A 71,029-nucleotide genomic window follows, 5' to 3' on the forward strand; every position below is an offset into this window, starting at 1 on the left:
AACGTGCAGAAGACTGAAATCTCACTGCAACTTTGAGAGTCCCTTGGACAGCAAGATCAAAGCAGTAAATCCTAAAGAAAATTGGTCCTGAATATTCATTGGAAGGACTGATGCTGAAATTGAAACTCTATTACTTTGGCCACCTGATGTGAAGACCTGACTCATTGGAAAAGATCCCGATGCTGGGAAAGAGTGAAGGCAGGAGGAGAAGGGGATGACAGAGGATGAGATGGTTGGATGGCATCACTGACTGGATAGACATGAGTTTGAGCAAGTTTCTGGAGTTGGTGACGGACAGGGAGGCCTAGCATGCTGCAGTCCATGGGGTTGCAAAGAGTTGGACATGACCGAGTGACTGAATTGAGCAGAACTGAACCCCTAAACTGGGACAGACTGGGACAGCTTGAACCAGTTTATAATTTGGGGCTTCAGATTCTAGAATGAAGTGGAAAGTTTCACTTTGGAGACATGAGCGTCTGCAGACTCTCTCCACGCCAGCCTTTCCCACCTCCCTCTCACTTGCTGGACCACAGGAAATGCCTAGATCAAAGACAGCCAGGATGTGGAAGGCCAAAGGTATTGAGCACTTGTCTGAGCTGGTTGCAGGCTCTCCCTCGTGTCCTCAGATTTTTTCTGCCAGGCAGAAATTCTCTCTGGGAAAAATGATGGTTTCATGAATAGAAGGAGGGGTCTTCAAGCTCAGAATTTCTGCCTCTCGCGGGGTCCTTTCTTGCTGGTTCCCTCCTAGGATCTGAACTAAAATCTTTCTCCACTTGGTGTGGCCCAAGAGGGAATCTGAGGATCAGTACCTGATTCCAAGAGGGAATCTGAATGTCTGATTGGCAAAAACAAGCCTTTCCATAGAAGTGAAGCTGAGGATCAGGATGGATTCGGAGAATCAGAGAATCAGTCTGAAATACCATGTATTTTGAAGGGAGGCAGCCATGCGCGATGACTCCGGTCACTACCTTGTTTAGCAAGGTTACCTGGAAGGTCTTTAGGGGACTTACTTAGAGAATGGATAAGAGTTTTGTGTAACTTGCATGTCAGCTTTAGGTTCCTTGTGGGAGAGGGGGGAAGATTTCTGCGATTTTTGAGAAGGCTTGCAAACACTTTATTTAAACGTGATTTCTACAATCTTCTTTTCACTATGAATTTGTAATTCATAGTGAAGAAACGTTTACTAATGAAATCATACTCTACTCCATTGCAGTGTCATGAAAAGATCACAAATATTGAGTTAGTGAGGCCCCAAATAATGAGGATTTTACAGAGCTCAGATGACACCTCTTGAATAGGTTTGTTGACCAAACATCAATTGTTTAATAAAGGTGTTTGTCTGCACTGTGAAAGTGGTTTTCTGGAATGTTCCTGAGTGTGAAGGTGATTGAGCAGCTTGGAAAAAGAGTCAAGTTTGAGTAGTTAGGAAGGGGTGGGGAGTGGGGAGGTAAGTAATGAGGATGGGAGGCTCTTGGTGCGCCATTTTGGATTCCACGTTGGGATACATGAGCGGGCTGAGGTATGTATGAGTTGTCCTTAAAGACTCCAATAAAGAGAGGGGTCATGTGCCACTGGGGATGACAAAGAAACTTAAGGGCCAAACCAGTGTTTCTAGCTGTGTGATTTTGAGCAAGCTGGATAATCTCTCTGTGCTTCAGTTTCCTTCTCTGTAAAAAAGAGGTAATAATAACACCTGATAAAAGTTGTTGTGAGGATGAAATGAGATACAGCCCTTAGAACAGGGACTGGCATATAGTATTAAGAAAGCATTATCTTCCAAATTTACATCCACTGATATATGGTAAACCAGATGTGGTGTATCCATACAATGAAATATTATTCACCTATGAAAAGAAATGCAGTGTAGATATATGGATCTAGGCAGTATAGATACAATGTGGATGAACTTGGAAAATACTACACTAAGTCAGAGAAGCTAGACACAAAAAGTCACATATGGTATGATTCCATTTACATGAAATGTCTAGAACAGGTAAACCTACAGAGATAGAAAGTAGACTGATGATGACTCAGGGCTAGTAGGGGGCTTCCCAGGTGGCACAGTAAAGAGTTCACCTATCTGTGCAGAAAGACACAGGAGACGCAAGAGGCATGGGCTTAATCCCTGGGTTGGGAAGATCTCCTGGAGTAGGAAATGGCAACCCGCTCCAGTATTCTTGCCTTGGATATCCTATAATCAGAGGAGCCTGGTGGGCTATAGTCCATGGGGTTGCAAAGGCGGACACAGCTGAAGTGACGGAGCACGCACATACGGAGGGCTGGTGGTGGGTGGAAAGATAGGGAGGTGACGACTAAAGGCTAAACAAGGTTTCTTTATGGAGTGATGGAAATGTTCTAGAATTGACTGTGAATATACTGAAGACCATTGAACTGCATGCTTTAAATGGGTGAATGGTATGATATATGAATTATCTCAATAAATATGTTTTTAGAAAATAAAATATTATCTTATGTTTATAAGATAAAAGTATATTAGTATGTATTATATTGTAGATATTATATTATTTTTATATGAATGCAATATCCATAACAGGGGGTGATGAGGCCTGTGACACTGGACAGTGTGTGTTCCTTCTAGAAACATTTTTATTAAAAAAATGCCTGTTTTGGCTGAGGTTTGACCTCAGTTTCCCCATCTACTAGAAGAGACAGAACCTCCTTGTTCAAAGGACTGTTGGAAGGAGAAATGAGATAACTCAGGTACAGCACTTAGCATGGAGGCTGGCACATAGTAGACACTCAGGAGACAGCAGTGGTCTTGTCACTTTTCCATGAGACTCTCGAATTCTATTGGAGGGGTTTGTGGGGGACAGTCTGGTTGGAAAGGAAGGGGTGACTAAGGGTCATGGACCAAAGCTGCAAGAGTTACAGACTGCATCAAGCAGATCAAATCAGTTTAGGCGAAATGTTTCAACAACAAAAAAATTCACAGAATTTTCTAAAGAGGCTGATATACATTGTTTTCACACTTTTATAAGGTTGAAACAATCTTTATCAAATAATATATTTTCTTAAAATTTGAGGTGGCTTTGTGAGGTGGCTGAACACTGTGAAAGAACTGAATTCTCCTCCATTCCTGCAAGCTGCCTGTAGGTGCCACCATTGTTTTTAGAATTAAGTATTCAGGGAAAAAAAAAAAAAGACAAATGGCCATGTATGAAGGGCACTGGGCAGTGTCCAGTGCTGGGCTCTTGACCTCACTTGACCACTCAACAACCATGTGACTTAAGGAAACAAATTTAGCTTCCCTGGACTTCAGTTTTTTTCAACTATAATATGAGAAGATGGTGGCTGTGATCTCAATGTCCCCCAAAGAAAAACCTTCAGTCTGTGATAATGGTCATAGACTGATAATGGTCAGTGATAATGATGATGGTACAAACGTTTTTTAAAATTATTTTTTATTTTTGGTTGCACCGGGTCTCCATTGCTGCACATTGACTTTCTCTACATGCGGTGAACGGGGGCTACTCTTTGCTGTGGTGCACAGGCTTCTCACTGTGGTGGCTTCTCTTGTTTTGGAGCACAGGCTCTGCAGTTTGGGAGTTTCAGCCCTCAGGCTCAGTGGTTTTGGCACACAGGCTTAGTTGCCTTCATGGCTTGTGGAATTTTCCCAGACCAGGGATAGAATCTGTGTCATCTGCATTGGCAGGTGTATTCTTATCCACTGTATCACCAGGGAAGTTCAATGGCCCAAATCTTATTACCAACTAGGAAAACCCTTCTAGCTGTTCCAAAGCTGTGGATACGGGTTCCATGGTGTAGAACTTGTCCCTTCTATTCCAAGCGTCTTGAGTTCTAGGCCCCTAGTCTGATGCTCAGAGCACAGAGGCCAGAGAAGTACTTCATTATCACTTCCATCCTGATTCTCCTCCAGAAGGAAGTATTCATGTGGTTCCTTTCTCTCTTTGGGGCTAGAGATATTGCATTGGCTGCTGCTGCTGCTGCTGCTAAGTCGCTTCAGTCGTGTCCAACTCTGTGCGACCCCATAGACAGCAGCCCACCAGGCTCCCTTGTCCCTGGGATTCTCCAGGCAAGAATAATGGAGTGGGCTACCATTTCCTTCTCCAATGTATGAAAGTAGAATGTGAAAGTGAAGTCACTCAGTTGTGTCCGACTCTGTGCAGCCCCATGGACCGCAGCCCACCAGGCTCCTCCGTCTGTGAGATTTTCCAGGCAAGAGCACTGGAGTGGGGTGCCATTGCCTTCTCCAGTGTCCCTCAAAAAGTTCATGTCCTCCAAAAGCTGTGCATATGGTCTTACTTGGAAATAGAGCTTTTGGAGATATAATCAAGATGATGGTCATAATGGATTAGGGTGGACCTAATCAAGTGAGATAGTTGGACACCATCACTGACTCAATGGACCTGAATTTGAGCAAACTCTGAGAGACGGTGGAAGACAGAGGAGCCTGGTGTGCTGCACGCAGTCCATGAGGTCTCAAAGAGTTGGACATGACATAGCAACTGAACAACAGCATGAACAGTCAAGTGACTGGTGTCATTATAAGAAGAAGGAAGTTTAGAAACAGAAATACATAGAAACAGAGGGCTGAGAACGCAAGGTGAAGACGAAGAAGGTAGCAATGGGAGTTATAACTGCCACAGCCAAGGAATAACCAAGGCTTTCTAGCAATCACCAGTAGCTGGAGAGAGGCATGGAAAAGATTTTCCCTCGGAGGCTCCAGAAGACACTGACTCTGATGACATCTTGATGACTTCTAGCCTCCTAAATAGTGAGAGAATACTTTTATTTTGTTTTAAGTCACCCAGTTTGTGAACATGAAAGTCAATCAGTAGTATCTGGCTCTTTGCGACCCTATGGACTATACAGTCCATGGAATTCTCCAGGCCAGAATACTGGAGTGGGTAGCCTTTCCCTTCTCCAGGGGATCGTCCCAACCCAGGGATCGAACCCAGGTCTCTCGCATTGCAGGCAGATTCTTTACTGTCTGACCCAGTTTGTGGTACTTTGCTATAGCAGCCCTTGGAAACCCATATGGGGCTGGGGATTCCTATTCTCCCAAGTGTCAGGATCATCCTGATGAATCCTGGGAGGCAGGAAGAGAGAATGCTGTCGTGTGGACACTGTTGGATGTCCATCCAATAGGTTCACGTGGCTGCTTTATCAGATGATGCTTCCCCCTGACCCATGATGTTTAGCAGACAGTTGGGCAGCAGAGGCTGGGAACCACATGCTCAGACTGTAATAGAATAAGGCTGCACTTGAAGCAGGGTTTCCCCATGTAATTTTTACCATGATTAATCTTACCTTGCAACCTAGTACACACATCCACAAAATGAAGTTGATGTAATAGTACTTCTTACTTACACTTTGATATTTTCTATTCTGTATTTTTTAAATGTCGGTTGCTGTCCCATAAATTGACTTATAGCCCATCAATTGAGTGTAATCTACAGTCTGAAAAACACTTTGAGTTGGAGGAAATGTGAAAATGGTAAGATCTGCCTCTCTAAGCCTATTCTTTTCATATTTCTTTATACTCAGAAAAAATCTTGAAATGAGCCACCTTATTCACTCATCAAACACTTATTAGTGTCTACTCAGGCTCTGAAAGGGTTGGGGGCAAGGAGAGAGAAGAGATTCCAAGATATAAGCAATGCTAATAGAGCCAGTCTCATATGTTATGTATTGCATTAAGCATATTATATGGATTTTTCTCATTTAATGCTTCCATCATTAACTGCTCAGTCAGATGCTTAAGAAAACAGAAAGACCAAGGTTTGAATTCCAATCAGTCCAACCTCAGAGTTCAATGAGCTAAACCACTCGACTCTTAAGGGGAAGGAGGAAGGCTCATTTATGAAAATTTGAATAAATACAGCAAAAGTTGACTTCTCTTCCTAGCCACGACCACTGTCAACAGATTGAAGAGTGTCTATTCAGACCTTTCCCTGTATGTTTACATGAGTCCAGTGAGAAATACAATTCTCCTTTTAGTTTGTACTCATAGTTTATGAGAACTGATGACACTATTCCAGGATTTTTCACCCCTGCCTATTCCATGGACCAACTACTCCAGTTTATACCTTCTTGCCTTATTTCTGGATGTTAAACTCATTCCTAATTTTTCATTATTACAGGAGTACTTTTGTATATGGGGCTTCCCTGGTGGCTCAGTGGTAAAGAACCCACCTGCCAATGCAGGACATGTGGGTTTGATCCCTGGGTTGGGAAGATCCTCTGGAGAAGGAAATGGCAACCCACTGTAGTATTCTTGCCTGGGAAATCCCATGGACAGAGAAACCTGGTGGGCTATAGTCCATGGGGTGGCAAAAGAGTTGGACATGACTTAACTAACAACAATAATTTTTGTACCATGTATCTCTGTTCACATATGTGATAGTTTCCCCAAGATGGATTACTAGAAGGGAAAGAAAGTACTAAGTGGAAGAATATATGCTTTTTAATAAATACTGCCAAATTCTCCCTTCAAGAGTCTGTATGAGTTATATGTTCACCATCAGTGCGTGAAAGTATGTGTTTTCCTGCAGCTTCACTACAGAGGATATTATCAATTATTTCAACTTGTGTTAATCTGATGGGTACAGAAATATTCTCCTTGCTGATTTATGTTCCCTTTGACTACATGAACTTGATCTTGGCATCTGTGTGACAAACATATACCCCAATATCCAAATACTGCCCAGGGCTTCCCAAATAAGAGTAACTTCTCTCAGGGTTATCACAAGTCACAGAGCACCTCTGGGCAGATTAGAAAAAGGGGCTTCTTCCCCAAGACATGTTACTTCTATCTGTTGGAAAAGTGTTATAATACATTGATTATTAGACATTTTATCCCAGTCCAGAGAAATGGAATAAATATATAAATCTACCATATCTAAGAGGTGATTGGCACCACCTTGCTGGGGAGGGGAGGCTGCCCTGCTGCCGTGCACAACCTGCCCAACTGTATGGAGCCGTCCTGCTCTTAACTTCTGGACAGTCTCCTTGGGCACACAGTCCCCGCCTGTATCCTCTGGCAGAAACTCGTGTGAGTAATGAGCCTCCAGTCCTGGTCTCTCCACCCCCATCTCTCTGGTTGACTTCAGATTTGTCCCAATATCTCTCTCTAACTTCATGATGTCTTCTTCTTCTGTCTTCCTCCTGAATGAGGCTTAAGGGAAATTTTTGCCTGTAGGGAGCCTTTGAAGAGTCAAAAGTTTCCTTGCAGATGTGTTTTTAATACTATGGGAGCACATTAAAGTTGACATGATCTAACAGCATTCACTGTGTTTTCTTTACAGGCTGGTGGTTCTGGGCTCTTTCAGACAGCCATCCGGAAGTGTACCAGGCCTGGGCTGTGCCTGCCCTTGGAGGGGGCACCCCAAGGGGTAACCCCAGGATTTCTTGGCATCTCGTGCCATCTGGACTTGCTTTGCACAGTCACAGAGAGGCTCGTGTCCCCACTTCATATGTTTCTGGGGCCAGAACCAAGTGAACATCTTGGAAATTGTACTATTCTTCTGCCCTAATTGGTCTCAGTGCGGAGCCTGGTCCATGGGTGGTCTGCAGTGAGCTACAGCAGTCGGAAGTGACGGATAAAGACCTGCCATTCTTCAGGTAACCTGGCAGGGGTAAGGATGCACAGGACTGGGATCTCAGAGCCACAGGGTTGGCTGAGAGTTTTCTGTAGACTCCTAAGCACTTTTGCAATTTCTAAGAGTCTCACGGCATGGTGAAGATGCTCCCGAAAAGATCACTTGGGCTGACTGATACTTCATATTCCTTTGCAGTGATCTGGAATGATATCAGCTGGACGTGGTGATGCCGATTCTCTCGTGGTGGCCAGAAGCTGCCAGAAGGGCAGGACTGCAGCTAAAACTGACATATTAAAGTAAGAGCATAATTAGAACATGATGAGTGCATTTGCTGGGTAAACAACTTTCAAAATGTAGAACTATAGAGAAGAATAAAATAATTGAAAGTGTTCTTGGGAAGGAAGAAGCCCTTACTTTATGTAATAATAAATACTTTTGAACAGCACCTGTGTGCCAGGCCGTGCTTGGGGCCGGAGACAGTGAAACCTAAGAAGAGAAGACCCTTGTTCCCTTGTGTCTGATGTGCTTATAGTTAGGAGACAGGAAATAGGGCTACAAAAGTGATTGTGCTTAGGCACTTAGTAAATGGTAGTTATTAAATATCCTACAATAGGAGATTGGTTTAGTATATTTTAATATACCCACACTTTATTTTGTAGTCGTTATAAACATGGTTTTGAAGAATATTTTATGACATGGAAGAGAGCTCACAGTTCATTCATCCATTCATTCAACAGACAACAGTTAAGCACTTACCCTGTGCCAGGCTCTATCCTGGACTCTGGAGACAGAACAGGGAGCAGCCCAGGTGAGATCAGACAGGCTCCCTGTTGTCATGAAACTTACAACCTCTTCAGGGGTTAATAAAAAAGTGCAAAAATACCCAAACAGGAAAAGGTCAGATGGAGACAGCAAAGAAAGTGACATGGTTGGTGACTGCAATGCAGGAGGCCTGGGTTCAACCCCTGGGTCAGGAAGATCCCCTGGAGAAGGGAATGGCAACCCATTCCAATATTCTTGCCTGGGAAATCCCATGGACAGAGGAGCCTGATGGGCTACTGACCGTGGAATCGCAGAGTCAGACACGACTGTGACTAACACACAGGGGAGAGAGGGATCTGCTATAGCCTGAGTGGTCCAGGAGGGCCTCTGGGAGGAGCTGACCCAGAAGGAACAATGACCAAGAGGGAGCCAGTAGGAGAAGATAGGGAAGTTTTATGGAAACTGTAGGTCAGCTAGCCTTTCTTTAGTGTTACAGACTGGGAAACTGATGTGACATGGCTTGGTGGGGACGTCGGTGGCAAAGCCAGGATTAGACCTTGAGGCTGGGCTTCCTGGACAGACAGTGCTCTTTCTACACTGTGTGCCAGTTTGACTCTCATTAAATGTCCCTCTCCAGTGCTTTTATGGACCTAGGGCCACACAAAGGATATCTCTCCATCAAGCAGGTCTCCAGGATTTCTAGATGTCCTGCAGTGCACATGGTGCCATGCCCAGAGCCATGAAGAGTGTAACACACTGAACCAGGAGGGACCCACATCTATCTGCCATGTAGGAAAGTGAAAGCAGCTATGCCAGAGCACACGGATGTGGGTACAGCATCCTGAGATGCTGCCAGCAAGCAGGGATTGAAGGAGGAGAGGTCGCCGAGTCCAAGCTGGAAGACTGAATTCTCATTTATCCACAGACAACAACAGCTTCCACTTGGTCAGCCCCCAGCCCCGGCAGGGGAATAGGGTGAGGAGGGAGGTCTTCGGCCTTGCACCCAGGGATGGAGTGTCCCAGTCCTTCCAGAAACCCCAGGCCAGGGATGCAGCCACAGGAATGATAGGGGACCAGCCTCACCCCTGCTCACTTCTGTTCCTCGTTGCTCCGCCATACCCCCCCGCCGGCTTTGATCACAGTCTCACTGAGCTTGGCCGGGCTTCGAGGTCTCCTGCTGTGATGCCCCAGGCTGGGACTCCAGCTCACAGGGACTCTCTCTCTCTGTATCACAGCCTGGATCTGGCCTCCTGCCTGCTGGGCTGTGGCAGCAGCACCCCTAGGGACCCAGGGGGAGGTAACAAAGGAAAAAGGTAACTTTGGGTCAGATTGAGGAGAGGTTTGCCAGCCAAGGGCAGCTAGGCAGATGCATTTTGGTGGGTGATGGAAGCCACCCCACCCCTGGCTGTGTGAGTGGCATGTAAGACCTAAGAGGGGTGGTTAGAGGTAGTCATCAGGAGTTCAGGCACCAGGTGGGAATACCTGTTCACATTCCAGGATAAGCCATGTACTCCCCGGGTAATCATGGTCAAGTGCCTTAACCACTGTGGACTTTAGTTTGCTCATCTGTAAAATGGAGGTGATAAGATTTGCTTCAGTATCTCAAGCATGTGTTGCATGCTCAGTCATGTCCGACTCTCTGAGACCCCATGGACTGTAGCCCACCAGGCTCCTATAGGATCTTCCCCCCCAAGGACAGATTTTCCCAGCAAGAATACTGGAGTGGGCTACCATTTCCTCCTCCAGGGGATCTTCCTGACCGAGGGATTGAACCTGCCCCTCTTATGTCTCCTGTATCGGCAGGTGGATTCTTTACCACTAGCACCACCTGGGAAGCAATTGCCTCATGAGATCTGCCAATGCCTGACACACAAATGATGTGAGTTCTATCCCAGGGTCAGGAAGATCCCCTGGAGAAGGAAATGGCCACCCACTCCAGTATTCTTGCCTGAGAAATCCCATGGACAGAGGAGCCTGGTGGGCTACAGTCCACAGGGTCGCAAAAGAATCAGACACAATTCAGTGACTAAACCAGAAGGTTGTTGTGAGAATTGAGGTTGTATATGTGGAAGCACTTGGCTCGTTGTAATCACTCTAAACTGTAGCTGTCAAAGATGCTGAAGTCTCAGCTGGTTTTAGGAGGAATCAGAGCCAGCTCTTCTGAAGCACACCCACAGTGTTTCTTGGAGCCTCTTTCTCGCCTTCGGCATGATCGGAGTCTAACTCGCTCTCTTGCACCCTGTCCTCTTTCTCCTCTGGCTCCTGGCCCAGGTTGGATGTCACTAGTTCTGAGGGACTGCCACATGTTCCTCCTTCATCCTCCTGTACCCAGCCTCTTTCTGCTCTGGCTTCTTCTGCTCTTAGCTGCCCCATGGCTCTTCTAGCTCTGCTCAGAGTCCTCGATGACTCCCTGTGGTGGCAGAGGAAATGGCAACCTCCTCAGTTTTTCATTTGGCTCAGCTGGTAAAGAATCTGCCTACAATGCAGGAGACCTGGGTTCGATCCCTGGGTTAGGAAGATCCCCTGGAGAAGGGAAAGGCTACCCACTACAGTATTCTGGCCTGGAGAATCCCACGAACTGTATTATAGTCCATGGGGTCGCAAAGAGTCAGACACAACTGAGCGACTTTCACTACACTTCACAGCTTTTCATTTAAGACCCCTGGCAAACTGACCTCTTCTTAACTTTCCAGCCTTAGGTGAATCTGGGAAGTTGAAGCCTGAGTTGGAATCTAGGCTTCGCTGGATCTGAACTGTGCAACCCTAGGGAATGTATATAACCTCAGTGCACTTTGATTTTCTTATCTGTGATGTGGAAATAATTATCCCTGCCTTATCAACTTCACAAGGATGTTTGAAGGTCAGAGTGGGGATGGGTGTGCTGACTCTACCTTGAAAGTGACTCACAGTTTCTAAAAACTCAAAGTTTTTAGACCACAGTGGCGTCCTTTGTTCTTGCCATTCCCTCCACCTGGAGTGCTTAGTCACCCTCAGTTACCATAGGCCACGTGGGCGCACCCTCCAGGGCCCAGGGCAAACACCATGTCTTCCCTGAAGTCCCTCTCATGTTTCTTATATTATGTTGCTTTTGTTTGTTTTTTGCTGTTTTAGTCACTCAGTTGTGTCTGACTCTTTGAGAGCCCATGGACTGTAGCCCACCAGGCTCCTCTGTCCATGGGATTTCCCAGGCAAGAATACTGGAGTGGGTGGCCATTTCCTACTCCAGGGGATCTTCCCGACCCAGGGATCGAGCGAACCCGGATCTCCTGCGACTCTGCGACTCTGCGACTCCTACGTTGGCAGGCAGATTCTTTGCCGCTGAGTGAGTCACTGGGTACCCAGTCATGTTGCTTACTTGCTCTCACACACCGTGAGAGGCCTCATAGTACCTGTCTTCCCATATCTGCCTCACCTCCTTAGACAGTGAGCCGCTGGAAGGCTGGACTAAAATCATCTCTGGTTTTCTCATGGCAGATCATACCCCCCACACAATCGGTGCTTGAGGAGTATTTGTTGAAAGGACAGCTGACTGGATGCATGAATGAATGAATTTTGGTAGATGAGATGCACTGGAAGGGGAAGAGATGAGTCTGATCCTTTCAGGGGGCCTGTTTTATGGCCTAGATTTTCACAAACAGAATGGATCCAGGGTGCCCAGACAGGAAGGGTTTAGGGGCAAAAATGGGGTGGCAGGTTGGCGAGGGACAGCTGTGTTCTAATGAGCAAGCACACGCGTTCGCGGAGGACTTAGGTTAGGGGATGGGGCTCCGCGCACAGCAGTACCCAGGAGTGCTGGTATGTGCAATACCTCACTCCTCCTCCTGAGGGCGCCTGCCCGGCGGCGGCAGGGCGGGAGGGGGGATGGGGAAGGGGCAGGGAAGGGGGAGGGAGGGGGAGGGAGGGGGAGGGAAGCGGAGGGAGGGGGAGGGAAGCGGAGGGAGGGGGAGGGAAGGGGGAGGGAGGGGGAGGGAAGGGGAGGGGGAGGGGAGGGGAGGGGGAGGGAAGGGGGAGGGAAGGGGGAGGGAAGGGGAAGGGGGAGGGGGGCGGGGGTGGGGGCAGGGGCGGGGGCGGGGGCAGGGGCGGGGGCGGGGAAGCGTGGGTCGAATCTCGGAGCCAGGGAGGTGACTCCCGGTGATCTAAATTTTGTTTGCCACGTAGGAGCACCCGATTTATTATCAGGGGCTGAAACACACGGAAGGAACAAAGGGCCCAGGGGACCTTTGTGACCCAGCTGCTCCCTCTCCGTGTGGAGCTGGAGCCGAGGCCTTGCGTTCTCAGAGTCGCCTTTTCTGACTTTGTAGGAGGCAACGACCCTCCTCATCTACCCCTGCACCCCAAAGGTTATAATCTGGGGCCACACATTCCTCAGGCACTGTTGAACCCTAAGTATTTTAATGCGTGATATCTATCTCCGTGTGCATTTTAGTTTTATCGGGGGGGGGGGGGCAATGGAAAAGTTTTTTTTGATATCTCTTTGAAACAGATGTCAGGAAAAACTTCCAGCACAGATCAAGGGCAGGTTAAGGGCTTTGAGATGGGTCTGAATGTCCCTTTAACATCATTCAATCTAATACCCAACTATACCGCCAGTCATTACCCTGTTTTTATAAGAAGCTCTGAACCATATGTTCGGGAACCAATTAAACATACACATCAAGCCCTGGGATCAGGTGGAGCTCTGTTTAAATATCTTAACCTTTTATGATTATCTTAATTTAGAGAAAATTCAAAACACATTCAGAAGTCTTAGAAAATGAACTAACTAGGAATTTACTGGCCGGGTTCTTTTCTTGATGTTGGGATCATTTCTTTACAAGCCCAGCCTGGATTCCTGGGGAAATCTTCTGTAATCACAACTTCTGGAGAAATGTAGACATGGGCGGGCCTAGGAAGCTCAGAAGGGGCCACAGCAGACTTCTTTACCTTCTACTGGTGGAGCAGCTTCTCCCAGCCCCAGACCCTGCCATTCCCCTGTCCCAGCCCCAGAGGTGTCCTGCTTCCCAGATGGAAGGGGAAGAAAGATAAGCAGACTCTGAATGTGGACGTTTTGTCTCCTTTAATAAAATTAATGAGGTATGGAATGAGTTGGCATAAAATACTCTTGCAACCCCTGTTGTTTTGGGGGAGCGATGGATTGGGGGGAGTTCAGGGCAAGGTCTGTGGTATAAACTGCACAGATCTGACTGCACACATGGTAGTCACGCTGCTTTTCAATTCCAGCTTGATTCTGGGGGTGGGAGTGAGGGCTGGGGTGGTCAGTGGGTCTGTCTTCATGTGAACCTCAAGTAAAGGAGATGCATGTTTAAAATATATATGCCTCCCCATCTGATGGACTTATAACAAGGTCTTACAGGCTCTTAGCTGCTCATGCAATACATTTTTATTGAGCACCTACTAGATGCCCGATTTTGTTCTGGGCACTGGGAATTCAGTGAGTAAGAAAGACACAGTCTTAACAAGGATATCAAACTGCCTCTGACAGAGGTGCCCAGGTAGAATACCAGGACCCAACTGGGTCTCAAAAACCCTCTTTCTGGTGAGATGAATGGAGAGAATTGCGAGAACGCATATACACTACCATATATAAACTACATAGCCAGTGGAAATTTGCTGTATGACTCAGGGAACTCACACTGGGGCCCTGTAACAACCTAGAGGGAAAAGGGTGCGAGATGGGAAGGAGGTTCAAGAGGGAGGGCATCTATGTATACCTTGGCTACTTCATGTTGATGTATGCAGAAAGCAAACCAATATTGTAAGGCAATTATTCTTCAATTAAAAATAAAATTTAAAAACCCCTCTTTCTTAGGATTAGTAAACCTTTAGAATAGGGTTTCCTGATAAAATACAGGATGCCTTGTGTAAGTATATCCCAAGTATGGTCTGAGACATATTTATGCTAAATAATTATTTGCTGTTTACCTAAAATTCAAATTTCACTGGGTATGCTGTATTTTTGTTTGATAACTCTTGCAAACCTACTGTAGAAAAAAGGATGAGGGGTAATATCTCAATCTTGGATGTTAAGTACAGATTTTGGAGGTAGGCAAGCAGAAAGCAACTTTGTGCCAAGTCTCTTTACCGATGTTATTTCATTTAGATCTCACTGCAACTCCATGAAGTAGTTTTTATTATCATCCTCATTTTGCTGAGTAGGCAGAAGCTCAGGGAGGGTTAAGTGACTCACCCAAGGTCCCCCAGCTGAACTTCTAGTACACTTTTGCTGAACTTGGAGAGCTGGGTTCTTTTCATGGCACTCCAGTGCCACGCTGATGGCTATCTTTACAGAGTTCTTATTTTCCTAGCCTGCCCTGGCTTCTCTCAACTTCTTCCCCCTTTCATCCACAAACGTTCAAGGAGAGATTCACTCTCGTCAGATCAATGTCACTGCCGTAATGAAAACCACCACCCAAATCCACGAAGGATGAGATCTGTCGAACCCTAATGAGAATGGTTCCGATTATGCAAAAAGCAACCTCATGGTTATTCTAATGTTACAAGTAAATATAAAACATTTAGAAATACTTGGCTTGGGCTGTTTTTTTCAAGTACAGATGTCTGACTCCCTGCCAGTTTGTTATTAAAAATGCTACGGTGGTTTGGGTACAAAGATTGCTGTAAAAATAAAAGCTGATGCACTCCGAGCACTCGTTTTGACTTTGTAGGGAAAGTCAGCAAGGGCGAGGCCGCAGCAGATGGTGGTGAATGGCGCCTCTCAAGTGGGGACCCCAACCTTCATAGCTCAGTTGCTCCTCCCCAAAAACCCTGCAGGAACTTCCCATGGCACCTCAAATCCAAAACGGGCTCCCGCCTGGCTCCAGCGCCATCTGCTCACCCTCTCCCTCTCACCTGCTAGCTTCTTCCAGCTCCCCACGCTCTTGCACTCGCGCTGTCTCTGCTCACCGTCTTTCTCCCCTGGCCACCGTTCATCTAGCTGGCTCCTTCTTGGGCTCCGTCCTTCAAGTCTCCCCTGACCACCTTCTTGGATGTGGTTGTCCTTCTCTCGCCTCCCATCACTCTTTATCACGTAACTTGGCGTCTTTCCTTTGTTTCTCTTGAAACTCTGAAATGATCTTGATGACTTTTTGTCTGTCCTACCAGAAAGTAAAGCCCATGAAGACGGGGACCCTGTCTCTCTTGTTTACACACCTTGTCCCCAGAATGTAGAGCAATGGGAAGGAACGTGGTAGTCGCTTGATAAAGATTTGGTGGACAAACTGATGGATTTCCCAAAGCACCTCAAGCCTTGCGTTGCACAGTCCCTTCTTGGTCCGTGGATGGGGCAGCTTCTCCAAATGTAATCAGCTCATAGAAAATACTGAAACCTGGGAGAATCTTAAACCTCTGTGAGCAATGGTTTTGAGGCTAGCAGGAATTTCCAGGATGGTGCTCCAAAGCTCAGCAATGTGAAACACTTGAATTTGCCATGGCATTTTCTTATGTATAGAAGAAGTGTAAAGAGATAGAAGACTGAGGGGGTTCAAATGTCACCCTAATGTTCTCCCTGGTTCTTTTTTTATTTAAAAAAAATATATATACATATATATATTATATATATACATATATATATTATATATACATATATATTATATATATACATTATATATATAATATATATATTATATATATATACATGCTGCTGCTGCTAAGTCACTTCAGTTGTGTCCAACTCTGTGCGACCCCATAGATGGCAGCCCACCAGGCTCCCCCGTCCCTGGGACTCTCCAGGCAAGAACACTGGAGTGGGTTGCCATTTCCTTCTCCAATGCATGAAAGTGAAAAGTGAAAGTGAAGTCGCTCAGTCGTGTCCGACTCTTAACGACCCCATGGACTGCAGCCCACCAGGTTCCTCCATCCATGGGATTTTCTAAGCAAGAGAACTGGAGTAGGGTGCCAGTGCCTTCTCCAATATACATACATATATTCTCCCTATTTCCGACAAATGTGGTGATGTGATGAGAACAATTTTGGGGACATGAAGGGGGAGCATTCCCTGGCACTCAGTCCTTACACTGGCACTCAAGACTCCTCACACGCTTGTGTCAATCTCCCTTCCCCAATCGTGCTTCTCTTTATACCGACTGTGTTCCGTGGGTCCTGAATTGTCTGTCATGCCTCCACACTTCCCTGCATGCTTTCTCACACCTGTCCTGTGACTCTCACTGTGTTTTCGACCTAGAATTCCCTTCCTCCTTCCTCTGCGTAGGTCCCAAGCATGCTCACCAGCTGGACCTGGTTCCAAGATCATCTTCTCCATCTTTTCTTACACCCCTCCTCACCTGGCAGTGACCTCTCCCTTCTCTGAACTCCCTGAATGTTTTTGCTTTTCCTTGTCATGTTCTACTTGATGTCAAGCTTGACTTCAAACTTCTTAAGGGCAGGAGCTATGCTTCATTTTTGTGTCCTTCACTGCCCCCAGCACAGTCCTTTTTGTGATGAGTTAATGCCATGAAATTAAAAGACGCTTATTCCTTGGAAGGAAAGTTATGACCAACCTAAATAATATATTGCAAGGCAGAGACATTACTTTGTCAATAAAAGTCCAACTAGTCAAGGCTATGGTTTTTCCAGTGGTCATGTATGGATGTGAGAGTTGGACTATAAAGAAAGCTGAGCGCCGAAGAATTGATGCTTTTGAGCTGTGGTGTTGGAGAAGACTCTTGAGAGTCCCTTGGACTGCAAGGAGACCCAACCAGTCCATCCTAAAGGAGATCAGTCCTGAGTGTTCATTGGTGGGACTGATGTTGAAGCTGAAACTCCAATACTTTGGCCACCTGATGCAAAGAGCTGACTCGTTTGAAAAGACCCTGATGTTGGGAGGGATTGGGGGCAGGAGGAGAAGGAGATGACAGAGGATGAGATGGCTGGATGGCATCACCAATTCAATGGACATGGATTTGGGTGGACTCCAGGAGTTGGTGATGGACAAGGAGGCCTGGCGTGCTGTGGTTCATGGGGTCGCAAAGAGCTGGACACGACTGAGTGACTGAACTGAACTGAATGACATTTCCTGAACACACACAGCCTCAAGTCATCTGCTCTGGGCAAGTCTTCTTTCCCAAGACTGGAGGAAGAAGTCATGTGACTTATGGAATGGGCAATTGAAACCAGTGTCTGCGAGACCCCCATGTGTCCCAATGAGAGGTCCAGAAAACAAAGGGAACTTTCCCTTTTCCATTCAGATGTCTTCCTGTTGGGTGGCCAAAAGCCCGGAACAAAATTCCTGGGCACCCTCAACTCTCTCCGCTTCCCATCTTTCACAAATGTTTTATTCCAAAACTCTGTCCAAATAAAAAATCTCCAAAGAAAGTCAAGTGCTAACACTGAGCACATGAGTCTGAGAACTAGAGATACAAGTGGAAACAAAGACTCTGCTTTTGCTAGGTAAATGTTGTCAAATACAGAAACATGCAAATGTATTAATCTCAAGTGGGTTGTAAACAGAGTGTGCATCTCACATGGGGTCCAATCACTTGCAAGAAGATGGTAACCGGTTTTGGAGAATCTCACACACATTAAGCCAAGGATCCTCCCTTTCTGCATGATTCAGGAGATTTGGAAATGTTCTGCGAGCAATGTGGTTTTAAAATGAAGCCCAGTACAAGCTTTTGATCTATATGGGATAGTATGTGTGCATGTGCAACTCTACTGAACCGATGGGCTAAATTTAAACATTCCTCACGTACAGAATCTGGATTTACTGTTTTGCTTTGGGACACAATCTTTTGAGTTTTCTACATCTATGGCACATGGAGAGGTGAGGAGAGGGAAGCCTGTGATCTTTCCAAGGCCAACACCCAGTGTGGCCTTGGCCACTCTGGGGGGATTGTCATATTTTCAATAAGCAATTGCTGTTAGAGAGTGAACCAGTGAAAATCTTTCCCTGAACACATCGTGGATCGCAACAGGAGGAAACACTCCATCACTGGAAAGTGACACTAATGTATTCTATTAGATTTGCTTATCATGTTAAAGAGCATATTAAAAGGAAATGTTTGGAAAAGGGATGCCATAACATGGTATGATGGATTGAGAATTCCTAATTTGGAAAAAATGTGCTAAGACAACATGATTGATGTGAGTGACCTACTTTATTTTATAAGAAAGTATGAGCTGCCTCAGGCTCATTGGTACACATATTTGGAAAAAGTTGTTTTTTTTCCACATTAAGTTTTTATTAACATTTTCAAAAGAGCAGAAACACCATAGAAGGATATAAGTTGTGACTTGTCAATGCAGATGTGTTTGTAGTCATTTGCTGCTTAGAAAATGTGTCCCCCTTGCTGGAAGGGTTTCTGAATTAGGCGTTTCTTGCCAAACAAACACCTGATGGGGAGAAATATGACACCTTTTCCTACTGATAAAAAAAATGACAGTGAAGGGGTGTTTTTATGTAAACCATAAATGGATCTTCTGCTCCTTGTAGGCAGCAAACTCTTAGAATACTTAACATTTCAGGAGCATCCTGGCCACCTTCCTGCTACACAGAGGAAACAAGATCAAAGCTGAATTAACCATTTTATTTCTACTTGAGAATTTGGAACCCTAAACTGAGGCTCCCCATCATTGAACAAAGCTGCTAGAAGTCAGAAACTTTCTGGAAGTCAGGAATTTGGGGTTATCCCAGAAAACAGAAATAACTGCAAAAGTTCCAGTGAGGGTTGGTGGCTGACAGAATACTCTGCAACTATTAAAAAATGGTACAAGTCCATTTAAGAACTTAAGAAATCCATATGGTATAATGTTCACTGATGAAAGGGAAACATGAAGAAGAAATACGTATGAAAAAGTGGAGGTGGGAGAATAAGCTTTCTAGAGGGCAATTTGTCCACTTCATCACAGAAACCTTAGATTTCTGCATGCCTTTGGATATAGAAAGTCCATTTCTAGAAATTTCTGTTAAAGAAATAATCATGAATATTCACAAAGATTTATGTCATAAGATGTTCACTGTAGATTTATAATATTAAAAAATGGACTCTAAGTGTTCAAAGATAGGGGACTGCTTAAATAAACTCCTACACCTAATGGAGCCATTAGAATGATAGTTTAGAACTATAATGTGAAATTTTATTAAGTAGGAGAAGTGGGTTAGAAAACAATATGCATATTATGATGCTATTTGTAAGACTCTATAGACATATGTCTACTTAATTCTTAGGTATATATGTCTGTTTACATCAGTAGATACATGTATAATGTTATATATATTATGATACTATTTTAAATATATATGTGCATATTACATGTAGTTTTTTGAAGGGCATTCATCACAAGGTAAAGAATGACTACATCTGAAGGGTAGATTTTACAGATATTGCTTGTTTCTTTCCTTTTGTATGTTTTCATTTTCTACAAGAGACAAGCTTTATTTTGGTAATAAGTAAAGCCGTTATTAAATGGAAAATCCAAGAGACTCAGCTGATTACTTAATAGAAACAATAAGAGACTTTGCAAGGATTCCCAGACACAAGCTAGTTTTCTCATATAATAGTAGTAACAAGTTAAAAATATAAAATGAAAATTATTCCATTCACCATAGCAAAAACAAAACAAAGCATAAATCTCCCACAAAACTGAAAATACAATGACTTATTCATAAGAAATATCTAAGACCTGTTTAGAAACATACTGAAGTACATCAAATAAAATCAAATGAAGTAAATTACTCTTCTGCTTGGGATTGCTAAATATTGTGAAGATTTCAGTTCTTCCTCAAATTAGTTTATAATTCTTATGCAATTTCAATAAAATTTCTGATTAAAAGAACAGACAAGTTGATTTTAAATTTTATCTAAGCCGTACACATGAGAATAGACATTTTTTATAAAAGAAGAAAAAGAAGAGGATTGCTTTGTTGGATTTTAAAAGCTATTACAGAGTCAGAGTAATTAAGCAGTATGATAATGTTGTGCTGTGTCTGTTAGTCACTCAGTCATGTCTGACCCTTTGCGACCCCATAGACTATAGCCCACTAAGCTCCTCTGTCCATAGGGATTCTCCAAGCAAGAATACTGGAGTGGGTTGCCATGCCCTTCTCCAAGGGGTCTTCCCAATCCAGGGATTGAAACCAGGTCTCCCGCATTGCAGGCGGATTCTTTGCTGTCTGAGCCACCAGGGAAGCTTATGGCAATGTTGTAGGAATATCAGATAGATAAATGGATAAAATAGAAAATAGGATAGAAGAAGACAGATGAACGAAATAAAATGTATCTATGGGAATCTATATATGACAAAGATTGTATTTCTTATTAGTGAAGAAGGACCGGATTTTTCCATAAACAATGCTGAAATAGTTATCTGTTTGGAGGGTAAAAAAGTCAGTTTTCACCTTATGCTACATTTACAGAAAAAAACAAAAACAAATGTATTAAAGATGTATACATTTAAAAAAAATGATATGAAGTTGGAAAAGAAACTTAAAAATAAGAATTCCATAACCTTGAGAATGAGGGAGCTTTTTCTTGAAAAGAGACATACCTCAGACTCCAGAAAGGAGAACACGAACAATTCTACTGGCATAAGTGTTTAAATCTTTGGTGTGGGGACCACCACCCCCACGCCCACCCCCTGCCCCCAGCCCATGGAAGCAAGTTCCCTTTGTTCCAGATTGGCTGGGACACAGGGCACTCGTGGAGTCTTCTAAACAGTTGAGGATGACTTTTGATCCGCATCCCCTGACTCAGTGTCTAGAGTGCCTGGGCTCCCACCAGCAGCTCTGGGGTGAAACTGGCTTGGCTCTTGAGTGACTAACACCCCTCGCTTTCTGCTCTCTCTCGGGGCTCTCTGAAGAAGGGCACAGACCTGTGCCCTGTTTCTAAGTGGTTAGCGGACAGGCCTCTAACCACTGAATCCCGGCTCTGTAAGCCCTGTGTTTGATTCACATCTGTGCTCCCACAGTCTAGCCACGTGCCTGGCAAAGAGTAGGTGCTTGCTAAGAGAGTGCTGAATCTCAGTGGATTGACTGTAAAGGCCCAGGTCTATCTCCCATCTTCCTAGAGCTCACCCTGACCCTCCGTTATCCCTGTCCTCACTGAGACTGTTTTTTTTTTCTTTTTTCTAAATAACATGAATGTGGTTCATCTCTAGGACCTGAAGCCACCCAGCATGGCTAGGGGCCCTGCTACCAGCTTAGCTTCAGACTGAAGGGGCTAGAAGAACACAGGCCAGCTTTCTCCAAGATTTTTAGAGCCAAAGATGGCAGAGAAGAGGAGGAGGATCTCCCTGCTTCTCTTCTGAGTCCACTTTTCCAGCAATTTCATCAGCTTCAACATCCGCACCCCCCCACCCCACCACAAGAATCTGACTCCACCACAGCTCCTTACGGCCAGTGACCTTGTTTTTCTGCATCTTGGTCCCAGCACACGGCACGTGCACGTGAACAGTGTGATCTCAACATCTTGCCACAATAGAAATCCGAAGCTTAGGAGGAGCCATGATGTTACAGGCTGTACGGTGCGGCTCCTGCCCTCGAACTCAGAAGCGGCAAAGACCTGCCCAAGGTCACAGAGATGATGGAAGAGATTCAGCCAGGATTCCTGACCTCATTTTCAGAGATCAGCCACAGCTAAAGCTAGTTCACTTGGCTTAGTTTGGGAACCAGGGGACCCTGTTGGGATCCACCCATCCCATACCAGATCCCCTGCGTTGGCTCCAGCTGAAGCTCAGTTACTGCTGGAAGAGGCATGATGCTCTCATAATGAAATCATATCTTCAGCAAAGATCCTTGAGGCTACTTAACTGAAATAATTACATGGGCCTCAAAACTGGGAGATCAAGTGTTTCTATTCCAACATCCCATGATGCTCTTAGAAAAAGCTTCACTATAAACTGGGGTGGGGAGAGACAAGATTTCTGAGCCAGGACCCAGTGGTTTAATTCCACCTTTTATGTTTTGGCATCATCTCATCTATGTGTATATCTCTCTATAGACATATTAAAACAACATTATAGGAGATTAAAAGAGTAACAATTGTCATCTGTAATCATACTGCTATAACTCAATTGTACCAGCATGCATGTGTCTCCTTATTTAATTACATAATGCATAAATGCACCCTTGTTGTCAGAAACCACTATCATTAAGTTGTAAAGAGCATAAGGAAGGCTGAGCGCTGAAGAATTGGTGTTTTTGAACTGTGGTGCTGGAGAAGATTCTTGAGAATCCCCTGGAATGCAAGGAGATCCAACCAGTCCATCCTAAAAAAAATCAACTCTGAATGTTCATTGGAAGGACTGATGCTGAAGCTCCAATACTTTGGCCACCTGATGTGAAGAGCTGACTCACTGGAAAAGACCCTGATGCTGGGAAAGATTGAAGGCAAAAGGAGAAGGGATGGCAGAGAATGAGATGGTTAGATAGCATCACTGACTCAATGGACATGAATTTGAGCAAACTCTGGGAGATAGTGAAGAACAGGGAAGCCTGGCATGCTGCAGTCCATGGGATGTCAGAGTCAGACATGACTTAGCAACTGAACAATAGGTTGTAAAAGTCCCTGGTCCACACCTTCCCCAACCATGTCAGCTCTCCTACCCTAAAATAACACAGTTGCCAGCTGTGTATCTTTCAAGAACTTTCCCCTGAGTTTACATGTAAGTATCCACATGTAACTTTATATTATAATGTGAATAAAACACAGATAGATAGTGTTTATTTGAAACATTAATAGGATCATCCTATGTTTTATTCTGGAACTTGTTTCCCCTCACCTTTAACAGGCTTTGGGAATCTTTCCATAATACTATACACAGATAGCTACTTCCATCTTTTAACAGTTACACAGTTTTCTGTAGTATGGCAGCATCATAATTTTTAAAAAAAACCTGTCCCATATTAAAGGATACTTGGATTGTTTCTGATTTTTCAATGTTCTAAACAGTATATATATATGCTCATTTTAGCTGTAAGCTTTCTGCCTCTCTCACAACACATGATTGATGAGCCTTATTCATGTCAGCAGAAGGTCCTACTAAGGGATGTCAGAGATTTTGTCTGTTTTCTTCACTGCTATGTTCTCAGTGCCCACAACAGTGCCTGCTCAGCCTAAGTGCACAATAAACATTTGTTGAATGAATAATTGACCATAAAGGGAGGATGCAGCTGAAAATCATTTTCACAATTAATTGCCTAACACTTATACTTTACAAAGGCATTTTTACTCCCTAATCATATTCTAGGGCTTCCCTGATAACTCAGTTGGTAAAGAATCCTCTTACAATGCAGGAGACCCTGGTTTGATTCCTGGGTTGGGAAGATCCCTTGGAGAAGGGATAGGCTACCCACTCCAGTATTCTTGGGCTTCCTTTGTGGCTCAGCTGATAAAGAACCTGCCTGCAATGTGGGAGACCTGGGTTTGATCCCTGGGTTGGGACTCCAGTATTTTGGCTTAGAGAATTCCATGGACTGTATAGTCCATGGGGTTGCAAAGAGTCGGACACCACTGAGCGACTTTCACTTTCACTTTCATCATATTCTAGCCTTAGAACAGTTGTGTGAGGTCAGTACAGCTTGCATTGTTATTACCCCCAACTTACTGATGGGGGGAAAACAGGAAATTTCATGTCTGAGCACATTAAAATTTCTAGTTCTCCAACTAGCCCTTGAAGGCAAGGATCATAATTCACTAAATTTTTTAACCCTGTTAATTGCAAGTCAATTGCAAATTTCCTTATAAATGGTAAATGTACAATATTGGTTAAGTGAATAAATGATCCCCTGATACTATAAATGTTAAGTGGTCCCATCCTTGTGAGAGCACAGGGCTTCCTAGCCCACTCTGCTTTCAAGACGGCCACCAAGCTGTCCTGAGCCAACTTCGCCACCTGGTGGCTGGTGGGGAAATCGCCTTTTCTTCCCCACTGCTTCCGGATATGCTTTTTCCTCCATCACGACTGGCTCAAATCTACCTCTGACAATCCTCCTTCTAGGCTTACATACCTACTAAATTTCCTTTCCTTTTCTCTTTAGAATTTTAAGTCTTACCCTCCTCTACTCTCTCCAAATTATTTAAAAGTAAAGGACAACCAGCCAACCCCAATCATGACTGAGAAGTCAAACTATAATGCTCTGGTAGCAGTGAAAAGGGAAGACATACATTTTGAAGTAGAAACAGATTCAGGGCCACTCAGCCTTCAAAGTACCCCAGGACCCCTTACAGTCTCTCCATAAGTCTTCATCTAATTCCTTATCCCGTCAACTCTGCCTGCTTTGAAATGTGTTTTCCCTTGTCAGTTAACATTCACTTCTATTTTTCTGTTTTTTTTTTTTTAAATTATGACAACCTCTATCCAAACACCTATAAGATGTCAACATAGTGCCTTGAAGATAGCAAGATATGTTTCTGGAAAAAGAAAAGAATTTTGCTTTCTTCCTATTTTTTTTTTTTTCACACGGGGCACACAACCACTAAAATTATGTTTCTACCAAGTGTAAAATTCTATATCTTATGAACACTTCACTTAATAGACTTTGGGGGAAGAGAAACTTGGAACTTTGATCATCATTTATAACATCGTTTCTATGAGGTACAAACATATTGAGTCCTAGATAGTGATTAAGAAAGAAACTTTTGGAACATAATCTATTTGAAAGTTAAGACCGTCAATCTCCCTTTCTGACTCCAGCACAGATTCTTATTAGGCTCCAAGGGGCACACACATACACACATCCTCACCACTTTACCCCCCTTTAAAAATACCGAAAATCCAAATAAATCCCTCCCACCCCTTCGCCTCCATCCCCTGCCTCTATCAGGAAATGCAATGCCTCACTGCAAATATAAAAGAGTTACAGCATCAAAGAGGGAGAGTTTGGTAGATGGTGGGCCCAGCTGGATCTTCAGATTGCATTCCCTTTTTAAGGCCTTTTGGACTTCACTGCTGTCCTGCAGAGGGAAGCAGTGCTGAGGGTTGGTGCACTGGGAGGTGGGTACCCAACCCTGCTACTCTCTTCTATTTAGTTCCAGACATTGTATTTGCCTTGTCTTAGCTCAGCATCTCTTGCTTTCTTTTTCTCCTTCCCCATATTCCTAGTTTGGTCTTTTGCTATAGTATTTTTCCAGGATGCTTTCCTTTCTTTTTCTTTATTGAGGCATAAAAATTTACAGTAAAATACACAGGTCTTAAGGTCGGTGAGTTTTGGCAGCTGAATGTGTCTGTGTTACCATGGCCCAAATCAAGATATAGAACATTCCTAGGATCCCAGAAAGTTCCCTTGTTCCCCTTTCAGTGAACCTTCTCCCAGAGGCAACCACTCTTCTGAATTCTATACCCAGTTATGAACTTCATGTAGATAGAATCATTTAGTATATTTCTTTCTTTTCCTTTCCTTACCAGAACACTGGCAATGAAAAGGTATAAATATAAACTTCTTTTCTTTTCCAAGATTGTCAAAAGTTAACATCCCAAATGCTGACAGTAGTGCCCTCTGGTCAGGAGGGGTTTAAGTGATTGTTACTATCTTCATTATACATTCTAATCTAGTATGTGTGCACATGTTAGTTGCTCAGGTGTGTCTGACTCTTTTCAAGCCCGTGGACTATAGCCTGCAGGCTCCTCTGTCCATGGAATTCTCTAGGCAAGAATACTGGAGAGGGGTAGCCATTCCCTTCTCCAGAGGATCTTCCTGACCAAGGAACAAAACTAGGTCTCCTGCATTGCAGGCAAATTCTTTACCATCTGAGCCACCAGGGAAGCACTAGTCTAGTATACAGATATACATATAATTTTATAATAATGAAAACAAATAAAGCTTTTTCATGGGAGGTGGGGCCATGGCTCTTGGGGAGAGTGAAGATGTGAGGTTCAGAATGAGTGTGGGGATAGAGCCCTGGGCACCTGAAGGCTGAGAACACACTCCCTAGCTAAGGACTCGCTAGAGGCAGGGGACATGGTACACCATCTCAAAGTCAGAGACACCTTGAGCTATTTCCTATCTGGAGTCTCAATTATCCCGTTAGATGTGGAATTATTTGCTCAAAGGATTTCTCCAACCTCCAACTCTTCCCCTTAAATCTTAGCAAAGAAAAGCATTGTCTAAGCAAGAGTTAAAAATGCTATTAAAGTCATGAAAACACACACACATATGCAACTTTAAACTCTTAATCACACATTTGAGCGATGTAAGTAAAGCAAATGGCAATTGAACAAAATATACAAATAATAATACAGCAAAAATTGTAGATAAAATCTGTACACTATGGTCTCTAACATTTGAAGTCAGATAGCGGCAACTCCTTGTTCTGTTTCCTTGATGGTCCTGCAATACAGATTGGTACGTACATGGAGAAAGAATGTGTGTAAGAGGGGCAGAAATGAAGAAAAAGTTTTGAATCCCAAAATAACATTCGCAGAAATACTTAAAACAAAGAGAAAACAACCTAGCAATTTCACAACAGAATGCAAGGCCTAACTTGGTTAAATGGTCTCATATGTGGTATCTGTGGAGCTCGGAGGCTTGGAATGAGCCAGCTCAGGCCAGTCCCAGGGTTCTGTGTGAACTGGCTGGGCAGTGATCGTGTCCTGATAGTTCAGCCTCACAGAGCCTGTTTCTGTCTCTTTAAACTGCAGTGATAGTGGCTACCCACCTGAAGGGGTTGGTGGGAGGGATGACTGAAGTGAGGTGTGAACAAACTCCTTATGCACCGTATATACTAGCCATATGCCAACTGCTTATTGTCTCTTCCAGAACTGGAATAAATGCTCTGGAGAGAATGGGGGGTCCAGACTCTGGTGGGCTCAAGAGCAAAGTATTCAGTCTTTTCTTACCCTGTGGAACTTCCTCACTGGGGAAAGGGAGACGTTTTGATAGGAAATGAGATGGTGGGATGGTGGGGGTGGGGTGGGATACTGGAATCAGATAGACAGGCTTGGAATTCAGACCCCTTCGTTTACTAGCTGTGTGTGAGGTTAGGTGAACCTCTTAACATTTCAGAGCCCCTGTGTTCTTATCTGAAAAGTGAGAAGAGAAGTATTTTGATGGATTGTTCTGAAGACTGGATGAAATAGGTCCTTGTAATGAGTGCTTAGCCCAGTACCCTTGGCAGGTGCCATGAGTGGTAGAAATGCAAGATGCTTTGGTGGCAAATGCACAATGAAAAAGACCCTTTCTTGTTCCCAGCACACGTGAGCATCTGCTCCTTAAACTATGATGGGGTTGGCGGGGTGGGGGCTCAGAGCAAGGGGCAGAAACATGGAACTCGTAACACTTCCACAATTAGAACAAAGTTTTCTACCACTCTGGGCAGGGGCTAGACAAATCACCTGGATGAAGGAAATACTACAGATGGGCCAGATGTGCTGAAGTCCACCTCGGGGAGATTCACATGGTTGGCACTGTGATCCACCCTTCATCTGGAAGCCCTGGCGTCTTGTGCGTGTTCAGACGCCTCCCCAGGCAGCCAGGCTCCGAGACTGCAGCCGTGGGGAGGAGGAGGAGGAGGGGTCAGTTGTTTTATTTTTAGCAGTGTGAAGACATTTTCCCACTTCCTGGTCCCCAGCTCATCTTAGCAAATACCTCAGAGTCCAGCCAGGGACCGAGTCGCGAGGGCATAGCCTGCACTCTTCCACGTCGGCAAAAACGTGGAAGCCTTTTCCTAAGGCTGGGGACTGGACCAGATCAGAGGAGGACTCGCTGAACCCGGGGTTTTGCCTGAAGTGGGAAGCCCACCTCTTGGTCAGATTTTAGCCGAGTTTCATTGCTTTGTTCCACAAGGTGTTCGCCAGGTAGCCATTTGGGTGATCTACTTTCAAGAAATAAACAGCTCGCCACACCCCGCCTCCTGGCGGTCTCTGATTGTTCTTGCCCTTTCTCCAAGTCTTCCTCCCGCCGCCCATTCCCACCCCCCCTCCACTCCAATTTCTCTTCCCGACTCCCAGGCCTCAGAAGTAGACCCTTCAGGTTCATCGGGCTGTAAAGTCGGGGCGTTTCTCTTTCCTGATGCTTTAGTCGGCACTAGACTTCAATGATCTTTTTTCCTCCCTCCGTAAACTGGATCTCCGGCGTGGGGCTAATAACCTAGGGACATCTGAAATCCCGATTCCGTTCCACCTGGCCCCAGCCCTCCTGCGGGAGCTCTCAACTGCTTGCTTTCTTCGGCTCTTAATAGATATTAGAAGCCGACCACCTGATCTGCAAGCGGTCTAAGCCACAGACAGCTTTTCCAGCCGCGGGGTCGGCGGAGGGCGGCTGCAGGTTGGAGCCGGGCCCCGCGTGCGCGCCCGCGTCGGGCGCCGAGGCCGGAGCAGTCATTCCGGCGTCTGGAGCCCAGAACCCGGGGTGAAAGGCCTCCGCTGCTCTCGCAGGCGCCGCAGCCGAGCATATGCTGCACTCTCCAAATTCATTTTTAATTCATGACATCAGTGTAGGGACCGACCACAGGAGTCTCTAAACAGCCTCTCTCAAAACCAAAACAACCACGCGAGCAGGGAGAGGGGCCGGCCGCCGAGTCCAGAACGTCGGCTCCTCGGTCCCCAGGGACTGGGCATTTGGAAACCACTTTCCAGAACGAACCTGCTGTCCCTTACGGCAGAGTTCCCTCCCTCCCCCACCCCCCTTCGGTCCCTGGAGCCTAAACTGGACTCCAGGGTTATTTGTTATAAAGACATGGCTGGTGTCAAAGTGGTTTCGATTAGGATTTTTTTCAATAACGTTGCATGAAAACGATCAAATATGTACTTGCAGGAAGATTAAAGGCTTCCCTAAATACTTTTACACACATAAAATAAATATATTTATATGTACTTATATATGAAGAACTATCTACACATACAGTATAATATATAATGTATAAAAAGATGTTAAATAATACAGTATTGTAATATTAGAGGTTAAATATATGCCAAGCAGTACATAATATGATGAAATACATATAATATATTTTCTATATTAAACAATATAGAAAACAAACGGCCCGAATGTAAAATATATTAGACAGTATCCTTCTCTGAAATATCCAAAGTCCTGGTGTCCCTGAATCCCAGCTCAGCACAGGGCACCTAAAAGGAAGGAAGGAGGCTCACAGTGGTTCCTGAGTGCTGATGCTGCCACCCCGGCTCCCCACAAGACACCCAAGTGTCTTGGGCTGGATCAGCTGCTTATTGGAGTGACAGAGTTAACAGATGATCTCTCTCTCTCTCTCTTTTTTTTTATATAGAACATAACCACATTTATTTAAGAATGTATTCCAGTATCAAATGGCAAATTTCAACAACGCAAAAACTATTACATTTGCACCAAACTCATATTCTCTTAGCAAATTTCAAGTATTTAGTACATTTTTAGCAATAGTTACCATGCTCTTAACGGAGGAGGTCAGACTCCAAATGAAGGGGAGACACAGATTTCCTAAAGGAGACCTGAGGGCATCCATTCCCAGGACCACTGCAAGCCCTGAATCTGGCCTTCTGTCCCACGAGTGTAAACGTAAGTGTTCTTTTCTCAGGCACCTAAGACAACTTTAAGGGCCATTTTCCAACGTAGGCATTTACAGGCAATTTGGAGATTGAAACGGATCTTTTTATGCAAGATATGAACGTTCTGGAGGCCCTTTTAAGTTGTGGTTAGAAAGGCGGTTAACAAACCCGGGGATGGGCTGCAGGAGACGACTCAAAGCAAAGCAAAATGCAGTTAGAAATTTGATATTAACCGCGCACTCGCCAGTCCTGCAGCCTAACTACCATCGCTGCGTGCTTACTCTTCTGGTGCTGGGGGAAAAAGGAGAAACACTGACAGCGAAGTCACCCTGAAGAATTACCTCGTTTAAATGGGAAAAAAAAATAGCTCCGTGGTTTACTGGCAAACTAAAAGAATGTGCGTGGGAATTCGTTTTTCTCCGGAGTTACCCAGGAGTGGAACCTCAAAATCAGATGGGGGAGGACGGTGGCAAATGAGGGCGGTTTTCGATGGAAAGGAGCGGCCCGCCTCGGAGCGGCCTCCGGACCCCAAGCCCCTCTTCCGAGCCCCCGTTCCCGAGTCGGAGGCCCGGGGCGCACGCCACTGGGAGCGCCTGGCGGCGGGGCCGTAAGCGGCCCCGGAGCGCGCTGCCGCGCCAGAGCTTTTATTTGCAGCCTCTTGAACTCTCCGCTTCTGGTTCTCTTCCCTTCGAGCGCCCTGCCGTGGAGTGTTAGACAAGCCCTGTCGTCTGTGGGCTCTCACCTCAGAGTCAATATTATCTCAGATGGGCACAATAGACTGGAATGAAAAGCTAATATTGAACCAATGAGGTCCCTGCCCGCGCCGCCGCGATGCCACCCTTTGTTGCGCAGCCCCGGGCGAGCGGCTGGCGGCCGCGCTAAGTGCGGGGCGGCTGTGGCCCGGCCTCTCAGAGTCCCCCCCTCAACGGGGGTGTGGCCGGGTTGGGGGACACGCGGAACGCAGCTGTGCTTCGGGTCGCCGGCAGTGGGGCCCCACTCTCGCCTCTGCTCCACCGCCAGGAGCTTGGCTGGGTCTCGGGAGAAGCGGGCAGCACCGCGTGCACCGCCCCCCCCCACCCCCAGCTCAGACATAGAGGGGACGCAAATAGGGGAGCAGGGCCTGGTGTGCCCAACCTCTGGATGCCCTCCCCTGAATATAACTGTGGTGGGCAGCCAAGCAGCTTCGGGGCCCTGACCTTCAGAAGGCTTCTCTGGATCGTCTTGGGGAGCGGCCTGGCCGTGACGGGGGCCGCCTGTAATTAAAGATCGCCAGGGGCCAAGGCTCCGGGAGGAGGGTATCCTCAGGAAGGGGGCCATCAGACCCTCCCTGTGGGACTCTTCGGAAGCTCCCAGCTGGCGGCTCTTCTGTCCCCTGGCCAGGCCAGCTCCGCGCAGGCTGGGCAGAGCCAGGGAGGCAGAGATCGGTCGCTAGGCCAGGGACTTTCGGGGCACCTTGCTGGCTGCGAGGGGTCCTCGGGCCGCGCTCCGGGATCCCCGACGCCGGCGCAGGGCCGCTCTGTGGGTATCCGCGGAGGTTTCAGGGCCGCTTTGAAGGGCAACAAGAGGGTGTGGAGCGCACGATGTCTCCGCCGGGTCAGCCCCTGCGCTGACTGGCCGCAGTGAGGCCGCCGACCTTCTGATCCTAAACTCGGGGCTTTAGTCCGCAGAAGACTACCCGGGAGGAAGCAAGAGCGTGTGGGGTGAGGCCTAAGGTGGAAACAGTGGCCTGGAGGACAATAGTGGACAAATGAGTTCAAGGCAAGTGATGGGGTTACGGCGCCTGGACTGGCTTCGCAGCATGTCCCTTCAGCCTGCCGGGTCTTCACTGCTATTTCTCATTGGCTTGAACGCATTGACGTTGGACGCTGGGGAGCTGGAAGTGGAAGGAACCTGGCCCCAAGGCTCTTTGCAGATGACCTCTCTGAGCCTCAATTTTCTCATCTGGAAAATGGGTCTCATGACTCCTTCTATACCAGATTACGAGGTTCACTGAGAACTGGGTGTGCACAAACATGCCTTTAAAAGCTAAAATTCATTACAGGGAGCAGAATTGCCCTTCTAAGTCTTCCCCAGTATCTTCCCAGGGTTTCTTGGAGAGCTGCATCGTCCAAGAGAAAAAGCCTCCAGTTTCTTTCTTTTTTCCAACAGCCATGATCTTTCTAAGCCCTAGTTTAGCCCCCAGAGCCCAGAAAACGAGGAAGTACAAAAAGAGGAGACAAGTTCCTGAGAGAGGGCCCGGCGGCCCACCAGCATTTCAGAAACTGTCCCTAGGTTTGAAAGTGGATTGCCACTGACACCCCCAAGGATGTCCTTGAAGGACTGGGCCCCACTAGTTATAAGGCCCGTGAAGGGTGTCAAGAGCGGAGTCTGAAACGAAAAGACGGCAGAGAAGGTAGCCTAAGAGTCAGCAGATGAGTTCCTGCTGCCCGTGTTGGTCCTGTGACCCTGTGCTGCAGGTCACCTTATCCGGCCACAGGCAGCTCCTACAATAGTCGGTGACCTGGCGGCCCACTGAAGCCAAGGCTTTTGGGACTGTTGGAGGGGAGAACAACAACTCTAGACACCCACCAGCGGGGAGAGGGCAGGGGAGAGGGAGCTGTCTCCACCCCTGACCCGGGAGTCGCCTGAGCAAAAGCGTCCAAGTTCCTTAATTCTTGCATCCATCAGTCTGCCCCCACACCTATCCTTGCTTGGGTTTTAGACTCATTTGAAGGTAGCCAAGGGAGAGAGAAACCGAAACTTCCTTTGATCTGTTTCTTTGCTTTCAATAGTGAAAAGGGACAGCCTGTGTGTTGAGAGATTGACGAGTTTCAGCGTCGTGAAGGAGGTAAACTCGATGGTCAGGTCCTGAACTTTCTGCATCAGTGCGGAGTTCCTGGCTCCTGAAACGCTGGCTCTCAAAAGGGATGGATCTCTGAGACCCAGACGCTGGCAGCCTCCTCCTAACAGCCGGAGAAGGATAGCGTGTTTCCTGCAGTTGTCTGGGGCTGCAGAAGCCTGGACCTGGGTCCAACCCTCCTGGGAGGGCTCGGTCCCCCCTCTCCCCCCAGTGAACGCCTTGAACAGTTACACACCGGTTTCCAATGAACCCCGCTCGGATTCCACGACTTCATCTCATGGAGGAGCCGACTTGCCCTGGGACAGATAAGGGCTCCGGGAGAAAGGGGCCGGTCACCACGGCCGCCCTATCCGACTGCGTGATCAACCAGTGCCCCAGTAATAACCATCGGGACCCTTGTCTCGGGGCGTCCTCGGCCGGCCTCGAGGGGGCGTGAAGTTAGGAGAGCCGCACGCGAGACCCCCACGGGAGAGAACCGCACCGGAAAGCCCTCTCGACTGTACCCCAGGCCGGGCCAGCGCAAGCCAGCATAGGCCCATGCTGAGCCACCGTGGTCAGGCCGCAGGAGAGAGGACTGACGCATGAAATCGTGGCCTCATCTGAGCGGTATGGCCCCGACAACAGGTGATGGGGGCCTCGCCGTCCTTTTTGGAGCACTACAGGGTCTCTCTTTGCATCCTTCCGAAAGAAGCCCCACTGGGGTGGAGCTGGAATTCAAGCGTGGGTGGTGAACTTTGAAGCGGCGAGCTGATGGAGGGAGGAGAGACGGATCTCCAAGCTGCCCTCTCTTTCTCTGAGCCAACTTTGACGTTCTCTTCCGGCTCAGGCTGCGGTCGCGGGAAGGTCTTGGCAGTGGGGCACACAGGGGCTCAGCCGCCGGCGGGGATGCGGCTAGCGCCCAGGCCCTCGCCACTAGGCGCCGCTGCGCGCACGCGGATACCCGCCCCAGGCCGCTGCGCCAGCCCAGCGAGCGGCCTCAAGGGAGGACAGCAGAAAGGGATTTGCCGTAGTAACAATTTAAAGAAATGTTTTTAGGATATTAATTGTTCTCTTCGTTGTCCCACCGCCGTTCTACGCATTTGGAGAGGCCAGGTGGCTGGGAATCACAGTGGGTTGGAGGAATTCTTAGCCGGGTCCCAAGGATCTCCCCATCCCGGACACCTTTCTCATGCCTTGGTCCCAGGAAGCGGCTTCCCCTCCATCGACGTCCGCGCTTCCCGCGCTGCTAGGCGGGCCCACAGTGCAGCCTCACGGTACCGCTGGTACCGCTCACCTGGAGGCTAACTGCCGCGTTTAGCGGAGTGCCACACGTACAAAGCCATCGCCTGACATTAACATTTGATAAACGGTAAAAAAAAAAAAGACCTCGATGCTGGGGACAATTGAGGGCAAGAGGAGAAGGGGGCGACAAAGGATGAGATGGTTGGATGGCATCACTGACTCAATGAACATGAGTCTGAGCAAACTCAGGGAGATGGTGATGGACAGAGAAGCCTGGAGTGCTGCAGTCCATGGGGTCGCAAAGAGTCAGACAGGACTTGGCGACTGAACAACAACTGTGCCAAGCATTAGCTCACTTACTCCTCTCAAACAACTAATAATAATAATCCTATATTTCCTTTTCAGAAAGAAAACCGAGGCTCAAGAAGGTGAAGGTCACACAGGTAGTGGCCCAGGCAGCACCTGGCGTCCATCCTGGGTTGCAGGAAGCTATGCATCCACCCCAGTTGTCAAACAGGCCTGGCAGGAGCCGGAGGAGGGAAAAGCACTGCTGTTTGCTCCTCCAAATGTAGGGGGTCTGCTGGGAAACTCAGAGCAGATGGTATGGGAGAGAGGACCAGAAATCGCTGCCCTTTGATGTCTCCCTAGCCAAGAATGCAAGCCTCTCTCACCCCCAGCATCCCCTTAAAGAAGCCCCTGGCCTTTAGGAGAAGGTGGAGGGGAACATGTCAGGAGCATGAGGTGAGCAGTAGCTTATGTTTGTACAACTTTATTGTTCAGTCTTGAAGCCCAGTGAGAAGCCTTGGAGGGGAGCCTTGCTTTGATAATAGCAATATCAAAGACAGGGACTACCTTTATTACAGCTCATTCATTACATGCTAGACACCAAGCACTTTGCTGGGCTTATCCTGAATGATCAGCTAGGTTTATCATTGAGCAATCTCAAGAGCCAAGATGTAACTTTGCCTAAGATCATCCAGGTCTGGCTTTGGGAGGGTCGAGGGTGGGGGCAGTACATACAGTAAAACTCACCCTTTGTTGTACACAATTCTGAGTTTTTAAAACACACACACACAGATGTATAACTGCCTGCCATGATCAGGAGGTAGAGGGGTTCTATCACTCCCTCCACAGCCTTGCAGGCAGCATTGGTTGTGATTTTAACAGATGACAAAATGGAGTTTGGGAGAGGTGGTGGTGTTGCCTAAGATTGCTCAGTGAGTAAGCGACAGATCAGTGACTTGAACTTTCATCATGTGCCTGCCAGATCAGCTACCTGCACAGTGTAGCCTCCTAAATCTACTGAGCTCAACCCTCAGCGGCTGGGGCTGTGGAAGGGAAGAGCCTCCGAACCACCCCACCACAACACTCTCCACTGCTCGCACTGGTACTTAAGCCAACACCCACCTTTCCAGGAAGGGTGAGGAACAAAGACAGGCCAAATTCTGCAAGGCTGGGGAAGCCACAGTAAAGAGAACTGCAGCTGCTGGGTCCAGGGAGCGGAGTCTAGGGGCAGCTTAGGCTCCAGGTACAGACAGACTAGGGTGCCCAGCAACTTGATGCACCTCCACCGCCAGCCTAGTTAATGAGTTACTCTCCTAGTTAATTCCCCTGCATGTCGAGGCCAGCAGCGCCAACTCTTCCGAGCTCTTGGTCCTGGCGCATGAATTAGCATAGATTACTCTCCCCTTCCAGGACTTCGGAGTGAGGCCCCTCACTCACTGGAAACCCGCTTCTTCCTCACGGGGGCCCAGGAAAGGCGTGGGGCCAGCAGCAAACAGGGGCAGAGGAACTGGCTTGTCCTTCTGCCTCCAAGAAGGCCGATAGGAGATTCTCTCAGCCTCATCCACCTGCCGATAACTAGAGCCCTCTGGGGGTCAAGCCAGACCCCTTCAGGGCAGTTTGCAAGAGGCCGGTGGTCTGTCTCTTGTTGTAGGCTGGGAGAAGCCTGGGCCCTGGGCCCTGGCCAACTGGTCCTACTTTGGGAGGGAGGCTGGGGTCTGGGCTCCAGACCACTCACTTCGTTAGGACACTTTCTGGACACATCTTGACCAAAGCAGGGGAAAGCGTTTAAGGTGGTACCAGTAACACTTGAGTGCTCAGCCTGAGAGTTTAGAAGAGATGGCTTCACCCCTCCACCCAGACACTGAGTGGAGGCCCTTGGCCTTCAAGATCGTGTCCTTTTATTCCCTTCAGCTAAGATCACTAATATTGACTGTGCAATGAATGGCCATTCCCTGCCTGCAGACAGGGTGGGGCTTTTAGTACCCCCAGTTTCCATTTGGAGCTTAAGGCCGAGTTTGACAGGTCTGGTCTGCAGGCAAATCTGAACCTCCAGCCCTCCTGGAGATGTTTCTATGGAGAATGGGGTCCTCTCCCATCGACTCCAGGATCGGGGATCTACAACCCACCTAAACTGGGTGCTTCTTTCTGGGAACAGAGGGCTGACCTCTACTTCTACCCCAGACTGGCTGGCTAGTGCACCCCAAAGACTTCCAGTTTTCCTTGTGGCTTCAGGCTCTCTGTTGGCCTGGGCACAATGGGGCTTGTGTCCCTACAGCCTAAGTGAAGGAAGGTTTTCTGAACTGGAGATGATATTTTTGGTGGTCTGTGGTTTAGGACCCAGGGAGATAGTATTCAAAATGCACCTCACCCCAAAAGGCTGGATCCAGCACCCTCTTTCCTTGGGCCTGTGGGAAAGGATGGGGGGGATGCCACAAAGCAAGGTGGAGAGAAACTGCTAAGGGTGAAAACCCAGCCAAGAGCGTTGCCCAGAGCTGCCATCAGAGAGCTGAAGTCTGAGGCAGGGGCAGGCTTCTTGGGACATGGACACAAAGCTGAGGCCCAAGACTGTCCCATGTGTGAATGTGTGTATGTGCCCTGGGAAGTTTGGGAGGAGGCAGCACCTGATCTCTGCTGGGTCCTCCCTAAGGCCAGGTGCCTGGACAACCCCAGAAAACACACTCCTAACCCCTCTCTCGCCTAGAGTGTTTTCTAAAACGAGCGTTTGGACCCTCCTCTCACTGCACCCCCAATACAGACTATACCTGGAATAAAGAGAAACTGACATGAACATAAATACACAGTAGATGAATCCACAGAGGATCAAGGGTGACCCCAGGACAGGCAGCAGATAGCTGGCAAGGCAGGGGAACATGTTCCCAGACCTGCGGACTTATGACTGATGAATCTAGGGGTGGTGCAGCCTGACTTACAGGACTTCCCTCTTCTCCCCCTCCCAATCGACATTTTTTCAGTCTCACGGCAACCTCATCACCAAACACAGGCATTTCTTCGTCCTTAAGCAAAATGACATGGGCCGCCAAGTAAGAGATTTAAAGGATGCCAGTTTTTTTTTTTTTAATCATTGATTGTAAACGTGCAAAATACCTGCTGGTACTTCACTTTAGAAGAATGTAATTGGCAAAAAGAAAAAAAAGAGAGAAAAAAAGAGGCGGCTGATGAATAGATAATAGATCTTTAACCACCAATAAACAGAGAGCAGCGCCAGCAGCCTGGGGGATGTGATCATAATTATGCTGCTGCGTGAGCCAATGGGGACGAGGGAACTCGGCCCTAAAATCATCCCAAAACCGAAGGCAAGCTCGAAAATGCGGACATGGCCTGGAACTGGAGAAACGATCTGCGCTCCCTAATTGTAAGCCCTGGGTTTGCACAGCAACCCGCCCCTGGGACGACAGATGGCAGAATAATAATAGAAATAGTGACAATAAATAACAATAATGACAACAACACTGACAAAAATAACAACGACAACCTAATAGTAATAGTAACAGCACATCAGCCTCTCCCTTGACCTTGGACCCCTAGTCCCAGATGTTGAAGAAAGAGCTGTTTGGGGGAAGGAGATGAGCCCCTTTCCGGAAAGGAAAATCGAGACCCTGTGGGGAAGTTGGAAGCGCCCACCGTCCCGGCAGGTTCATCCACTCCGGTCTCAACTTGGAAAAGAACGAGCCGCGTCAAGGATGGAGACATCAGCGATCCTGAGACCTCGAGGCTACGCGCGGTTGGAGGACCCAGTACTCCTCCACGCCAGGCTCCCTCCTCACCTAGGAAATTGCCGGGAGTTTCGCTGACCGAACAGCTCCGTTAACCCTCGCCGGGAACCCACCCCTGCCCGCTTACCCTCGAGGGCTCCCGGGACGATTCCAGCTCCCCAGACGCGGGGCTGCGGGAGGGCAGCAGCGCGGAAGCGCTGGGCGCGAGCAGTCTGTAGTGTCCGCGCGTCCGTCTGTCCCCCTAAGCCCGGGCTCGGCAGGCTGGGGAATCCAGGGGGCCGCAGAGGAGGCGGCGCCGACCGCGGACTCTGCAGGGACCGGGGTGCCCCGGAGGGAGTGACGGCGGTGGAGAGGAGGCGGTGGCCGAGGGGGAGGAGGTGGGGAAAGAGGAGGAGGGAGAACTGAGGAGGAGAAGGAGGAAGAGGAGGGAGGAGAAAAAGCGAAGGAAGAGGAGGCGAAAGAGGAGGAGAAGCCGCTGCGGCGCCGCGGGATCGAGTGAGCTGGGGGCGCGGGGCGACGGCGCGGAGCGGCCGGGCGGCCCGGCGGGCGCAGGAGGCACGGCCGCAGCAACGGCGGCGACTCCGTTCCACTCTCGGCCCGGATCCAGGCCTCCGGGTTCCCAGGCGCTCGCCTCCCTCTGACGCACTTTAAAGAGTCTCCCCCCTTCCACCTCAGGGCGAGTAATAGCGACCAATCATCAAGCCATTTACCAGGCTTCGGAGGAAGCTGTTTATGTGATCCCCGCACTAATTAGGCTCATGAACTAACAAATCGTTTGCACAACTTGTGAAGAAGCGAACACTTCCATGGATTGTCCTTGGACTTAGGGCGCCCTGCCCGCCTTTTGCAGAGGAGAGAAAACTTTTTTTTTTGCCTCCCCCGAGAATCTACCCCCCCCCACTCCGCCTCTAACTTCGACCCCCCACCCCACGCCATCTCGCCAAAAAAAAAAAAAAAAAAATTACCCCAATCCACGCCTGCAAATTCTTCTGGAAGGATTTCTCCCCCTCTCTCCAGGTTGGGCGCGTTTGGTGCAAGATTCTCGGGATCCTCGGCGTTGCCTCTCCCTCCCCCTCCCCCCTCCTTTCCTTTTTCCTTTCCTTTCCTTTCTTTCTCCCTTTCCTCCCCCCACCCCCACCCCCACCCCCACCAAACAAGTCCCCAATTCTCGTCCGTTCTCGCCGCGGGCAGCGGGCAGCGGGCGGCGGAGGCAGCGCGCCGCGGTCGCCGGGAGCCGGGAGCCCCGGGCGCCCGCTCCTTGGCGCAGCATGTTCCAGCCGGCGCCCAAGCGCTGCTTCACCATCGAGTCACTGGTGGCCAAGGACAGTCCCCTGCCCGCCTCGCGCTCCGAGGATCCCATCCGTCCCGCGGCGCTCAGCTACGCCAACTCCAGCCCCATAAACCCGTTCCTCAACGGCTTCCACTCGGCCGCCGCCGCTGCCGCCGGCAGGGGCGTCTACTCCAACCCGGACTTGGTGTTCGCCGAGGCGGTCTCGCACCCGCCCAACCCGGCTGTGCCAGTGCACCCGGTGCCGCCGCCGCACGCCCTGGCCGCCCACCCCCTGCCCTCCTCGCACTCGCCACACCCCCTCTTCGCCTCTCAGCAGCGGGACCCGTCCACCTTCTACCCCTGGCTCATCCATCGCTATCGATATCTGGGCCACCGCTTCCAAGGTACGTGCCACGTCGCGGGGCCGCGGAGCGCTCCATCCCACGCTGCCCTCGGCCTGCTCCGGGTGGGCGCCCGGCGAGGCCTGGATGGAGGTTTTTCCGGCTCGACCGCCGGCGCGCTGAGTCTGGAAGCTGGGCGGCGAGGAGTCGGGCGTGGTGTTCGTCCCCAGCCTCCGAGCTGCGGCCGGTTTGGGGGCTGGCCTGAGGCCTCTTGATCCTTTAGTGAGGGACGCAGAAGAGTTGCCTCCGAATGCTCTCAAGGCGGGCTGTCTCAGCCTGCTCCGAGGGCTGGCCGCCGAGGAATCCATGGCCCGCGGGGTGCCCAGGCTCTCCGTCTCCTCGCCTATGCTCTCGCCGTCCTGGCTCCGAGGGGCTCGGGCAGGGCCCGGCCCCATGTTCGCCTTCCACTGCGTGTTCGCCACCCACTCCGCGCCCCTGTCTCCTAGACCCGCGACGCCTCGGTCTCTGACCCTCTTCCGGCAGCGAAGAGACCCTTACGGCCCCGGAGGAAAGTCTGGGGGGAGATTGTTTTATCCTGCTTATTTCGGAGGCTGGGGAGGGGCGGGAACCCGCGCGGGTAGGAACCTCTCCGAGGCTCGGGACTCTCGCGGTGACCTGCTCAATTCCGGCGCCGCGCCGCCGCGGCGGGAAGGCAGGTTCGGACTGATGTTTTTGTTTTTCTTTTGAAAGAAATGAACCGGGTCGGAAGATGGGCTAGAGGAAATCTGTTTGGGTGTTTTCCTTTCTTGCTGTTTTTTGGGATTTGTTTGTTTTCTCTGGGTGGAGGGTAGGAGGAAAGTTAAAACTCCAGTAAAGGGGACAAGTAATTAGTTTGGCGATCCGAGCGGGGAAAAGACCTACCTCCGGAGGCAGCCGATCAATACTCGGCGGCTTGTCCATTTGTTAACCCTTTGCGTTCCTGCCAGCGCCAAAAGTCGGGTAGACCCTCCCCCTTCCTTAATTTCAAAAACCAAACCAAACAAAAACAACGTTTTACCCTTATTCTCAGACCGAATTTGCCTCCATTCCCCCCTGAACTGTCGGTTTGTTTTTTGGGAGAGGGATTTGGTGAATCGATTTCCCACCCCAATGAGTGAACCTGAAACTGGCTTTGCTTGCAAAGTTTAGGGCTCCCTTTCCTCATTCTCCAGCAGCCACGGTCTTGGTCCTCACACCAGACTCGGAGCAGCTGGGATCTTCAGGGGCCGCGAACAGTCCTAAAAGTTGCCCGCAGCTCCTTACTCCCCCGGGTTACGATGTCTTCGCTCGCGTCTCCTAGTTCTCCGGAGCAGGGCAGCGGGGAAGCCAAGACCTCGGGGAGGCAGCGGCAGGAGAAACCCTGCGCGTTCGCCGGAGAGATTTCTGTGAAGCCCGGGCTGCAACGACACGCCCGGCCGCTGCGCTTTTCCGGAGGAGAAAGACTTTTAAAATACGTACCCGAGAAAACTTTAGATAGCGGCTCATCACCTCTCCGCCCCTCTTCCCCGGGGGCAAACTTTTCTCCGAGATGAGAAAAAAGAGAAAGGCGTTTCTTTGGGTCCAGGGCGCCAATCCCCGGATCCGGCCTTGGTGCCCGGCGCGGAGGTGGCGAGGCCCGCGGCGCCCAGGGGTCTGCAAAGCCCGCCTAGGACAACTGCTGGGTGGCAGCTGCTTAGGTCCGGGCCCAGCGGACAGGGCCAGGAGGCTGGACTGGCGTTCCCTTCGCGCGTCTGGAGGGGCCCGAGCCCCCATGGGCCAAGCCGCACCGGCTACGTCCGCGAAGGCCCTGAGCTCTCTGCCAGGTCAGCCCGGCTCCGGAGAAGCGCGCGGCCCGGGCTAGGATGGCCCCCTCTAACAGGACTTCTGCTGTGTTCCCTCAGGGAACGACACAAGCCCGGAGAGCTTCCTTTTGCACAACGCGCTGGCCCGAAAGCCGAAGCGGATCCGCACCGCCTTTTCCCCGTCCCAGCTTCTGAGGCTGGAACACGCCTTCGAGAAGAACCACTACGTGGTGGGCGCCGAGAGGAAGCAGTTGGCGCACAGCCTCAGCCTCACGGAAACTCAGGTGAGCGGGCCCCGGCGCGGCCACCGCATCCCCGATCCCCAGACACAGGCAGCCCGCAAAGTGCGAGGGCCTTCCACCAACAGGCCGGGAGTTACTCCCACGCCCTGGGCTCAAGATGTTTGTTTTGAGGGGCTCTTGGCTTCCTTGGGCTCCAGCACCAGACTGTAGGAGCCGACCTGCTGGAGGTTCTGGGGGGGAGGGGGGGGAGACCGGCTGAGTTGCTGTTTCTGTAGGGCCGGGCTGGACTCACAGCTCCTGGCTGAGACACCTCTGCACTTTTGATGAGACTTTCAGTGCGAGTCTGGGGTCACGGCTGGGGCCAGGAAGAGGTGTAGGAGCGTTTGGGGCTCTAGGCTGGAAAGAGAGGGCTTGGAGTGGGTTAAGAGCGAGGTCTGTGCTGCCAGAGGCTCACGGCTCACACGGACAGCTCCCAGTTACTCCCCTTGAGGGGACAGGAGAGTCAGGCCGTCGAGCCAGGCATCCTGGGTGCGTCCCTAAATCGGAGAAACTGAGCCAGGAGGCTGCGGAGAGGCGCTGCCTCAGGGGCAGACCCTTGCTGCGCAACAGGGTCCCCCGGCGGGCCAGGCTCCGGCCTGCCTCGGGGTTGGGGAGGTGGCTTCGGGCTACAGTAGGCGCAACTGTACGCGGAGCCGCAGGGCGGGGTCAAAGTTCCCGGCAAACAGTAACATTTTTGGGCAGATTAAGTTGTAACACTTTTCCTGGGAGGCGCAAAGAGGTCGAGGCTTTTGTTTTAAAACGTCCCCCCAGACAAAACCGAGGAGGGCCTCGCGGGTTGGTGCGGGGCCCGGCACAAGGCGCGGCCCGGCTGATTTCTCCTGGATAGCCGAGGCGGCGGTGGTCTTTGTCCGCCTCGCTGCCCACGCTGCCTGGAGTCTTTGTGTGCGTGTCAAGCCCCGAGCGCACCGACGCGCGCCTTGGGCGAGCGCCGGGGAGAAATGAATCGTCCTCCCCCTCAATTAGCAAACTCAAAGCAAATTAAACTCAGCCTTGTTCCAGCTCGGCTTTTTCAAGGGAACACTTTGGGGGACTGGGGGCATTCGGGGAGAGCAAGCCGGGACCTGGGCCTGCCGACTCAAAAGAGAAAGCCCAGCGGACTTCAGGGGCCTGGGGGTACTGCTAGCAGAGTAGGGACAACCCCGGGGTCGTGGAAGGAGCAGTCACCACCGTTTTCCTCACCTGTCCCTCGCTGCTGAGAAGCTCGGGCAGCGCCATTGTCTGGTCTGGTCAGTGTATAGGGACCCATCACCAATCTCCCCCAGGGACCGTGCAACCCAGTGCCACATCAGTGCTCCCCAGACTTCTAGCTGCCCTCGGGGGAGGCCAGGCCGCCAGCCCCGCCCTGGTAGGAAGTGATGCTATCGGGTGGGAGCTTGGCCCTGGCCTGCCCTGGAGCTGGTCAAGAAGAGGACAGAGGGGGCTCTTCCCTTGTCTTTCTCAGTTTTCCTTTTACTTCCCCTCTATCCCACGATCTTGCGGAAGCTTTCACTTTTGAGCCTCTTTTCCCAGCTGAAAAGATTCAGCTGGGTTAGTCCCCAGGGCTCTGTACCCCACCGTCCCCACTGGTTTTCCCCCCAAACCCCCACCCCCGACTGTCTCCCACAACCGCTCCTGCTCACCTGCGAGAGTCCTGGGCACAGAGGAGGAAGCGCAGGCAAATCCTGACTGCCTACCCCAGGGCCCAGGCCTTGCAGAGGAGGCGCTATATTTAGTCAGTCGCTGCTGAAACCGGCAGAAAATAGAAAGCACGTTGGGCCCAGCAGCGGGAATGAACTCTTTGCGGCACTGGTTAGGCAGAGGGAGTCAGGGACCTTTTAATTTTCCTTTACTTATTATTTTATAGGGGCTTCCCAACGTTTGGCAGGCTTTTGCACTCAACGGGGATGTGGGGGTCCTGAGCTGGCTGAAGTTAAAAGGGGCACCAAGCACGCGGAGCCGGCGGGGCCAGGGGAAAGGTTTCCCCAGGAGGGCTCAGAAGGGCCGGGATCCAGGCTTCGCGGGGCCTGGCAACAGGAGCTCTGTTCCCCAAGGGAGGGCTGCAGCGGGGTGGGGGTGCCGCTTAACAGGATGTGCGGCCCGGGACACTGGACTTTTGTGGTCTCAGCCCAGGATCTGGCCAGGCAATAGAGGAGGAGGTAGGAGGGCGCTGTGCAGGAATACTAACGCGCCCTCTCTGCCTCTCCTGCAGGTAAAAGTATGGTTTCAGAACCGAAGGACGAAGTTCAAAAGGCAGAAGCTGGAGGAAGAAGGCTCAGATTCGCAACAAAAGAAAAAAGGGACGCACCATATTAACCGGTGGAGGATCGCCACTAAGCAGGCGAGTCCCGAGGAAATAGATGTGACCTCAGACGATTAAAAACAGACAGAACCCCACCGAAACGGACATCACAGAGCAAAACAGAGACAGGGAGAGGAGGGGAAGATGAAAAAAAAAAAGAAAACAAAAAACCCTACAAAACAAAAACAACCGCACACACACATTCACGGAGAAGGGGACAGGGAGTCAGAGAGAGGAGCCGCGGCGCGACGTAGACGGGCGGCAGAACGCAGGGTTCTGATCCGAGGCCGCGCCTAGATGGCAGAAGACGGGAGGCTCCTTGATGAACACGCTACCCTTGTCTAAAGAGGCAGCTGAGTGAGTGAGTGAGTGAGGCAGAAAGAAAGAGAGAGAGAGAGAGATCCTAAGGTGGCAAAGCCGAAGGCGCTCTGACAAGGGGAGCTGTCAGTCAAACGCCAAACCAGAGAGACAGATGATTGGCAGGTATTCCGTTTATCGCAGTCCAATTAAAAAAAAATGATGATGATAATGGTGATGATAAAAAAAAAAAACCCAACCAGGCACAGGACTTTCAAATTTTGCCCTTCAAAGTGTTTTTTCCCCCCAATCTTTAAAAATAATTAGTAATAATAACAATCGAGATTCCATATCCAGCCCCATCCCACACCTGTTCAAAAACTTGAATTGCATGTAGCCGTTGTTGGGCGAATGGTGTCTAAAGACAGAAAATGAATTGTAATTTTCTTTTCCTTTTAAAGACAGGTTCTGTGTGTTTTTTATTTTGATTTTTTTTTTCAAGAAACGTGCAGTCTGTAAACACTTTCTGATACCTTCTGATGTCAAAGCGACTGTGAAAGCTAAATGAGTTAGGCTCAGCAACAGTGGCCCTCTTTCAGAGAAACGGGGAACAGGATGGGGGGCTGGGGGTGGAGGGGGAGGGTGCCCATAAGAGGGGTCAGAACTTGTGCTGGGAAGAGAAACGACAACACAAACCCTGAGTTCTATTTCTTGGACATTCCCTTCCCTAACATCCCGAGGCTTAAAACCACGAAGTAAACTTCTCCTTTTAGTCATTGAAGATATTGGCTGAGTTCAACCATTTGCCGTAAAGGCCATTCCAAACTTTAAATCTATATATTGCGAAAACTGAAGGACTGTAGTTAGCGGGGATGATGTTAAGTGTGGCCAAGAATACTGCGGCAAGTTTTCAAGCACTGAGTTTCTATTTCAAGATCATAGACTTACTAAAGAGAGTGACAAATGCTTCCTTAATGGCTTCTATACCAGAATGTAAATATTTTTGTGTTTTGTGTTAATTTGTTAGAATTCTAACACACTATATACTTCCAAGAAGTATGTCAATGTCAATATTTTGTCAATAAAGATTTATCAATATGCCCTCAGAGTAGTCGTCTTGGGAGATTGAAGTGATTTTTTTTTTTTAAAGCATCTTTTTAATTTGAGTGTGGTCCTTCCCCAACTAGGCTCAAGAAGCACAGGCTCACCACCCACAAAAGGGCCAGGCTGATGGATTCTTGGGCATTTTAAAGAGAGAAGAGGGTGGAAAAGGGAGAGGATTAGGAAAACTTAAGTCCTTCAGAAAAGAGATGGAAGAAAAGTTTTCCATCCAGAACTTTGCCCATTGCACGGCCTAAAGAAGGAGTTTAATTTGAATTTCAGGTTAAACATGCTTACTACTCTTAACCTCTAGTTATTAAAAAAAAAAAACCAAAAACCAAAACTAGACATATAGCTATGCACTGAAGAATATTCCCCTAGGATTAGGGAAAACACTTAGCAGAATCAGAATCCTAGGATTTTAAAAATGTGTTTCTGACCTCAAACTCCTGAAATATGTCTCTTCTCCCTCTCTTTTTCTTCCTCCTTCCCTTCCTTCCTTCTCTCCTCGCTCCCTCTCTTCTTTACTTCCTCTCTCCAGCCCCAATCTGCTAAAGGTGATGAGATGAGCCCAAGGGCCTCAGCAGCCTTATAAGGCAAGCATTCTGAGAAACCTTCAACTCTCAATTTTAACAGTAAAGAAAAAGTTGTAACCAGTCTTGGAGGAAACTTAGCTCCCCCCACCTCCTTCCCCCTTCTGGGGGTACGAGGTTGTTTTTGCATGCTTCATTTGCTTCTTATCCTGATAGGCTGCATTAATCAGTTTTATTTCCATTGATAGAGAAACCTCGTCTGTTCTGTTCGAGCTACAAAGCGTCCTGCGAGCTTTTGTGAAAGTGCAAATCAGTTTAAGCAATTATCATACCAGGAATATGAAGGGGAAAGAGGAGGCCTTGCCCAGTGGTCTCCTTTAATCTCTTAATCCACGGATCCAGGGGGGCTGCCTGGACATAATTTAGGACAATCTCCCCACCCTTTACACTGTGATAAGGCCAAGTTACAATGCAGGGCAAAAATACAAGCTTTGTTAACATCCTGCCTTGAAAAGTTAAGATTAGACATTCTGTGCACGTGTGGGGACTATAGGGCACTATGGAAATTTTTCTTTCTTTTTTTTTCCCCTCCCTTCCTCTCTTCTAAAGTAGATTTCATTCTTGGTCTCTCTCTACTTTTTCCCCTTTTTATCTCTGCCTTTCTCACCCCCTTTCTCCCTCTCTGTTTCTTTGGAGAACTCTGGCATTTCTACACAGACTCCCTGGAAAGGTGTGTGTGGACTGGGGGAGACTCGGCTCTGGGGATGCTGGGCCAGAAGGGGCTGATTCAGAAGAGGGGTATGCTTCAGGAGAGGGGGACAGGTGCTGCCCTGTGTATCCTGGGGACTCAAGTCGGGGATTCCAGCCACTTGGACAGTGGGACTCTGTGGCCAGTAGCTGTCCTCTGTGCTTCGCAGTCCCTGCTGCAGCACCTCCGCACCTCTTTCTTTTAAACTAGAGGCCTTTCCCTTCGACCCACTTCCTCAAGCCCAGAACGCCTCAAATACGGAGCACAGACCTGTTAAAATTCAGACTAGCCTTTCCTGAAGAAAATTTTCCATCTTGACAAAAGGCTTATTTCTGCAAGAAGCTTATACTTCTCTTTTTTTAAGTACCAGAAAAGGGGGAGGGTGATGAAGATTTATTATTATTATTATTTGGTAAATGTCCTATGTAGTGTAACAGCAATAAAATCATCAGAGAATACTATTAGCTTTGGAAAAAAAAAACCTAAAAGCTTTATTACAAACCAAGCTTTGAAAATAGGGGGGATTAGGCGGCTGAAAGGGTCCCACAATGGTAAGAAGAAAAGGTTTCATGCTAATGAGGTTAATGCCCTTTGTATCTCGGGCCTCCACATCTTCATTACGCGCTATCTCCGGCTGCACGGAGCGGCTCAGAGAGCCGCAATCCACTCCAACGCCCCCCTTCCCGGCCCAAAGAAGGATTTGATAGCAGCTCTGTTCAAACTAGATAATTATATCTTTTCAAGTCGGAATTAAGATAAAGAAAGTGAAGCAGAGGCGGCTCGCCTTGATCCACTGCAAACAAATTTGGCGCACTTTCGAGTCCTTCCCCCGCCTCAAAAAGGCTGGACAGTCAGCTTATTAGCCGCTCGTTTGCTTTATTAATTCATCTATTTAAAGTGGCAGGATTAGAGGGTCTAATGTGGACGCGGGCTGCCGTGGCGCCGAGGAATATAAATATTTGCGAGATGCCATCCCACGATGACTATCTGGGCGCGGGGCGCGGGGCAGGGTGCGGGGCGCGTGTGCTGTGCGGCTGCGTCCCCGTCGCAGTGTGCGCGTGCTGGGCTGGAGCCCCTTGGGGAGGGCAGCGTGGGAGCTGTGTGCTGCAGGTCTGTGTCCCTCCCTCGTGGTTCATGGGTACCAGGCCTAGATAACCCCGGCAGGGCCCAGTGGGCATCCAGGGTCAGGTTCGGCTTTTCTCCCTACACCTGGAGCTGCACGCATGTTGCCTTGTGTCCAGCCTGTTATCCCGGATGGGAATGTAGGTTACACGTCTGATCGATGACCCGCTCTCTTGTCGATTGTGTGCGTTCACCTGAGCTGAGTGGGTTTAGGGAGCCGAGAGGCATGGGTTCTCCGTTAATATTTCCCCGAGGGTCAAACGGAATGTACAAGGCAAGGGTGCCCCAACTTCATTCTCCTTCCTACGAGGTACAGAGGTGTTCGGCGCGCGTTTCTCATTTGGGGTCCAATTCCTCAGGGCGGCAAAGGGCCGGGTAGGCGCAAGCAGAGGTCGGGGGGAGGGTGGTTGCATTCAAGGCATCAGAAACTCATAAGATGAAAGCCTGGGACCTCCGGACCGTTAACCCCCTTCTGCCTCTTGTTCTGCGTGCCCGGTACCCCCGGCTCGCTCCAGCTCTGTTTCTGGCAGCCAAGCGCAGCCGGAGCGGTAGCTTTGGCGGCGGCCCGGAACCTGCCGGGCCACTTTTGTGCTAGGGGCGGATTGTGGCAGGCAGAGAGCCGCGCCAAGCGGGCCAGGCAGAAAGGGGGCTCGGGCCTGCGCGCGGCCTTGGAAACCTCGGCTCCTCCCCGTCCCCGCCTCGAGTCGCAGGAAACAAAGTCTCGGACGCGCAGGCCCATTGGGGCGGGGTGGGGGGGTGAACTCTGGCGGGTCGGAGGCCTGGCCCGGGGCCCCGCGCCGCCGTTGGGGGGATCTGGGCTGGGCTCCCCGCATGTGGGCAGTTGCAATTCGGAATAAGGGTGGGGACGTGAGTTAGGGCGGGAGGCTGCGCTTGTGACTTTGTAGGGGTTGAGTGTACGAGTTAGGTCTGTAAAACAGTTGTGCTTGTGTGTCTGAGCCAGGAGTGAAGTCAGGGTGTGTAGGTGCTAATTGTGTTAACTGTGTGAGTTAGAGGCCGGAGAGGCCAGTCCTGCGTGTGTAGATTTGAGAGTGTGTCAAGGTGGCCAGCTTTCCTTGCGCGTCCAGATTGTATGGAGTTCGGACAGGAACGTGCAGCTGCGCGGCTGTAATTAGCGTGCTTACAGGGGTGTAGAAACACAGTTGTGCGGGGATTCGTGTGCCAGCGTCTAGTGGCCGTGAGCCCTGCCGATAGCTGTGGATCTCGGAGGATGGGAATGACCTCGGTGTGTGTGGCTCGCGGGAACATTTCTCCGTGTTTGGATGGGCGTCCCGGGTGATGGCGTCCGTGCCGCCACCGGGGCGGCACTTGTGTGTCGCGGGATCTAGACAAGCGTGTCTAGTGAGAAAGCTTGGGTTTGGTTATTGTTTCCGCAGCGCACCACTCGCCCCGGAGTTTGGCAAACAGCTGGGGGTTTTTTGGTAACTGCGCATTTTTCCAGGCAGGCCTTTCTTATTCCGGCAATCAGCGTTTGGTTTACGTGGGTGCAGCCTCCGAGCAGCGGCAGGCCGGGCGGGAGAGGAAGCGGGCCTGCCGCGTTCAGCGGGCGGCGGTGCCCCAAGGCCGAGTTGCGGGGCCGCGGGCGCGCCAGGTCCGCAGCTCCGCTCCCGCGTCGGCCGCTCGGCCGCCGCCTTCACTTCCCCCAACTCGTCCCTTGGCGAGCGGGAAGTGGGAGTTTTGAGAACCCGCCGACCCCAACCGTGACCCCGCTCGGGGAGGTGGCTTCTCCCGGCGCGACCCAGGACTCCGGGAAACCCGAGGCGGTGCCACGCTTGAAAGCGAAAGGTCCATTCATCAGCAGAGCCCCGGCGTCTAATTGGCCTTTTGTTCGCTAGTGCCTGTTGCCCCGCAGAGGGGGTGGGGGAACTTGGGAGGGCTTCGCCGGGACTGCAAGTAGGGGTGCCTGGCGCTCCGGGCTGGGGTCCGCGTAGGGCAAAGGCGCGTCGCACTCCTAGGAGGGGGCGCCAGAGCGCGCCAAAGATCACGCCCACGTGCGAGGATACTCGGCTGGCGGCTGGGTCTCCGAGAGCCCCCGCGGGATCCTCCGAGCTGCTGGAGACCCACGGACTCGTCTCTGCTCCCATCTCCACCTGCATGCAGACTTAGTCTCCACGTCTTTTCTTCGCGCCTTCGGATTTTCAGACCTGCCTTCCTGCCTTTCCTAAGTTCGCAGCTCAGGCTCTGGCTTAGGGGCTGAGTTGGGCTCACACCCAGCCGTTCTTCCTGCGTCTTTCGCCCTGCTCTAGCCGCCTACCACCGAGCGACTCTGGGTCCCCCTACTAGGCACCAAGCTGGCACTAGCGTCCCCCTGCACCCAGTTTCGCTGGGTAATGGGATTGAGAGAATGTTTTTTTTTTGCCCGCCAAGGAGGTGGGAATTGACCGTTAGGCGATCAGATCGCGGAGGAAGACCGGGTCTCCACCACTGCAAATTCTACCTGGCTCTAAATCAAGCCTGACCATCCCTCTCCCTGTCCCCCACCCAGTGGACCAGTCAAGCCTCCCCCGTCCCCCCTCTAACCCACATCTATTGCACACCGCCATCGAGTCCTACAGAGAGCGCAGGGGCAAGGTCTCCTCTACCAGCATAAGCCCAGGGACCCAGACGCACCTGATGCGCCAGGGAGGTGCCTGGAATGGGGATGAGGTCGCGTTTGGAAAATGATCCAGGGCCCCCAACCCACGCCTCTCCTCTTTCCCGGACGAGGACCTGCATTGCCCGGCAGTGGTCTGGCTGCCCGGCTCCTGGTCTCAGCCCGATCCCAGGCCGCCCCTGCCCCCAGCTAGCTCCAGGTCCTATATATAGCGCGGGTCTCCACAGCCCTCGGCTGGACCTTGACGTCAGGAAGAACTTGATCTTGCCTGCTTCGCTCCTGCTTCTGAAACTGATCCTTGAAATGAGAGAACAGACTCTACACAATTCCCATGGCCTTGACATAAGGTACAGCGATAAATATACACCACTAATGAGCAATTACCATATAATCACCTTCCAATTAGCTCGCATAATGATGAATTAAACATTCTAGCAGGCGGGATTAGGTTTCTTACTTTGTATATTATTTACGAAGGCTATAGCTTCTGCAAAGAACCAAATATCAAATTAGATGGGGAATTTTCACTTGGGGGTAATTATGCATTCAGGCCAGCGGCTGTATTCTGGTCACTTGTCAAATGAGGCCTCCTGCAAGGTACTGACCAGTTCGTTTGGGCGTTTGTTTCCTCCGTTTCCTCTTTTTCTCTTTAGGCTGCAATTGCCTTTCCTTTTCCTTTAACCGCCCTGGCCAGAGGGTGGGAGGCTAGTTGGGTGGGGGGAGTGTCGCTTGGGTCGGGGAGGCGGGGTTAGGGGAGGGAGGTTCGTCTCGCACCTAGGATGCGGCTCAGGCGTCCAGGCCCTCGCAGCGCAGGTTTCTTGGGCCCTGCTGGCTCTGGCTCCAGCTCCTTTTCTCCGCGGCCAGGAAGGACGACCCCGGGCGCACCCCGGAGGCCATCCGAGCGCTTGGAGAACAAACGCGCAGGCAGGGCGCTACTGCTGGCGCGGGGCCAGGGCACCGGCCCTCCCCGCCCCGCCCCGCCACACCTCCAAGGCCCCGCTTGCTGCTGTATCCTCCGCGGGTTCTCCCCTAGGCCCCCCGGGGCCTCCAGGAGGTCTATTCGCCCCTTTACCCTCGTCCGCACCCCAGTGACAGGAAGGGAAAGAGGGTGTGTGGGGAGGAATATAGAAACAAACAACAGACCTCCACCCGCCCAGAGCCACCTCTCTTGTTCGGAAATGAATTTTGGCAAGAGATTAGCTCCTAATCTGATCTAACGCTGCTGACATTTGGGAAGAAGATGAAAATGGCAGCTCAATTTCATTCAGAAAAGGGGTCACTTCGCGGGGCCTCGCTGTGCTCCCCAGAGAACGTGGGTGCCCCTCCTCCCTCTCCCCTAAACCAGAGGAGCTGGTCTGAAACTGGGAGGGGGCAGGGAGGCGTCCGGAACTGCCCACCCCCAGCCCTGGGCTCAACCCTGCCCTGTCCCGGCTTGAAAAGTGAGGCTGGAAGGAGGGTGTAGGCTGAGGCATCGTCTTCAGTCCTTCACCCCTCACCTTCTCCTTGTCTTCAGAGCATCGTACTTAAGGATTGGCCGGGGAGGAGGGAGTGTCCTAGGCCCCCATCCAGAACATTTTAGGCTGGAGAACCCATGGGAAATAACATTTCAGGCCTCATCAGCGGTGATGCGGTTAAAGTCAGGTGTCCCAAGGCCTTTTCTTGTGCTTCCTGGGCAGGTAAACACGCACCTAGGAGAAGAAAGGTTGGACCTTGCGCTCCCGTTGGGTCCTAGACCTGCCTCATTTAGAAATCATGGATCTGACTTAGCCTCTCCCAATTTGGCTCAAAGAGAAGGCTGAGAGGTGGGAGCTAGGACTTCCTGGAGGCAGAGGCCGCCTCCACAGCACCCTCATGTTCTTGGCCACCCAAGGGCCTCATCGTGCCTAACTTCTCCCCCCAGCTGGAACTGTGTGACCAGTGGCCTTATCCTGGTTCTGGGCAAGGGGGATAGGTGGAGTGACTTTTGGGGGGCACCTGCCTGATCACTGGATCTTGAGGCAGGATTCCTGTCCTCCCCGACCCTTCTAAGGTCCTCTGTGTAGGGTGCAGGACCTGGAATGGGGGCCGAGGGCATCACCTTCACCCTGGGCGAAGGACAAGCAGAAAGATCTGTGCCTGGGCCCCTGGGAGTGAGCCTGGTAAGGAAGCGATTTTGTACCTGAGGATGGCCGTGCACTTCACATATGATACACGAGTGGCCGTATATGGATGTGGTTACAACATGTGACCTGAGCATGTGGACACATACGTAGACGTGTAAGTGTGCACATGGCCTTGGGGTGAAAGGGCTGCTGGAGCACATACAGAGCTTAGGAAAAGGCACTCCTTCTGGGTGGATGGTTCCCTGTGACTTGAAGAGTGAAATGTGGGCTGGATTGCAATGAACAACCCCTGCTCCACTGCCGCCCCCAGACAGCTTATGCCATACTCAGCCTACTCACTCGGGCTCTGGTGGGGATTTTGTGTGTTGGGTTGACATTTTATTTATTTTTGTCTGTGCTGGGTCTTCATCGCTTTGCCGGGGCTTTCACTAGTTGCAGCAAGTGGGGGCTTCTCACTGTTTGTTGTGGTCTTCAGGCTGCTCATTTCTGTGGCTTCTTATGTGAAACATGGGCTCTGGGGCTCAGGCTTCAGTAGTTGTGGTACACGGACTTAGTTGCTCTGAGCCTGTGAGATCTTCCTGGACCAGGGATCAAACCCATGTCCCCTGCATTCGCAGGCAGATTCTTATCCACTGCACCACCAGGGAAGTCCCTGGGTGTGATATTATTGAAGGTCTTTATGATTGAGACTCAGCTTTGGGCCAAGCTGTCTCTCCTTCACTGGCTGGGGACTGCCCCCTTCTCAGTGTGGAGGTTTTGGGTGTACCAGCCACCTCTGTCTGCCACAATGACATTCCTAAACATCATGTAAAAGGCTTGTAACTGCAGGTGCCTTTGCACTTGTAAGTGAGGCTCAGGAACAGAGTGCCTACATAGGGATGAATGAGTTTGAGTGAACATAAACAGTTGTTTGAGTTTGTGGGAGAAGGCTGCAAGCCTGTGTATGTGTCTGTGTAGTGGTGGTGAGGATAGGAGCATGAAAATCTTTTACTAATAGGACTTTCTTTGAGCACTGGAGAATGTCCTATCTCCTTGGAGTTTACCTGGTGACGTGACAGTTGTTTGAAGCATTGCCTGCCTCCATGCCCCTTCCCTCCAGTTATGAAAAAATATAAGCTCGAACAGTAGTAAAGTGAGTTATTTAATTTATACATCCCCTATCTTCAACAATTACGTGAGGAGTTGAATTGTGTACTCAAATTCATGTACTGAAGTTCTATACCCTAGGATCTCTGAATGTGACCTTATTTGAAGACAGGGTCTTTATAGAGGCAATCAAGTTAAAAATGAGGTCATTAGGGTGGGTCCTAATCCATTATACCTGGTGTTCTTCTAAAAGAGGAAGTTCAGACCCTGATGTACAGAGAAAAGCTAATGTCAAGACATGGAGAGTAGGCAGTCATCTCCAACCCAAGGCAAGACAGGCTGGAACAGATCCTTCCTTCAAATTTTTGAAGGAACCATTCCTGCAGACACCTTGATCTTGGACTTCCAGCCTTCAGAACTGTGAGAAAATAAACTTCTGTTTTTTCAACCACCCAGGGCTTGATACTTTGTTTCAGCAGCCCTAGCAAATGAATACAAATAATGAAATCAAGGTCACTTGCTGCAGCTGTCATTCTGGACACGGTCTCTTTCACTAGTGACAATTTTAGGATGTGCCTCAAACAGGATTCTTTTAAAAGCTTCATCACAATACCATGACTCCTTAATTATTCTCCTCTCTATGAGGTGATGGGCTGATTTGTGAGTAGACGGGGGTCTGGATGTGACTTGTGGCCTGGGGTGTGAACTTCCCTAGATTATAGTGAAGAACAGCCCATCTGAGACCCAGGGCAGGTCCATCGATAAACGCTGGTGCCCTCCTACCACTTGGAGGATTTCCCTTTCCCCAAGTCTGTGTGTCTGTGTTGACGGGTAAAGTAGGTCCTCCCTTTCCTTAGTGGGGACCATGGATCTTGATGTTGCCAGTCTGACCAGACTGCAAACCATAGCAGGAACTGAGGAGACTCGGAGGGAGCTTTGCTCCCTTACCTGGGGTCTAGCTGCCTGCTTGGGTGCCGGCATCTTTGGCCACAGCTTACCCTGCCATGCCCTTGCATGGAGTGCCCATGGGGATCAGCAGGGGTCCCCAGGACAGAGGGGCAGAACCCGAGCCGTGCTCCTGTTACTCCTTAGTGTCACCTCTGTAGCTAGGGAGGGACCCGCCAGGAGGGGCAGCCCAGGAGGTCCTCCTCGTTGCTCTCTGAACAGTTCCAAGTGGACCTTTCTGAGCTTCCTGGCACCCGGGTGGCTCCTAGGGAGCAACTGGGTCAGGGCTGCCTTCCTCTAGTTTGCTGGGGGCTGGGGTGGAAGCCACAGCCATGGGGCTATAGCCACTAGGAGGGGAGCCGAGCCTGGTTCTCCATGTGGCCCAGCTGTGGCTGCATTGCTAAGCAGTGTCCCTGGCAAGTAATTACACTATGCCAGCTCAGTTGCACCCTAAGCAAATTAGGTGCTGATCAGAAGGTGTCACGAAGCAATGGGGAGTGCAGTTTAGCCTTTCCTCTCTGGGCAGCAGTTGCAGACAGAGAAGCCCATTCCAGCACCTGCTGGAAGCCCATTTCATTCCACGACCTGCTTCGTTCTAAGTCCAGGCAGAGAGACTTCAAGGCCAACTTCAGTTCAGTTCAGTCACTCAGTCATGTCTGACTCTTTGCGACCCCATGGACTGCAGCACATCAAACCTCCCTGTCCATCACCAACTCCCAGAGTTCACCCAAACTCATGTCCATTGAGTCGGTGATGCCATCCAACCATCTCGTCCTCTGTCATCCCCTTCTCCTGCCTTCAGTCTTTCCCAGCATCAGGCTTTTTTTTTAGGATTTCTAAATACTGAGAGGGAGAACCTTTGGCTGTGTCCGGATGCTCAACATAATTAGCATTCTTTAGGAACAAAATACCCAACAAACATACTATTGTTTCCTTAATTATATGTCTTCAGATATAAAACAATCCCTTGGTGTTGGTGATGTGCAGATTAATTATCCCAAACAGTTTCTTTTGAAAGTTGGGAAGCGTGTATCTTGACCTCCTTCTCCATTTCAAGAGAACCATCCTCTCGAGTTTCCTCCAAAGCCTTGTCACTAGAGGTGGGGGGAGAAATGGATACCTCTGGGCTGTGGTGGGGCCAGGCTGGTCAGTGGGCTTTTGGGGCCTTGGAGGCCTCAAGGTGGGCAGACCCCCACAGCTTTCCAGACTGGCCCGTCAGAGACTGACCTGCAGCCCCAGAGGCCTGGTCGGGGTGGCGGAGGGAATGCCTGCGGGTGAGGATGGAACAGCTGTGGTGTTTGTCCGGAGTCTCTGGACCTTCCAGTCAGGACGGCCCTGTGACTCGCTGAACATTCTTGCCCCACGGCCACCCCCAGTGGACCACCTCTCATTTTCTCCCACCCTCTTTTGTGTGTGGAACCCTCCCAGCGGCCTCTGAGAAGCACGCCAAGGTCAGACAGCAGTGGGTACAAGGCCTGGCCTGAGGGGGTCCACAGGGCTGCAGCCAGGAAAAGGGCCTGGAGCTTTGTTAGGTGTGTGTGGATGACACTGTGCGTGCTGAGGGGAGAGGCCCCCCAGAGAGCTCTATGTGTATGTGTGTGGGGGAAGGGTGTGTATATGGAGATATATGGGTATGTGGGTGTATATGGATGTATATGGGTATGGATGTATATGGAGGTGTGGGGGTATGTATATAGGTGTGTGTATATGGGTATGTATGTGTGTGGGTGTGTGGGTGTGTATGTGCACTGGGGAAATGGAGCAAGGAGGGGAAGTTTTCCTGGGAGGGTTTCTTTTCTGTTCCTGGTCTCAGTCTTGGCTCTCAAGGGCCTGAAATGCCTCCCTCTGTTCCCTTACTTGTCGTCACTAGGCCTTCCACCTCCAGGAAGTCTACCTGGATTTTCCAGCCAGCCCTCTCCCCATACAGAGCCTGCTGTCCTTTCCCCCTGCTGCCCCTGGTAGTCACCTCTCCCAGCAGGTAAATCCACCTCTCCAGTGGGCTCCAAGAATGCGCGTGGGAGCAGGGCTGCTCCTCGTCTTTCCTGGTGGCTCCTTGGTACTCAGCTGTGGCCAGAGCTGCTTGGTCCTTCCTCCTCTAGCCCTCCTGCTTCTCTCTCCTCCCAGCTCCCTCTCTCAGCCCCATTTTTGGTTTCTCCTTCTCTGTCATTTCTGCTTGTCTCCATGTGTCTGTCTTTCCTGATTCATTACAAAAAACATTTGAGGTGAATATAACTAAATGTAAGATACATATTGACACCGAAGCACCCACAGTGATGGCACCATTTGGCCACCTGATGCGCTCAAAGAAAAGACTCACTGGAAAAGACCGATGCTGGGAAAGATTGAAGGCAGGAGAAGGGGACGACAGAGGGTGAGATGGCTGGATGGCATCTCCGACTCGATGGACATGCGTTTGAGCAAACTTCAGGAGACAGTGAAGGACAGGGAAGCCTGGTGTGCTGCAGTCCATGGGGCTGCAAAGAGTCAGACCCAACTTAGTGACTGAACAACAATAACAAGATACATATGAAATATAAACCAATTATAATGTAAAAAAACAGTAAAAATTAACAGTGGGAATACCATAAATTAAAAGAATCAAGATGGTGGGAGGCTGGGGGTGGGATTTGGAACGTGGATATGTTGCAGGAGCCTGTCATGGTTCTGTGACAGCAGTGATGGTGAGTGTGCTTCATACTAGGCTCGGACCTTTATGTGTCTGATCTCATTTAATCCTCTCACTAGTAACCCCAGAGGTGGGGACTCCTATACCCCCATTTGACAGATGAGGACATGGGCTCAGAATTCAGTCTCCTCCAAGGCCACAAGGCCAATATATGACACAGCAGAGGTTTGAGCTGAGGTGTTGTTTGGCTTCTGATAAGCCCCTCTACAGCTTGTACCAAAGAATGCCAGGCTCAGCCTGGGAAGGAGAGAGCACTCGCTGGGGGCAGCAGTGGTCAGGAGGGTCCTTCGGGAGCAGGATGCTGGGAAGGGTGGAGAGGAGGGTCAGGGGGTCTTTCCACCCAGGAATGTCAAGTGGTGAGTGAGGAGTGATGGGGATGAAGGCTGGGTCAGTGCAGGGGCTTCTGTGGGTTAGGCAGTCAGATCCAGTTCTTGGAAGGAGGCAGCGGGGTGGAGTAGAAGCAGACCTAGCCAGCGGGTCCTGGGAGGTGAGATTCCACCTGCCAGGGCGGCCCAGGTAGCCTGGCTGCAGAAAGTGGAGGCCCTTATCAGCTCCCCTTCTTCCCCAGCAGAAGGGGGCCTCTTCCAGAAGAGGAAAAACAGCCTTGTGTTGGGGCACACCTGGCGGCCCCAGTGGACTGGGCATAGGGTTTCAGGAACACTCGATAACATGCCTGGGGCAGTTCCCCAGGGAGGGGTCTGTGTGCCCCTCTCTGCTCATATCCAGTCCCCTCTCCTGGCTGCTCACCAAACGACTACTTACTTTCCCGAGAGCAGGTGAGCAACAGTACACTATGGTGTGGTGTTGGGGGCGCTGGGCAAACGCTGCTGAATTAAGTGACTCAGCTGAGGTCTGAGGGGAAACAGGAGTAGGGGGCGTGGCGGGGTACGCAGGGACGCGCCATTCAGGAGGAAAAGGGGAAGGTGTCTCATCTCACGGGGCGAGTAGACAGGCACGGCTTACAAGGTAGAAACAGGATCACTTCTTGCCACCCCTGTCTAGGGCATCGGTCTTGGAAAATATCTATGTGGTGGGTTTAAAAATCTTAGCTGAAATGAATGACTTGGGTGCAAGGAGAAGTGGCTGGTAGATGCAGCTGCTCTTGTCTTGAAGGGAAAGGGTTCAGACCCTGGTGATTAAATGATGGCCCATTTTGGGACTTTGCTTGTATGCAATGCTTAGGATTCCATGATTCCACTGTGGGGGACATGGGTTTGATCCCTGGTCAGGGAACTGGGATTTTACATGCCCTGCAGTGCAGCCAAGAAAAGTAAAAAAGAAAAAAGATATGGCCCATCTTAATGGACTCTCACTTGTGCTAGCCATTCAGATTTCCGAAAAACTGACTATGGTGGTAGTGGTTTAGTCGCTCATTCGTGTCTGACTCTTTTGACCCCATGGACTGTAACCCACCAGGCTCCTGTGTCCCTGGGATTTCCCAGGCAAGAATACTAAAGTGAGTTGCCATTTCCTTCTCCAGAGGATGTTCCTGACCCAGGGATTGAACCCAGATCTCCTGAATTGCCGGCAATCTCCTGCATTGGAGGTAGATGCTTTACTGATTGAGAGCTTCCCTGGTGGCTCAGACAGTAAAGAATCTGCCTGCAATGTGGAAGACTTGGGTTTGATACCTGGGTTGGGAAGATACCCTGGAGAAAGACATGGCAACCCACTCCAGTATTCTTGTCTGGAGAATTCCATGGACAGAGGAGCCTGGTGGTCTACAGTCCAAGGGGTTGCAAAGAGTCGGACACGACTGAGTGACTAACACTTCCACTTTCTTTACTGACTGAGCCACAAACTGACTGTAGAACTCAGTTTATTTAGCATGAGGAAGCCTGTTTCCTACCATGGTTAAAGTGCATGTCCTGGCAACCTGTCCTTGAGGCCCCCAAGTCTGAGATGAATTGGTCCAACCACTATGGACAGGCTACTTAGCAGCTTTGTGACCTGGGGTAAGCTTTTTGGCGTCAGTTTCTTCATCCACAAATGAGGGCAATAACAAGACTTATAACATGGGGTTGCCATGTAAATTAAATGAGAAGAGCAGGAAGTAAGAACTCAGTAAATGCTGCATTTATTTCTACAGTTGGGGAGCAAATGACTGCCCTTGAATTCTCAAGAATTCATCTTTCTCTTGACTGTGTCCTGCTATTGGAAAGAGTCAGTTTATGCTGTGGGGGTGAACCGGGGCTGGAACCAGGAGACCTGATTCCAGTTTCAGCTCTTTCTGATGGGCTGTCTGATTTGTGAAGAGGGAAAGAGCCCTTTCCCTCTCTGGGCTTCAGTGGTCTCACCTAGGCAGGACCCTCTCAGCCTGATAAGACTGTGACATACCTTGAACATCATGTGTAGAATGGCCTCGGAAGGAGCCTCTGACCAGCTTCACAGGTGGGTTTGGCAGGAAGGGTCCTAAGCTTTAAAATGGTGGGGAAGGCCTTGGGAAAGTCTTTTCTTTCAGTATAATTCACCTAGACCTCTAGTGAGCCTTTCCTTGCCCTGAATGCTTCGTTCAGAGTTGGGTAGAGGCCCAGGCCCTACATGGTTTTAAAGTTGCACACACACAGAGCATCATCCCAGTGGGCATGGTGGCACACACGTGCACACACGTCACATGCATACTCACACACAGAGCTGCTTCTATGGTCTGTGCAGAAACCACACCCCTTGCTCCCACCCAGGGTGTGGTGTGGTTGGTGGTCTCAGAGGGCCTGGATCCTGGGAGTCGTGTTGCCAAATTTAGCAAATAAAAATGCAGGATGCCCAAGTAAATTAGAAAGCGGAGCTCCAAAAGAGCTGAATTTTTGTAATTTATTGAACTTTTAGAAAGTCTTGCCAGCCCTGACAGGGTGTAGCACACATTCAGCAAATACACCTTCTGGGGAATTCCCTGGCTGTCTAGTGGTTAGAACTTGGTGCTTCCTCTTCAGGGGCCGCAGGTTTGATCCCTAGTCTGGGAACTAAGATCCTCAATGTGACTATTAAAAAAAGGTACTTTCTATGCATACAAGATTCCTGGCAACCTGTCCTGGAGATCCCAAAAGTGAAATGGATTGGTCCAACAACTATGGGGAGCTTCCTGGCTTGGAGACAAGGAGTTCTGCTGGAAAAGGTCCAGGACAGGGCTTAAGGCTTTGCTTGGCCAGGGAACCTGGCCACACCATCTCCTGAGAGCTGATTTCCCCCTCCTGTCTCACTGAGCAATGCCCCACTCTCCGCTCACCTTTCCATCAGCCTGTTGTTTGGGGGAGTGGCTGTGGGATGCTGCTATTCCAGGGTAAAACTGACTCAGGGAAGTACCACCTTGTTGGGAAGAAGAGACAGTTGGAAGGACCCAGATCAGCCCCTTGCCCACCCCCAGCAGGGGCCTAGGCTAATGACAGCCCCTTTTCAAATTTGTTGTTCATCAGCCTGCTGAGTGGGCCGAGACCCTCCCTGTGTTGCAGTGATGAATGTTGCTGCAGAAACAGAAAAAGGCAAGAGAACAGTGCCTCCTCCCAGAACTGGGACATGTCAGCGTTTTGTGTCTGCACTGCCTGATTGATGGAACTTGACATTCTGGGCTCATTAGTGCAGGAGCCCCTTCAGTGAGCAGCTTGCCATGGGGAGGTCACAGAGGTCCTTTCACTTTGGCTTCCAGGGGGAAGCTGTCTGGTAGGTAGGGCTGATCCTTGTCCCAAGGTGTCCCCTGCTGCTTGGCTGAAGCCCAGTTGGGCTCTGTGTCCTCTTCTTCAGGGAGGAGGCCAGCCACTTCCCCCCGCATCTCCCAGGTCAAGACCCTTGATTGTCGGGGTGGGAAGAGATCTCAGTAAGTCCTACCTGACCATTGGCATGGGGGCAAATTAAGGTCCAGGGATTTGCTCAAAGTCACTGAGGGTCTCAGGGAAAGAGTGGCTGCAGAGAAGGGTGTGGGCTCAGGAGGCGGAAAGATGAGCCTTGAGCCTTGCACTGACCTTGGGTGGCACCTGCCCTCACCCAACAAGAAACACTTGCAAAATGATCCATAGCTGAGCCTGGTGCAGAGAGACGGCTCCGCCCCTGCTGGTTATCGCCCTTCTTGTTGTGACTGTCCTTAAGCCCAGATCTCCTGACTTATGGGGTGGCCTGTCAGTTCCCGGTGAGTCCTTTTCTCTACTTTGGTGAGTTGCCCAGCAGAAGTCATGCAGCAGCTCTGCTCCAGCTTTATCCTGTGGTCTGGAGTGAAATGGTGGAGACCAGGTCACTAGGAGGCAGGGCTCCAGCAGATGGGAAAACACTGCCTGTGCATAGCAATACTGTCATTATTATGCTTAGCTGGGCTCCAGAAAAACCCCAGCTGAATGAATGAATGATGGGAGGTTTGCTTGTTGATTTCTTAGAACCTAGGACCCCTCTGGAGGTCCCTGAAAGAGCTTGAGTCTCAGAGCCAGAGGGCTTATTTTATTGTCTTACTGTTTATTCTATAGACTCAGTGGAAAGATGCAAGCAGTGTGTTGGCACATGGCAGGTGATTCCAAGGGGCTTCCCTGGTAGTTCAGTGATAAAGAACCTGCCTGCAATGCATGAGATACGGGAGACGTGGGTTCGATCCCTGGGTTGGGAAGATCCGTTGGAGAAAGGCATGACAACCCATTCTGGTATTCTTGCCTGGAGAATCCCATGGACAGAGGAGCCTGGTGGGCTACAGTTCATAGGGTTGCAAAGAGGTGAACATGACTGAAGCGACTGAGCAGGCATGATTCTGAAATGGAGGCTGCACCGAGCTTTCCCCACCTCCATCTGCACGGACAGGCGAGTCCTCCCATCGTATCCCTCTCAAGCCTCTGGACAGGCAGGAGATGCACTCTCACTGTGCAGGTGAGGAACCTGAGGCCCCCCAAAGGGGAAGTAGATTTGTCCAAGTCATCATCTCAAAACCAGGGCCTCAGGCCAAACCTCTGGGCTCCCAGGCCAGTCCTTGTACTGATGTGGTGCTTCTGGATGAAATTAAACCAGTCAGCAATTTCTCAGCCCTTCTCTTCACCTGCCCTGGGGGATCAGTTGCATTTTCCTGTTTCAAGGCGTAAGCAGCCCTTAGGGTTGAGAGTGCATTGGGTTTCCGCCCCCAGAGACCTGGGTCAGGCTTTAAGCACGGCTCCAGGAAGAAGGGAAGGGGGGTCCCTCACCATAGGATAGGGTATATGGGCAGGGGGCTGTGACCTCAGGTCAGGGGTCCTGTTTAGGCTGGTTTCCAGGTGAGCTGTTCATAGTTTCCTCCTTTGGGCCTGTCACGCAGCCCAGGCCGGACACACAGCGCTCCCCACCTGGCTTGGTGTCCTGGTGATGAGGATTTGATGAGCTGGCTGTGGAGAGCTCGGCTGCTGGGGCCATTCTCCCAGGCCTGGGGGATGTGTCTTTCCCCTGCTCCGGGCTCTTGAGTTTTGTGTTTCAGGCCAACCTGCTCCTCATGTATCTATTTGGAACCAGCAAACCCCTGAGAGCATTTTGTTGGGTTATTTTGAATGAAGAGTTTTAACAGCCTGCAGTGCAAACATAGAAGCCTTTAAGGAGAGAAAGAGTAAATGAAGCCAGCAAGGGGGAGAAAGGAGGAAATCCCTGCTGAGTTTTGGCTCAGGGCGTGATTGTGTTGGTGACAGGAGGCTGCCTCATCTAGGACAGGAATGATAGCTTACATCCCCATGGCTTACAAAACACTCTGCCCTACGTAATTCTATGTAAACCACGCAACCACCTTGAGAGGCAGTGATTTGTTTTCCTTATTATCTGGATTTTACAAACAGTAGAACTAAAGCTCAGAGAGGTGCTGAAACTCGCTCAAGATCACACAGCAGAGAATAGGCAGAGCTGAGATTCTGGGCCAAGCCTGGGGTTCTCTTCCTGGCATCACAGTACAACCCTCACTCCTAGTCTTTCTTTTTTAAATACAAATTTTTAAGCTTCATTCAGATACAGATGATATACAAAATTGCATATATTTAACATACATCTTCACGAGCCTTTTTTTTGTTTTTTGGCCAAGTTGTGCAGCATGCAAGATCTTGGTTCCCCCATTGTGGATAGAACCCATACCCTGTGCAGGGGAAGCAAGGAGTCTTAACCACTACACCTCCAGGGAAGTTACCCTGCTCCCGCTGAGTCTTTGTTATCTATGCTCCAGTTAAGTGTCAGTAGTGGGTACTGATGATGCTCTGTTCAGATTCAGGGTCCCCCACCTAGGACTACCCGCCAGCTTCCGTGTGGTGTGCTTCCCACGGCTCTTGCCTGCCACCTTCTTCAGGAGGCGGCTACCTTTGTGCCGTTGAAGCTGTTTGCCCAGGCATAGGGCCACAAGTGCTTGAGAGCTAACTGGGTGCCCATGAGTGACTGGAACCAGCTTCCTCATCTGCAGGCAGGTGTAGTTTGCACTGTAGAGCTCCTCGAGGAATCAGGCTGGTGCTGGGATTCCCCTGGGATGGCATCCTTGCTTTGTTTCTCTCTTCCCTCTCTTCACCTACTCCCTCTCTCCAGTCTCTCTTGAAAGCACCTCCAACTCCCTTGCAAATAAATTCTCATCCCAAGATCTGCTTCCGAAACTGACCTAAGAAAGGTGCTGAACAAGGGTCCTGAGATCAAGACTGTGAACAGAGGTGGGATCAGGGAGGGAGGTGTGGGTCTTTTGCTAAAACCTGATCTTGGAGAGGAGCCCTTAGTGAAGCTGTGGCGGGCAGAGAGGTGGGGAAGAGGTCGTCTGAGAATGTGCTGGAATTATGATCGTAGATGGCTGAGATCTCACCCACTCGTCTGAATGACAGAGGTGGGAGGTTGGGGAGTGGACCCTGGCTGTAGATAAGGGCACAAACACCTGGGTACCCTCTTGGGTCCGAGGCAGAGATGAGCCGACGGGGTTCTATTTTGTTGTTGTTCAGGAGCTAAGTGGTGTCCACCTGTTTGTGATCCCATGGGTTTCAGTATGCCAGGGTCCTCTGTCCTTCTCTATTTCCCAGAATTTGCTCAAAGTCATGTCCGTTGAGTCAGGTTCTATTAGGGAGTTCTTGTAGGGACAAAAGCTTCCCGCATAGCTCAGTTGGTAAAAAATCTGCCTGCAATGCAGGAGACCCCAGTTAGATTCCTGGGTCAGGAAGAGCCCCTGGAGAAGGGATAGGCTACCCACTCCAGTATTCTTGGGCTTCCCTTGTGGCTCAGCTGGTTAAGAATCCACTTGCAATGCTTGAGACCTGGATTCAATCCCTGGGTTGGGAAGTTCCTCTGGAGAAGGGAAAGGGTACCCACTCCAGTATTCTGGCCTGGAGAATTCCATGGGGTCTCAAAGAGTTGGACACAACTGAGCAACTTACACTTTATACTTTAGGAACAAAAGCTGCAAAGAGGTGAGGGAGACAGGAATGGGCAGTGGGGAACTGAGGTGATTTTAACAAAGCCCCCAGCTTATCCATGGCGACCTCTGGCATGGGCTGGTCCTTCAAGGACATCCTGAATCAAGGCTGGGGATGGGGTCTTTGTATCCCCCATGGGCCAGTCACTGGACATTGGCTGCCCCAGGGAGAGTACCTTGGACTAGGCATCTCCCTCCAGAGGAGAGCAAGGTCTGGAGAAGGAATCAGCCATGGGGGAGCTGGGCTGCTCAGCATCACAGACACCTGTTGGCTGACGGTTGGCCTGTTCTCAACTGGCATTTTCTTGTCAATGGTTCATCCAATCTTTGAGTGGAGAAGTTGTAGAAAGGAAACCTGCCTGCTTTCAATTCCATTTAAGCAACATGGATTTCCTCAGGGCTTCATGTGTGTTGGGCTTTCAGAGGCCCTGTGGAGGATGAGAGATGAATAAAGCGAGGTCCTTAGCCTCACAAAATTTCAATTCTCATCAGAGAGACACAAATTTTGTCTCTGAAAATAGAAGTGATAGCTCAGAAGAACTGGTGTTTTAATGGCTAGTGTTTACTAAGCACTTAATGTGTGCCAGGCACTGTGCTGAGAACTTTATCAGCATTAGCTCAGACATCCTCTCAATAATTCCTGATGGCTAGAGAGTCTTTCAGCTTCACTTCACAGATGGATTCCCTGACTTCGCCCTATAGCTGACTTTCCACATATGTATATGGTCAAACTGGGGATTTTTAACTCAAACATTTGGACTCCAAAGCCTGAGCCTGAGGAACCACCCTCTACTGTCTTTGTAGGAACTGAGAGGATGCTGGGGTTACCTGTAGAGTTTGGTGAGGAGTATCAGGGAGGTCTGCCTGGAGGTGGTGGCACTGGCTCTGATATTGAAGATTGTGTATATTAGGGAAGTGGGGTTTGCTCCAAACTCACACAGAGAGAGGGCTTCCCTGATGGCTCAGATGGTAAAGAACCTGCCTGCAATGCAGGAGACCTGGGTTCGATCTCTGGGTCAGGAAGATCCCCTGGAGAAGGGAATGGCTACCCACTCCTGTATTCTTGCCTGGAGAATCCCATGGACAGAGGAGCCTGGAGGGCTACAGTCCACAGTGTCACAAAGAGTCAGGCACGACTGAGCAACTAAATTTCACTTCACTTTTCGCATAGAGAGAAGGCAATCCCTCATTGTATACATGATTAATGAAATGGTTTTTTTCTCTGAGTGAGTGAGTGAAAGTCGCTCAGTCATGTCTGACTCTTTGTGACCCTATGGACTATATGGTCCATGGAATTCTCCAGGCCAGAATACTGGAGTGGGTAGCCTTTCCCTTCTCCAGGGGATCTTCCCAACCCAGGGATCGATCTCCTGTATTGCAGGCGGATTCTTTATCAACTGAGCCACAAGGGAAGCCCTTTTTCTCTGAGAAGTCTCTAAATATTGATCAGTATAAGCTTCATGGTTTAATGGTACCCCCACTTCTGAGTGGAAGAGGAACTCTTGTCTGCTTACAATTTTTGCAGTTGCCACCACATCCCAACAGCTACATCCAGTCTCTGCTCTCAGCCAGTGACGTACTGGTAAGTGTTTAACAACTGCTCTCCAAAAAATGAAAGAAAAAAAAAACAGGACAAAACCACTCTGACTTGTAGTGTTTGCCACTGCTATGGTGTAAATACTTCCAGTGTGGCCAATTCGCGCTACTACCATGATGCTGTTGAAGGCAGAGTTGGGGGCATGGTTGTCTGCCAGAGGGCAGTGTGAGCTGGCCCTAGTGAACCACTGCCACCCTCTCTCGGGGCTCTAACATCTCTGTGGCCAGAACTGGATCCTAAGTGTCCAACTTTTACAGTATCTGGAGAGAGGAATGACTCCCTGGGTCGATTTGGCTGTGACCCAAATGGCAACCCACTCCAGTAATCTTGCCTGGAAAACTCCATGGACCGAGGAGCCTGGTGAACTACAGTCCATGGGGTCACAAAGAGTCGGACATGACTGAGAGACTGAGCAGCGGGTGTCACACTGACAAGCTGAGGACATGGATTTCACTGTGTAAGTCAGCTGTTCCCATGGAGTGGACATCTCCCACCCCTCCCCTGGGACACCATACCGCCCTCTCCCACCTTCCTCTGTGCTTGATGCTCCGAGGTCTGGATCTGCACCGGGCCCTCTCTGATGCCAGCCTGACTCCTCACACTAGAGAGCACTTTACAGTTTGCAAAGCACTTTTTGCAGCCATCTGCTCATACAGCCTTCCAACAGTCCTTCAAAGCTGACTGTGTAGGTGCAAGTACCATCCATTTACAGAGAGGTCATCTAAGACTTGGGGGAGGTTTACAGACAGGCTCAAAGTCTTCCCTGGTGGCTCAGACAGTAAAGAATATACCTGCCCTACAGAAGACCCGGATTTGATCGACGGGTCAGGAAGAGCTTGTGGAGAAGGGAATGGCTACCTACTCCAGTATTCCTGCCTAGAGAATCCCCTGGACAGAGGAGCCTGGCGGGCTATCACCCTGGGGTTCTCAAAGAGCTGGACACACACTTTCACTTTCCGTGGCCACACCAACTAGTACCTGGTGGCAGAGCAGGACCTGAACCCCATGGTCCCCACCGCCCCGTCTAGCACATTTCCTGCTGTTTGGGGCAGATTGAGCGTCACAAATATTCCAGAATGCATCATAAACTGAAAGCTGGATTACAAACCACATGCCGACATTTATCCTTTTAATTTAGAAATGTTAATCTTTCAAAAGTATACCCAGTTTTTCGTCCTTCCCCTGTTCAGTTGTCAGTAGTAGGTGAAAACCGGGAGATTCGGGAGGAGCAGGGGAAATGACACTGATCTCAGGTGATCCTGTCCCTCCCTGGCTGGTTCATTCTCTCCCTGGCCTCTCCCGAACCCCAACACTGCAAAGTCCAGGTGACCATGAAGAGGTAGGCAGAAGTAATATTTCAGCCCAAAGTGTTTTAGGTCAACAGCTTCTGTTGCCGAGATGACAGAGGTATTTATTACAGGAAATCCCTGGCAAGGATGACCTATGCTTTTCAAAGAGATGGCAATAAAGTCACTTTTGCCTAGAGCATGGGACTTCTGAGGCTGATCTGCAAGTATCTGAGGGCAGCGGCATTAACATTCCTGCAGGAGATGGAATCCGCTCTTCTGGTTAGGAAGTCTTGAACAGCACACACCCAGTCAGCCCAGGGAGATTTATATCCATGACTTCACTTGTGATCTGTTGTTTTCTCAACTCCAGGATGGGAAGCTTCAGTGTTTAATTAGGCATCCAGGAAAGGTAAACCATCTCTCTGCCAGAAACACCCACCTACACTGTGCGAAGTCTCATCTTTGTTTTCTTCCAGTTCAGTGTTAAAGCCTGGATGAATGTTTGTAAAACTTGTTTGATGTTGGGGGGGGACTTTACTGAAAATACATATTCCCAGGTTCCCTCCAATCTGATTTAATAGATGGAGAGATTTGTGTGAAGAAGCTATACAGTAGTTTTAACAAGATCACTTGTAATTCTTATTACAAGAATTGCAGTAAGATCAGATTTATCTGGGTTTTTTGTTTTTTCTTTTTTAGTTGCTAAGTCATGTCCAACTCTTGTGACCCCCATGGACTATAGCGCACAAGGGTCCTCTGTTCATGGGATTTCCCAGGCAAGAGTGCTGGAGTGAGTTGCCATTTTCTTCTCCAGGAGATCTTCCTGACCCAGGGATTGAACCCACGTCTCCTTCATGTCCTGCATTGGCAGGTGGATTCTTTACCACTGAGCCACCTGGGAAGCCTGGAGGGCCCATTAAAAACAGTGCTGACCTCCTTGTCTGGGCCTGAGAATTTGCATTTCCAACACACCCTTGGGTGATGAGGATGCTGCTTGTGTGGAGACGACCATCTGAGAGGCGCTGGTGTAGACAGATCCTGGAGCCAGACTTAACTTGTGTAGCCTCAGTTTCAGCATCTGTAGTATGGGGTTGGTCATAGTATTTACCTCTGAAGGGTTATGACAAGGATTACCTGAGTTAGTGATTGTAGCTGTGGTACTGGAGAAGACTCTTAGGAATCCCTTGGACTGTAAGGAGATCAATCAATCCTAAAGGAAATCAACCCTGAATATTCACTGGAAGGACTGATGCTGAAGCTGAAGGTCCAATACTTTGGCCATCTGATGTGAAGAGCCAACTGATCAGAAAAGACCCTATGCTGGGAAGGATTGAAGGCATAAGGAGAAGGGGGTGGCAGAGGATGAGATGGTTAAATAGCACCACTGACTCACTGGACATGAGTTTGAGCAAACTCCAGGAGATAGTGAAGGACAGGAAAGCTTGGCGTGCTGCAGTCCAGGGGGTCCCAAGGAATTGGATACGACCGAACAACTGAACAACAACAACGCTCTTACAGCAGTGTCTAGCACGTGGTAAATTAATATTACATCAAAGCTTGTTAAATAGATAAAATAAATGCCAGCTTAGATTATGGGTACCTATTCATTCATCCACTAAATGACTACTCAATGACCCCTACCCTGTGCTGGAACGAGCAGAAGTATGGGACCATGTAGTGGTGTGGAAGGCAGACACAATCCCTTCTCCTTCTATGATAAAAAACACTGAATTTCCTGATTATGGGTGATGCGTTCTTCCAGCATTTATTTACTCAGACCTTGAAAACAATCCTGTGGTCAGCACAGGACCCTGTCCTATGGTCTCAGGTCCCTGTTCTTTGTCTACAGAGCACCCACACAGCCATCTGTGCAATGGTTCAACAGCTATGTCCTTGAGGATGGCTTGCTTCATTAGGATGGCTGTGTTTCTGTGGCTTGTCCCTGCTGAGTTCCCAGCACATGCGCTGTGCTTGGCACATTGTAGCTGCTCAATAAATTTGTCAAATGGATGGATGGATAGATGATGGATGGGTGGATGAGGGATGATGGAGGGGTGGATGGTGCACAAGGATCAACCTGGGTCACTTACCAGCCTCTCCCAGGGGACCACTGCAGTTTCCTGACAGACTTTCTCACTAGTGTTCTTGGTCCCTTCAATCCATTTTCCCCTCTGCACCTGCGGAGAAGATTCTAAAATTCAAGTTTGCTATGCTCACTCCCCTGCCTGAAACCTCCCCGCTGGTACTCTCTTTAAATAATTTCTTCTATGGGCATGTGTAGTCCAGTCTTCATGACTTATGAATTAATTCATATCTTCATTTACAAATAATCAAAGCCACAAGGCTGCCAATCAGCATTGTTGATGAGCCAGAGATAAGAAGTGCTAATAAAATTTTAGCTCAAAGCAAAGAAACTTGGTATCTTACCGACCTTTGCATATTTACCTTGCAAAGCAAGGTACAGTTCCTGCAAAGCTTTTAGAAGTGCTGAAAATAGCTCATGGATACTCCTTCCCCATAACTGCCTACTCAGACTCTCAGGGGTCAGAGATGCCTGATGGGGAAACCATGTGATTAGGGGCAAAGGGCAAACTTCTTAACCTGGAGCTGAGGCTCACATACTTGGCTTGATCTTCCCTTTTGGGTTTTGTCTCTTGCTCCTTCCCATTGGCTGTCTATTCTTGGGTGTCTCCTTGATCAGGTGAGAATGACTTGAGGGCCAAAGTCTAGTCTAGTAAAACTTGTGTTCAAAAACTATGGAATAAAAGACCGGCACTGCGTAATGTGGGCTTCCCTGGTGGCTCAGAATCCATCTGCCAATGCAGGAGATGCTGGGCCCTGGGTTGGGAAGATCCCTTGAAGAAGAAAATGGCAACCCACTCCAATATTCTTGCCTGGGAAATCCCATGGACAGAGGAGCCTGGTGGGCCCTAGTCCACAGAGTCGCAAAGAGTCAGACACGACTGAACAAGTAACACATTTTACTAAAAGGATCAGAAAGATGCGAAGCTTCTGTGGCAAAGCGATTGCTTGAGACCTGGAACTTACAGCAGACCCTGAACAAGCACACAGGTGATGACAATGTTTTGCAGATCCCAAGGGTCCTGCATAACAGGTGACCACCAATGTGGATGGTCAGGGGCCGACCAGGAAAACAGAAACCATGCCAGGTATTTATAACAGAAGACATATAATACAGGGAATCTGCTACACACATGATCTGGGGGAGTCTAGATGTCAAACGGGGTTCAGTGACATCCTCGGAGGGGAATCTGGGCAGGAAGACATGCCCACCTGAAACTGGAGAAACAGAGGGAAGAGACAGTGCTTCTAGAGCCCAGTGTCCTGGGAATCAGGCAGGCCTGTGCCGTGAAAGCTGGAGCTGCTGCCAGAGAAGACACCCCAGGCAGAGGAGCAGGAGCAGAAACGTGCGTTCCTCCTTCCCCCACCCTCCAGTCCCTTTTCAGTGCCTCCCATTGGCTGACTCGGGAGTTTGGAGAATGAGGCCTGCTGGCTCATCCTGCTGTGCCATAGAGGGGAAGGATGTGGAGTAGACCCAAGAGCACAAAGGTCCAGGGCTGGCCCAGCATCCTAGCACAGAGTGCGAGTGGATACTCCACTAAAAGGCTAGCAGAAGACCTCCAGGCTGTGAGAAAGTCATACAGGTTTAGCCAGAATAGTAATGCTAGCCATTTATGGATAACACCAGGTA

At 49.8% G+C, this 71,029-nt stretch overlaps 1 protein-coding gene across 2 annotated transcripts; it reads left to right on the forward strand.

Annotated features, from left to right (window-relative positions):
- Positions 1-39,106: 39,106 nt before the first annotated feature.
- Positions 39,107-43,927, forward strand: EMX2 (empty spiracles homeobox 2). 2 transcript variants are annotated; one of them, XM_068961710.1, is made up of 3 exons: positions 39,107-39,512; positions 41,369-41,553; positions 43,760-43,927. In XM_068961710.1, exons 1-3 carry the CDS (start codon positions 39,107-39,109, stop codon positions 43,925-43,927), a joined length of 759 nt encoding a protein of 252 aa, XP_068817811.1. The 2 variants fall into 2 exon arrangements, with proteins under 2 accessions (XP_068817811.1, XP_068817812.1); XM_068961711.1 differs by lacking the exon at positions 41,369-41,553 and having other exon boundaries at positions 43,760-43,863.
- The last annotated feature ends 27,102 nt before the right edge of the window (positions 43,928-71,029 follow it).

This window comes from Capricornis sumatraensis, chromosome 23 (assembly GCF_032405125.1).
Source record: "Capricornis sumatraensis isolate serow.1 chromosome 23, serow.2, whole genome shotgun sequence".
Taxonomy (NCBI): Eukaryota; Metazoa; Chordata; class Mammalia; order Artiodactyla; family Bovidae; genus Capricornis; species Capricornis sumatraensis.

Excerpts from the sequence above, each read along its gene's own strand:
- EMX2 (XM_068961710.1), top strand. The coding sequence starts at position 39,107 with ATGTTCCAGCCGGCGCCCAAGCGCTGCTTCACCATCGAGTCACTGGTG. Across the intron at positions 39,513-41,368 it reads TCTGGGCCACCGCTTCCAAG|GGAACGACACAAGCCCGGAG; the intron begins GTACGTGCCACG and ends GTGTTCCCTCAG. Across the intron at positions 41,554-43,759 it reads TCAGCCTCACGGAAACTCAG|GTAAAAGTATGGTTTCAGAA; the intron begins GTGAGCGGGCCC and ends CCTCTCCTGCAG.